The sequence below is a fragment of the Spodoptera frugiperda genome, chromosome 18 (genome assembly GCF_023101765.2).
Source record: "Spodoptera frugiperda isolate SF20-4 chromosome 18, AGI-APGP_CSIRO_Sfru_2.0, whole genome shotgun sequence".
Classification (NCBI taxonomy): Eukaryota; Metazoa; Arthropoda; class Insecta; order Lepidoptera; family Noctuidae; genus Spodoptera; species Spodoptera frugiperda.
Window position 1 is genome coordinate 3,192,072 of NC_064229.1, and position 72,089 is coordinate 3,264,160.

The following is a 72,089-nucleotide window of genomic DNA, read 5'->3' on the forward strand; positions in this document are numbered from 1 at the left end:
TTATTTTGAAGTATTATTAGAATGTTGAATTCAAAGATAAATAAAAACGATAAAATAAGTAAAATTAGAACAATGTCTAGTTTAAGTGTGAGAGAACCATGCTTCGGCACGAATAGGCCGGCTCGACTGGATTGATACCACAGCCTCACAGCAACCGACGTGAAACAACGCTTGCGTTGTGTTTCGTTGCGTGTGTGAGGTTACTGGAGGCCCAATTACTACTTTCCTAATCCCCGATTCCCCAACAACCCTTAAATTCCTAACCCCAAAACCCTGCAACGCACTTGTAACGTCTCTGGTGTTTCGGATGTCCATGAGTGGCAGCGATTGCTTAGCATCAGCTGATCCGTCTGCTCGTTTACCGGCTTATACAATAAAAAAGTTTTTAGTAATAATTATACCATCTTCTACAATATTTTAAGCTACCTGACTGTACTAGGTGGCTAGCAGTGGCTGAATAAGAAGAGAAGAAAGCCAGGCTCAGTGAAGAATTATTGGAGAAGCTTACGTCCAGTAGTGGGTAAGAACGGGCTGAGGATGGGTGACTAAATTGATGGTGAAAAATAGTAGTACATAAAGATTTCTACCTACCTTTTCGAGCAGTGTTAACCACCAATATAATCTAAGTTTCACCCTTCAATGAATAAAAGAAGACACACGACTATCATTCACAACTTCGTGTAGGTCAAATAAGCTGATGTCGTAGACTTCTAGTAAATATTTTGCCTCCAATACGTTTGAAGATATTGAAATACTCTTGGGATAAAACTTCGATAATGATCGCCGTAGCCACCGAATATATATTTATAATAATAGATCTGCGCATAGCAATTGATTATTCATGAGGACCTTATTTCGAGGTGATCCGATGGAATTGAGGCAGTGATAGAGATATTCATATCTTTCAAAACGTTCGAGTTACGTATCGATTATGTTTTGTTGGGAGTAAATAGAAGTTGACAGAGCAAAGATGAATATAAATAAAAGAAATATAATGCTAATACAGGAATTTGGCAACCCTATTTTTTTGAGGAGGGATAATCATCCAATGAGTTCTCCCACCTTGGGCGAGGTGGGAGGGAGTGTCAGTTTCTTACTGACTAAAAACCATCCCGTTCCTACTCCTGCTTTTCGAGCTGGAGCCCCGGTAAACCCGCTAGGTAGTCCGCAATTCCGAATAATTTGGCAACCCTGGCATTGTAATATTTTGTTTGACGTGTCATGGTATCTGTAAGTTGAAAAAAAATATCAAGGTTTCTTATTTTTCGATAATATAATGTTCAATAAAATATAGGTCTGTGCATGTGTAACGTCACGCCTTTTATCCCTAAGGGGTAGGCAGAGGTGCACATTACGGCTAATGCTGTTATATAATGTATACCCACTTCTCACTATTTGTGTTATAAGTCCTATGTAATAGGAGGTGAACCTATTGCCGTATACTGTGCACAATTCCAGACTCTGTATTACTAATGAGAAATTTTCGCAAAACCGAAAAAGCCACTGGGCTTTATACACCTATATTACTGAATATATACTGAATATAGGTCTGTTTTTATGGAAATATTTTTCTGAGAATAAAAGGAATGTAGATGCATGTGTAAATTAATTCGTATTGTAACATTTAATATTATATTTTAAACAAAAAGTTCGTATTTTCGTCGTACAAAAATTAAAACTCATTCAGCAGACGGCCGCAACTACGCGAATGATTACAAATATGAACTAAATAATTCTATTAACTGCATTCATACGAGACACAGAGAATGAATAAATGGAATGCTACCACAACAATGCTTGACCAATTTTGTCAGCCGCCGATTCAGTAGTGTCAATTGTAATTAATGTAACAAAGTGTGATTTTATTTTGCTATTTTAGTTTTGATTAATAAAAATACTGACTTATGAACTTACAATTTTAGAGTTAAAAAAGTTAATACCTGAGTAAGTATTTAAGTGCTTAAACTGATTTATTCTTTAAATCTGTTTATTGACAGAATAGAGTTAACTTACTGTCAAATTAAATTGTTACATAACCATTACTAGATGATTACATACTAGTTGAATAGCTTTCTAACATTATTAATAATACAAAAATTTTAAAGAATGTCTTTGATTGCTTAATATTTTAAGCATGAATAAACAGTGTCAGTTTATAACAACGATGTAAAACTACGCGAGTGATTCGAGTTAAGTGATAATTTAATAGTTACATAAGGTGTCGCTTTTGGAATTATCGAAACTCTGGTTGTGATGGTCATTATAAGAGTGCACAATTTGAAAACTAAGAATCTTACAAAATAGCACGTTTACTTTACCAAATTAAAATAAGACATTGCGTTAGCTCGTTCAGTTTTTTCCAAATCTAAAAGGGTAAATAATACCATTACTTCACTCCATTTGTTATATCATCAACGTAATCGTCTGCTCTGAAGTCTGACCGCAGCGCCATTGAGCTAAATTTATGCATGACTTGCTTCATAAATTTAGATGTGTTAACTGGCAATTTGTGTTTACTGCTTGTAATGGTTGGAAATCAAAGCATAGAAGCGCAATTAATTTGTTAGTCGGTTGATTGGTTGTTTCAGTAGAAATTGATAGTTCTATGAATAATGATTGTCTATAAATAACAACAAGAGTGTGCTTTTAAGGCAGCTTAGATGTAGGCTGTTTTTAGAGCACTTTGAATTTTTACAATAACGCCTTGCAATAGGAATATGGACGGGGTATAAAAATAAAAATCTATTTAGTCCGTCCATTGGTAATGAAAAAAATATAAGACACGCATTTTTTTGTTTTGTCTTATAAGATAACAATGCTTAGATCGACGAATTAAAGTTTAGGAGTGAAAAATAAAAAAATACATGTCTAATATTTTAAAATAATCTACAAAAAGACCATTATAATAAAAAGTTGATATCTACCCTATTGTTTATATAGATAAACCACTGTCTATATCTTAAGGGAATAGCAGGTGATTGAGAATTCTATTATTATCATGGTCTGTATAACAAATATTTACTTGAAACATAACAACCCGGGTCTTTTCAAGGTCAGAGTAAATAGGTACTTTCTAAGTCTGTGTTCCATCCTCGGTCACATCTTCGCTTCGCCGTCCTGGCAGTAAGCGGGTTGGTGGTCAAACGCAGACTTATCAAAGTTAAAAAAAAAACATGAATCAACCTAATCACATTTATCTATATCATCTTGGAACTTATTTCGCATTTTATTTTCTAAGACCCAATGATGATTGATCACCTTATTTAAAATTGTTCCATTGACATTTATAATTTCCCCGACATTAACAATGAATATTGCCATATTTTGAACGAATGGCACATCAAAGGGAGCTCACGAAATAATATTCTATTCTCTGCCAAGCGTAATATATTCATTTTAATTTAAATCGTTATATTAGAGAGTACCATTAGCGTTGACGTATTTTTTTTCTAGAGTTCTGCACTGAAGTAGGAAAAACGGCGACGGTGATAATGAAAAATTATGCTATGTCTTGCAGTTGGAAAAAATATGCGGAAAATTCTCGTGAGCTTACAACCTATGATAGTACGATACGGACTTTTATACTGAATGTTTTGTATTCAAATAATGACATAGAAACGTAACTCTACGTCTTTTATTTAGGAAGAGAAAAAAAGATGTAGATATAATATTTAATAAATTATATAATAACTATCGTGAGTCATACCAAATTAATTATTAATTGAATTATGATTTACGCATGTATATTAAATCCAGTAGAGCTTTTCTCCATTAACATACGTGAGTAAACCGTATTTTTTAATTAATTTATTTATTTAATTATACCTAATATGCATAATATTAATAGTACTCTATATAAAAATCACACTTTGATAAATAGTATCGCCCATATGGTAAAGGTCATGGCAAGGCAAACCATCTTAGATAGGAGACTCAAAGTTCTATAGTGAAATAACACAGGCTTTTAGACTATACAAAGCTACATAGACATCTATGTATCCCTGTCTAGTAAGCCTATGTATGCCTGACCTTTTAGAGATTAAGACACATGAATATAAGTGAAAAAAGGGCTACACAGTCTTATCCCAAAGGTCAACTCACGCTTAACCAGTGTTCCAAGGAAGATATTGAAGGGACTGTGAAGCTAATAAAAATGATGAGAACGCTTCCTTCTGAGTTTGTTATTAGGTATACTTATGAATAATGCAAAACGGAAAAAATAATTTAGGAACAACGGCCTTAATATAAGAATACACATTAAAAGTTATGTTTGCTTGAAACTTGCGTAGGACGAACGTTTATATAGAGACATAGAGCGTATTTATATTGTGTAATAACTTTTAAATGTTATTGAGTTGAGTAAAATATTAAGGTGTGTATAATTTTTTAATCAAAGTGAATAGTAATTGACGCAGATATAAAATTACTTTCGAACGCCTTTTTCAACGAACTCTGTATGTAATGAAACATTGTTATTAGCAAGGCATAACGTACTACAAAAAATTAAAGACACACAAAAATAATAACGTTTTTTCGTATTATTTATTATTATTTTCGTACGTATTTTCTTCTGTGTCATAGGTGCGTCACAAACATACAAGTTCACATGCATATAACACCCAGACTTGAAACAACAATTTGTGGATCACACAAAGAGTTACTTCGTGGGGTGGGGGAATCGAACCCGCTACACGTTACGCGGCAGCCGGTTGATAAGCCACCGCACCAACCGTGCAGTAAATAAATAATTACAATACGTATTGGTGGGTGAACATTTCTTTTAAGAAAACAGGTATTAAAGCTTTACATTTTGAAGAAGTTGGACCAAAAATCTCATATCGCCTACCACCGTTGTACAGGTCAGATGACAATTACTCAGGGGATAATACTGAAATTCAGCTGAAAAAAGTAGGACTATTATGAGGGACTAAAAAGGATATGTAGACTCGAAAAAAAAAACTAAGTAAAAATGGAACATAATTTTTGCTTTCTTGACCTGGTAGTTTTCTTAACGTGTGACTGAGAAGATAGCTGGCATTTGACGAGCAGACGTATAACCTGATAATAAGCAATCGCCGCCGCCTATGGACACTTGAAACACCAGAGGCGTTACGAGTGCGTTGCCGGCCTTTTGGGGATTAGGAATAAAAGGAATTTAATTCTCATACTCACTTACAGAAGGAACAGAGAAAACAAACGTGTTGTTTATGAATACTTTTTTTTAATCATGATAGATCATTTCTTTCTGTCGCTCTAAGAGTATCAAGTGCTCTTTGAAGTAAATTTTGGAGAAGGGATAACACAAAACGTCAGCATCGTTACAAGATATCTAAAATGTTTTAGAAAAATAAATCCTTCTTTTCTTTCCTTGTCGCCTTAAGGTGGCTCCGAATTAAATCCTCGCAAAAAATTAAGAACGAAATTGTAAAATTAGGAAAGAAATATTTAATGAGCTTTATTTCATAATTGGCTCGCTTGTCTAGTAACTTTAATAGTGACTGAAGAACAGAAATCTTGTCTTATTCTGAACTAACATCATTATCATCATCATATCAGCTATAAGACGTCCACTGCTAAACATAGGCTTCCCCAAATAACCGATAACTAACATAAATAACCAACTTTTCCAATACCTTCAAATAAAAAGTCACATCATTTAAAGCCATTCCAAAATGAAATGAATTTGAACCCAATTCAGACCCCCGTTTAATCAAGCCACGAAACGTTTACGTAAAACATTTTAATCTACATTCTAACCACAGCTAAGAAGTGAGCAAACCATGTCGTGTACTACGTTGCAGTTAACTGAGCCACAAATTGCCAGGCAAACGGTCGAGCGATGTAAGGGTAACAAGAAGCTTACAATTACCTTCTACATAAACAGAAGCTTTTATGTGTGTAAAAGAAAAATCTTTTGAGAAAATTAAGAAAGGAACTTTCTTGTCTGTGTAGTTTGTACTAAGGTAGAAAATAGGTTAGGTCACTGCTTAAGTTAAAAGTAGTAGGGTAATAGTATCTTTTATAATGGTAACAGAAAGTGGCATATTATAATCTTAAACATTATTCTCTTTAAACTCAGAAAAAAGCTTGAAGAAAAGCAAAGAGAAAATCTCAAAGCACGTGACACCCAGACCTGAAACAAAAAGAGTGGCTCTGTGCGGGAATCGAACCCACTACACGCAGCAGCCGTGCAGTCAATTGAAAACAACCCATGAAAACTGGGTGTACTATTCCACCCATCACACGTACACTACATAAACAATATAGGTTCACGTATAACATTTATTTCCAACATTTTCTACCCACAATTTTTACCAAATCCCTTATTTCAAACCGCAACAGTATGGAAACAGACAGTTCCCCTAATCTCGATACTTCACGTAGAGCTGTAAAGTTTGGCAGGCAATTTGTGTGTCAGTTAACAGCTACCTCGTCGAACCCGGCCTACTTGCTACAGTTCAATGATACCCTAAGATTCATCGACAAATGAGATTGAAGTTCTCGAAGTTGGATGAGAAATGTAAAAAGAGGAGGAAATCAGGGGATAGAATAGGGCTGCGATAGGAAAATAAGGTGATTTTGCTTGAGTTTCTGATTAAAAAGGTGTCCTGTTGATTTTGTCGTCGCCATAGTGAATGCTTAGCATGAAATTGTAACAAAAGTTAAATGATTGAGTTTGTAATAATAATATAATATTTTTTTTAGTTTCATTGAAAAATTAAATACATTGTGTAGTTTTGTGCAGTTTTTAATATCTAGGGTCAGAATTTGAGTACATTTTATTTACTTTTGAGATATTATTTTCTTGTTTAAATAAAACGAACGTAAACAAAATCCGATACACTATAGACATCTTGATTTACTATTGTCAAAAACCAGTCAAATTCAATTTCCAAACTTCTATGTAGTCAATAACTTCAATTCACGAACATATTACTTGAAGATGTCTTTCAATTTAACAACCGATTTAGATTAAAAAGCAATACAAATAAGCTAAGATTTATGTCGAGAAAATTCTAATATAAAACAAGCTTTCAAATAGAAGACATGTGGTATACAGGGATGAATATATTTGGCTTAAATTCAACAGAGGGAACGGGTCAGTTTTGGAACATTTTAGTAGCTAACCTGTCTCAACAAATGCATTGTATGTCCGTCCATTCAATGTTTAGAATTGGGTGAACATTTTATCCTATGTAAATATAATTTTCCTTTACGTGTGTTGTGATTTAAAATCTTGTTCTAAAACACATTGTTTTTGTACTAAAACCTGATATTATAATATAATTTATATTTAAGTTTAAATTGAGAAATTACCTCGGCGTTACAAGTTGACGAAAATGGAAACAATTTTCCTAATACACACACGTAATTTAACTCTGAATAATTCTCCACACACAGTCGTACAAAATTACCATCACAACGAGCCATAGATGATCCACAACACAAGCATTTAATCAAGCCAACTCCTCGAGTTTTCTCGAACAAATTTAACAAATGATATGCAGATGTAAATGAAAATATTTGCAAGCAAAATATATGGAACCGCACGCAGATATATGAATATCTGCGATCGTCCTAATTCAATCTCCCTTGGTATATTTTTGTATACAAACCTTATCCGACATTTAGCTTGAAAATAAAAAGCTGGAATATACGGCGGGACGGATTGCATATAACCCGACAGTCTTTTGGGATTTCCTTTTGCTAGGTTTTAAGATGACTGCTAATGGCACCGTAGTGTAATGCCATAATAAAATATATGAGCTATCTTCTGTTAAGTAATGATACATTCACTAGTATACTCATATTTGCATCACGTGAGCAGTGACAGTAAAAAGCGAATTTAAGACTGTCATCTCTCTCAAATCCACACCAGTGACATTTCCTACTGCACTTAAAACTACATCAGTGCTGGCTTGAGATGCCACACTAAAACCGTTAATACCCCTTTAAAATGCACTCTTGGCATACGGTGGAACACGTGTAAGAGATATCGATCGTGTACTAACAGCAGTCGAATTACTATTATCACTTAACTCTCAACGGAGTGCCACAAGGAACCATCATAGGGCCATTATTTCAGCTCCGTGAATGATAAAATAATGTTACGCTTCGGTGTGAGCGCTCGTCTACGTTATTCGCATGTAAATTGAGGAGTCATATTGAAATTCTAAGGATTCCAAGGATGTAGGTACTTGCTTTTTGTACGGCTTTGCGGTCCCACTTGATCAAGGCTCCTCTAGTGTATTTACTAATTTTGTGGAAAAGAATGTATGGAACAGCATGGAGTGCTTGTTAAAATGGAAATAGTTCAGGCGTTTGCACTACTTAATGGTTGATTTGTTCGTCTTTTGTTGTTAGAAACTTGGTTCTAAGGAATAGTTATTTCTATTGTGTTCGCTTTTGTTATTTGATATTTTTCTTTATAATTTTAAAAGTAAGATCGCTGGAATTGGTCTAAACACAATAACTAAGCATGTTTGTAATGATATTACCTATAAAAATCCAGGAACCGACTTCCATGTGTTTCATGTTTCTCCTTTCGTTGTTTGATTAAAAAATATTATGGCCTGACCCAGAAAATCAACATTAACATTTCAGTATGATAACAATATTGCATACCTTTGTTCGTTTCCTTCATTTGCACATTCTGTTTACGTCAATATTTGAATAATGCTCGGAAAAGGCCTTTTGTTTATACGTACTTAAGGCCTTATTTGAATAAGCAACAAAAAATGCTTTTCATTAGCTTTTTAAAGGCTTCACCATTAAATATTCCATGGAAAATAAAAGGCTAACTGAAATTTAAAAAAGGTTTTTTTTGTTTAGGGTTCATCAAAGGGGAGTATCGCAATACTATAAAATAAAATGCAATACTTACATCTACTTTGCTTCAGTACTGAACAGAGTTGAATTTATAATACCTTCATTATCCCATAAAAAAATTACAGGCTCTCATAAAAATCTCATAATTTTTTAATTAAAAATTCGCCCTAATTACCGTCTTTAAATTTTATGGGTTAGCTTCTATTTTACATTAAGTAAGGTGTATGAAATTACCAATATCGTAAAGATCCATAAGCTTTACGAGTATTTTTGATTAATAGACGTTTAGGGAACAGTGAGTAAAGTTCCCTAATAAAAGGAGTATGCTCCGATCAGGCGAGGGGATCACGCCTGGCGGGTTTTCTGCCCAACTGTTGTTTTTTGGGATTTTCTATCTACATTTATTCGCGATGTAGGATTTATGACGTCATCCGTTGATTTGTTTGTCGATCGTCTATATGCGACTTCTGTCATCTGTCATTTGTCATCATGTCGCACAAATGTTACCAAGACTGTTGCAGATTCGATTTCTAAGCAAAAGACTGGATTTGATGACCAGTTTCGAAATTTTCAGTAGTAACATAATAAATTTATTTGGGTTTGTTATCATGTAGTGTAATTATATGTATAGTACAATTGATATATTATTAGTGTACTGTTTAAAATATAAATTTTATATGACTTTTTTCAAATGAAATAACTTTTATACAAAAGCAAGCAATTTTCTACACTCAATCCTTTATCTTCTTCAAGAGAAAACTGCGAACAGCGTTCACTTTTTTAAACATAATACGTTATTCTCCTTCGAAGCACTTACTAGCTCTGGGCAAGTTCCCCACGATAAAGATGGAATAACATGTAAAATTCATGTTTCTAGTTAACGAAACAAGACCGATTCCGTCTCTAGATGTTCGCAAGTTGAAACCAAGAAACATTATTCAAACTCCCACCGAATCGTCTAAGGAATAGTCTACGGAGGAGATCAGTTGTTTTTTTTCTTTTAGTTTCACTTCAACAAAGTTTTAGGAAATCTCTGCCATTTTTATTTTTGTCGCGAAATAATATTATATTTCGGGTCGTCTTCACTGCGTGATAGGAATTGTTTATGAGATAAATGTCAAATTAAAGATCGATTTTTGGTATGACGTAAGTCGTGAAGGCTTACACGTGGACATTGTTTTAAAAATAGTTTAGTTATTAGTTTAAAATAGATGTGACAGAATAACTTTTTAGGTTCATTAGATAGTAATTTGATTGCGTCATTGATCACTTACACGTCTACCAAGAAAAAGGTTTCGAATTATTTTTTCAATAGCAATAAAAATGTGGGAGAGCCATACTTCAAAACAAATGGGCCGGCTCGACCGGAGTGATACCACGGCCTTACTGAAAACCGACGTGAAACAACACTTGCATTGCGTTTCGCGAATGAGGTTACCGGAGGCCCTATTCCCCCCTTCCCAATCTTCCCAATCCCCGATTTCCCAATAACCCTTAAATTCCTAACCCCAAAAGGTTGGCAACGTACTTGTACCGCCTCTGGTGTTTCAAGTAGCCCTGGCCGGCAGCGATTACTTACTATCTATTACTTACGTCTGATCGATTACCGGAGTGTTCCATAAAAAAAGCTACAAGAATTCTCTATCTCATAGTAAAAATCTATCTCTTTTTCTAGCATTGCCAAGCAAAAATAGAACTTAGCAACAAATTAAATACTCCAGTAATCTCAATCCAAAATAGTCATTCGAAATTCCAGATTTAGTCTCAAATTTCTTTCTCAAATTACTTGACTCGACTTCCAAAGAAATATTTCGTCGCAAATTTGAACCAGTTGATGCGAAAATCCATTGTTTGCAGGTATCGCTAAGGTATTTCTTTTATTGTTTGCCTGAAAATTCAGACAATAGTTCTTATTGTTCTTTATAGGGTATAATTGTATAGGAAACCCAATTAAAGCTCAGGAGTAAATGACAAAAGGTGGGATTGGGTGATAATTTACTATTACTGTTACTTTAACGAACGATTTTTGGTAATTAGGAGCTCTTGAATTGAATTTATTTTTACTAGAACACAATTTGGTAGAAGAGAGATCTATGTGTGATGGTTTGTAGAATTTAAGTACTATGCCTAGAATAGGGATAATGACGGGGTATGAAACTTAAAAATCAGTCAGTTAGGTAATGGGAAAATATTAGACATGATTTTTTTTAGTTTGTTGTATAAGATAACAATACTTAGATAAAATGAAACGAAATTCAGGAGCGGGAATCAATTACGTCACTTCTACATATACAACGTACCTAAGTGACGTCATGCGATATTTCAAATCAATGTACCGAAGAAAGTAAATATTTCCGTGAGAAAAAAAAATACTTGAATTAGTTTTTTTTTTGCAATTAAAAAAAAATCTGAAAAATCAATTTTGACAATTAAAAAAAAATACTTCAGTAGATAATTATTTCCAAAACACGTGCCATGTTCAAGGAATAAAGAATTTGGCTCTTTGTTAGCTAAAACAAAAACATTGTAAACAATAAACTATTGTTAGTTCATGTTAAAGAAAATTAATTAAGAAAATTGGGAAAATTCTTAGAAGAGTTTGGTATTTGGGTAAAAAAAAGAATGTCTTCGCTAAAAATAAAATTCAATTCTATTTTCTATTTATTTAGGTACTTATTGCTTCGTTGGGTTTTCTCAGATTTCTTAGAATTACCTTTTCATCCTGCCTTCTCATTGGCTCATGTCAATTACACAGTTGAGGGTCATGATTATATTCTATTCCAATAATTCCATAAAAGCAAATTAATTACACTAATATTACTTTGGATGTTTGTCCGTCAATCACACTGTAATACAGAACGGATTTTAATGACAAAATATTTTTGACAAATGATTTTAGTATAAAGACAAGGTATGGGCTGATTTGGGTGATAGGATACTTTTTATCCCGCGGGAACGTGAGCGAATCCGCTGGCAGAAGCCAGTAATTAATATTTTTATTAGACAACTTTCTTATTGTCTTATCTGTTTTGACGTTCAAAAGTGCCTTTCCGCCCTTTTTGACTTTGACTTTGACTGTATACATTTTTTTCAACCATAGAAAATACATTGTCAGATTACTTTAGCCGTACTCAAGTAAAGCGTCTAGCATTACATACATTTAGCAATTCATTTTTAAACAAACCTATAAATATAACCGTTTATCTGTTTTATGAAAATTAGACGCAGAATTCATGAAATAATAAAATTTTATCTCCATTCATGTGTTCACTAACGAATGTTATTCGTTTGCAAATAAATGCTATTTTGTAGCCTCGATTGGTGCTCAAATTATATTAGAGCAACTCACTGAATTTGATACTGGCATTACTCTATTGCTGGTGTAATTTATAAAATATAGCGATCATGTCAGACCACTAGTATATGTTACATTAATATGAGTATTATTAAACATGTAAATATTATAAAATTAGTTATTATAAAAAGACGAAAAAGAAAATTCCTGGTTTGTTCGTCGAGTGGTCGCAAGATGACTGTTGGCCAAGAGGATTTGATTTGCGGGTCAAAGAAATGGTATTTAAAAAAAAAAGAATAAGTTGTTTCTTCTACTAATATATAGGATCAACCTAGTCCTATTCCATGGACTTAAGACATCTTCTGCCTTTTTCATGATATGTAATGATGTAAACATATAATTAACAAAAATCATGGTTTACTCACGTATTGATGGGAAAAACGACGCGTCCATCTGTGACTCGAAACTAGAGCTTTTCTCCATTAATGTACGAGATTAAGTCATGATTTTTAGTTAATTTAGCATGTCTCCTACAGAAAGTCTTTGAACAAAAGTACGAAGTATTAAAACAATTTACATACCAGGAATTTTCTCCGGAAGGTCGAACAAACAAGGTATTATCAAATTTTCCAACTAGTTTTGATTACTTTCAAAGAAACGGGCAACCACTGAATGTTTTCAGCTATTGATTTTGCCTGAGGCACTAGTCGAAGTATTCCGTAGTTTATCTAGTGAATTTATCCTTTCCTGGTTGTAGGAAAACTAATCGATCGAGTTGAATTTGTTACTAGAGAGTTCAGCATTACCTTAATCAAGTATTTCAATCTTCAGTTGTTTTAATAATTTTAACTTGATTATATCATCTTCGTAAATGTCGTGGTGGCCTAGACGTTCAATATGGGGGTGCGGATTCAAAACCTACCAATGTGAGTTATATGTTCTTTTTAAAATCTTGTCAAATTGGGAAGATTGGGAAGGGGTAGTTGGGCCTCTGGTAACCTTACTAACACAACAAAACACAACGCAAGCGTTGTTTCACGTAGGTTTTGTGTGAGGTCGTAGTATTCTGGTCGAGCCGGCCCATGCCTGCATGGCTGTCCTACACTTAACATGTAGGGTTATCATTACTTCTCAAAACTATCGCTTTAGTACCTATTTGTTCTAGAAATATTACTCAATAACATAATCTCAAGCTGCCAAGAAATTAACACGCAAATGAAATGCGTATAGTAATGGAGGTTGACAAAAATGTTCCCATCTCACGCCTTATAGTCACCAACTACACATCAAACTATACAAATCCAGCATAAGTTGACCTTAGAATTTGAGAAAAGATCATAGAAAGCAAGACCATGATAATTATGCTGGTTTATAACTCTATGTATATGTTGCAGTCAAAACTCTTAACCAGTCAAAAGTACTATTGACTAGCAAAGTCAGTTAAAAGTACTTTTGACTAAATAGATTGGTTAAAAACTGATTTTGGCTGAAAATTATTGGTCATTAGTACTTTTGACTGCAATTTTACGGTTAAAAGTTATTTTGACTGACGCTCTTCGTCAAAAATAGTTTTAACCGACTCCATTGGGCAAAAGTACTTTTGGCTGTTATTTTGCTAGTCAAGTACTATCTTTTGACTAGTTAAGAGTTTTGACTGCAACATATCCACTGTACAGTCTGCATAATAAAGTACATCCCTTTTGGATAACGAGTGAGAAGTTAATAGAATTGCGGACGGAATGTGAGTGAGGAACGCCTATTGTAGGCGATAGGCGGTACCGTCAACAAAATAACTTGTTTAATACAACTTCTCGTCAACATATTTGCTCAGTCGATATTCATTTTATTTTGGAGTTTGTTAAAAGTTCTGTGTGTTACTGTTTGTTTATTTGGTGTATTATTGTAACTAATACCAGTATATAAGATAAATAGATAGATGAATCCCTTATTGTACTTACACCTATAAAGGATTTATCTATCTATTTGCACTGAGTGATCTGTTTATGTGGTGATAGAAACAGATCACTCATCATTTAATTTTATTATAACTTTCGTCAGACATACTAAATTGATTATTATGTTATCGGGTTACTCACGTAACTGTTTGACGATGAACTCGACTAGTTTCAAGCCATGCTAGACGCTCATATTCATGAGCAGCTTTCCACAACACAAGACGCGGCGATTGTCGCGCTGCTACTGAATTAATTGAAAAATACCGAGTATGAGCCTCTAGAATGGCTTGAAACTATTCGAAGTTAAGCTAATGTACAATGGGCGGTCTTATCTCTAAGATGTTTGTAGTGGTATTCTTAAGGTACAATACAATAAGAAGAATATTCTATTTTTACTAGTTATTTCTCGGGATCGACAAAGGTATACAATAATTAGGTACAATGTAACACCCCACTCTTGATATCTTATGTTGAGTCCCACACACGCAATAAGAGACTCAACTGTTACTATTATACCCGGTAATCCTGGTAAGGTGCTTTCTTCTTGGTAAAATAGGTAGCCAAGGCTTGACATATCATGTAACAATGAATACATAGACTTATAATATATATATATTCTTTTTCTTCTCGTCTAATAATATTATCTTCTTATTTATTTCGTTGCGGGCTACAAAACAGTCATTGATGTCTCTGGAACGCGCCGGACTTCAGTGTTCCAGTGCTTTCTTTACTGTAGATCCTGGTTTATAAGAGTTGCAGCGGTTTTTGGAGGTAGTGTCAGGCTTGTCCTAATAAAAAGACATATATTATATCGGGCTTAATTTCAGTCTTTGTGATATTTCTAAAAATGTTAAGTAAATCCACATATTTCGTCCAAAGAGGCTGTGATAGAAAAGATAATGTTGTGTTTTGAAACAAAATTATTTTCATTAAATACAAAGAGTTTATTGCATCACGTCACGTCAAGCTTTCTATCCCCGAAGGAGCAGGCAGAGATGAACATTATGGTACTGTACAATGTACACCTACTTTTAACAATTTATGCTGTAAGTCCCATGAAATAGGGGGTGAGCCTATTGCCATATACCGGATACATTTCCAGACCCTTAGCTATTACTAAACTTCTAATAACCGAAAACAGCAATACTTTGCCCGAACCGGGAATCCCACCACTCGGCCAACGATGCAGATGTATTTAATTTATAGTATTTTCATAAAACTCACAAAATATTCTATAGCGAAAAAATAGTACAAATAAAGTATAAATTTTGATTAACACAAACAGCTTGAAAAGTTCACAGTCCACACACATGAGAGCAGCTAATTAATAACAATTAATAGCTATTGTTAGTAGCAGTCGGTTGTTGGCTCTCTGCCCGAATTTTAACCAATACCGAATGCGTAGTATACAGTTGAATTCATAACTACCGAATGTCAACAATGACACTAAAATGTACTGTGTTTTACTGCTTAGGTTACTAATTAATTTGTGATTAGCATAAATATCTGTGTTATGTGTTTTTGTTCTATACTGTTTCTCTTATAGGGGTGTAGTTGAGGTCTTATTCTATTATTGTGTACCTTCGTTAATTTGTTGCACCTCGTGATTGCTCATAGCCTGTAACATCCTTTTTTGAGTGTGTAAAATCATCCAATGACTTCTCCCGCCTTGGGTGAGCCGAGTAAGAAAGAGTCAGACACCTACTTCGAACCGTGGTCCCGGTCAATCCGCCAAGTCGTCAACAGCTCGGGAACATGTAGCACCAAGTAGCAATATAATGAGTGATTCTGATCCGTCCTCATTTCATCAAATCAGTCGACCACTTGACCAACGATGCAGAGAGATAAAATATAACAATTGCAACGTTTAATTGTGAACAATTTGTTCCATAACTAACCGTTTAACCAGCTAACTGATGTGTGAAGAGCGATGTGGACATTTTAAGTGACGATAGATATGGCTGAATGTGAAGAGTTGAAGATCAAGCTGAGTGTCAGTGCTGTTGGAGAATAATTATATTCAGTAGAAAATGTTTTGATCAATAAACGTTCAGCAATAACTGTTGGATACCATTTCGGTGTAAAGCTATTTTTTTTTAAAGGTTATCCCACACTTGGGTTTTCTCGTGTATCGTGGGTGCGTTTACAAACATACAAGTTCATATACACATGACACCCAAACCCAAAATAACATTTTGTGTCTCACACAAAGAGTTCGTCAAGCTCCATGTGGGTTTTGAACCCGTTACACATTACGCGGCAGCCGGTTGCCTAGCCACCGCTCCAACCGTGCAGTCTCACATATACACACACACACACACACACACACACACGACTTTAGTCGTATATCGAATCTACTCGAACATACTCGAAGGCCTAATAATGGTTAGAATAATGTCCCCCACATACTAACATGCGATTGAAGTTGTACAATTTAACCGAATTATGTAACAGGTACACAATATATTGGCGTAAAGATGTATTCAAGTTATCTATGTATATTTTAAAGTTACGTTATGGTAACCATGGTTTAAAAGATTTTAAAGAGATAGTAGTTGATTGTTACTAGACTAACGACCTAAAATCGTTGTTTAATTTATTTTGTAATTTTGGGAGAAAATAAATATATTGACAAAGCACGTGCTTGTTGTATCTCAATACGCACACCTTACCTGAATTGTAAAAGTCTTAGAAAGTAAGTACTTATAACAAAATGACAAATAAACCTCTATTTAATATAAAGACAAGTTACGATAGGTAATTTTCTATAATTTAAAAAATAATTGCTAAATATGTTGCTAAGCTCAAATCTCGAAAACAGTTGAAGCGATTTCTCTAAAACTATTATTTATTGGGTTTGTCATTGTTAGCAGAAAGTTTATTTAAAATATAGGAGAAAAAACAAATTTTCGCAAAATATTACCTATAATTTAATAAACAATGTCACAATACAATAAACATACAAATACAAAGTATCTGTGTATGTTATTTCAATACGGCCATTTAACAGATTTTCACTTAAATTCCCACCATAAATCCTTTTTGCTAATCGTCGTTCACTCATCCTTCCACATGACAGGGCTGAAGCATACCTACCTCAACCCTTGTCAGTACCTTCCTACCACAATGTTGGAAAAATTTCCTTCCAATAATATTATTTTTAAAGCTCAAATACTCGGAAATCTAAATCGATATGATCCTTATTTAATTTACGATCAAAGTAAAGATGTATAATTTTAGTTACAAACATATTATTAGTTTTGAATGTTGCTAAAGAAAATGTTGAACATTTTATTACGTTCCCTTTGATCTGCTTTATTTTAAAAACCACTTTATGGGTACTTCTTGGAACACATTTGCTATATGTATTTATTTTATTTTATTACTTACCTAGAATCACGTTAACACTTACCGTACAGCGTAGCTACCAAAGCTTGCATATTGTGAAGAAATACTACTTTAAAGGAACCATGCACGTGTGCTTATCAAATTACTTAATACAAAATAACTTTTTAACGGGGTAAATCATCCAAAAACTTCTCGGTTCGAGAGAGAGACAGAGAGAGTGTCGGACTCTTACTGATTAAAAACCATCCTCGTTCCTACTGCTGCTTAGATTTGGAGCTACCGGGGCTCCAATTCTACTACCCACTAGGCCAATCGCAGCTGTGGATACAATAAACAATCTTTGTATTTATAAAGACCAGATTTTTGTATTTATAAAGACCAGAAAATCCAAACCAACCTATATCATGTACTACAACAAAACCTAGGTTAATTATCTATTAAATAGTTTCACAATGTAGAAAACTGTGGTCGCCCTATCTCCGGTGGAGGGTAGTCGAAACAAGTGGCGTGGTACATTCATTACACCCTACAAACAAAGTTCGCACCGCGAGTAGGGAACTTTGGATGTTCTCCGTGCTTTAATTAATTGGCTCCCGTTTATTTTTGTGTGTTATATCTAAAGTAGTAAGTAGTAGTAAGTGGTTAAATTACATTGGAAATTAGGTAAATAGGTCATAAAGGTAGATTTAGTCAAGGCCAGTAATTGACTCCGAAATTAATAATGTTGTGGCGACACCTGACAAGTGACAGATGACAGAAGTCGCACAAAGAATAATTATCGACGAGCAAATCAACGGATGACGTCATAAAAACCCTGCATCGCACATATGAACTTTACATGCGAAATAACACAGATAGAAAATCCCAACGAACAACAGTTGGGCAGAAAGCCCACCAAGCATGATCACCTCGCCTGGTCGGAGGATCCTCCTTTTCTTAGGGAACTTTACTCTCTGTTCCTTAAAATGTCAATGTAAATTTATTTGAAGTCAATACAGCGCAGTTGCATAAAGTTAGCACTGACTTGAATATTCCCACACATTATTTTGGGGTCAAACGTTGACTTGTATCGATTTCGGAGTTAGTTACTGACCCTATGTTAATCTTAACATAACATTTTCTATACTATCACATCATCTTATCATCTCATATCATAATTAATGTATATCCTAAACCTATGGAAAAGATCTTATTTTATACAAGTTTCAACCTGGTTAGGTTGAAACTTGTATAAAATAAGAAGGCAGGTGTATAAACCACCTGCCTTACATAAGAGGGCTTGCCTTCTCCGACCTTGACCGGGGCATTATCTCCATATCCCCACCTTCAACAGTTCACCAAGCGTTAGAGATAGCAGTCTAAACGCTTATGGTATTTGAGAGATTAGAATGTTTTTCAGTCTCTGCCAAATCTGTCGTACCTATGCATGTCATCTACTACGAGACTCACGTGAAGAATTAAATAGGCGTGCAGAGTTGCAGACAAATGTATTATATTATATTTTTTTATGGTATAAGCCGGTAAACGAGCGGACGCACCGCCGCCCATGGAAGCCCGAAACACCAGAGGCGGTAGAAATGCGTTGGCGGCCTTTTTGGGAATAAGAATTTATTAAGTTGTTGGAGAATCGGAGTTTAGGTAGGGGGTATTTGGGCCTCTGGTAACATAACTCACACAACGCAAGTTGCTTCACGCCGCGTCGGTTTCTGTGAGGCTGTGGTATTACTCCGGTCGCGTCGGACCATTCGTAGCGAAGCATGACTCTCCCACACTTTACATTTTACAAACACCTCATCGTTTTATTTAAGGTTACCTACATGCCATACGAAGTTTAACATATATAATAAATATCCATTAAAACAGTCATACCATTGCCTCTAAAGAAACCTGCTTACACATTTACTTCACCAAAGTAAATCACACTTAACATTTTGATGTTAGTCTGCCTCTCATAGTGACAAGCCCTGTAACGTTGTAGTCACCGTATTTCTTTACATAATTTCAGTAAGAACGTGGGCGTGGAACTATTTTCTCAACAATATTAATAATCTAAACAGTAAAGGCTGCTTAATGAGCATGTTCTTTGATATAATTTACCTAAAATCTTGCCTCGTGTACTGTCAGTGAGACTGATATGAGTATTAGGGTACTTTTCCACCTGAGATCTGCTATGTTGCTATCCAACGAATATGTAGCTAAGCTGTAAAACTATGTGACCGCTTTTACCGATACTAAGCTATGTAGCTATGCCAGGAAGATGCGCAGCTCGATTATGTAGTGTAAAGTTAGTAGGGAGGCATTCCATAGTAGACATCTATAGCACGCATCTTTCCTTATAAAAAACATAGCTTAGCTATGTCGGGTTTTACCAGTGCTAAGCTATGTTACCAAGGAATATGATGGAAACCAAACACATCCATAGCAAAGTAGCATAGCATATCTCTGGCATTCGTATTTTTTAATGCATACTCATCGGTTAGTTCTTGTACTATACATACTCAAAGTCAAGAGCAGATATTCCAAAATATTAATATCTTTTTAGTTTAGTCGCATCGTACTGGCTAGGTTCGCTCCTCACGTAGGACAAAAGGAGAATTCACTAGTGCCTTATGACTTTATTACCTTTTCGCTAATTTTCTCCGAACTTTTGGCACGTGTTCGGCTTGCTAAGCGTCAAATGTAAATGTCATGCACTAAGCTGCATGAGCATCTTTTTAATATACTAGATGCATTAGCTGGGTTATAACGATAGAATAAATTTTTGTTCTCATTTAAAATTCATTGCAATATCAAAATTAATAGCTGTTTTCTAAAAATCAATACTATTTCGAAGTGTCATTTCAAACTGTAATTTCGGTATACTTTAATTCGAATTTCTTTTTCTGTATCTGAGATGGTGTAAAAATATGTTTGAATTTTATTTTAAATTCAAAGAACTCCAAAAATACTCCGCCTAATCTGGAAGTACTGAGGATACTTCCAGACCAAATGGAGCTTGATAAGTTGACTTACTTAAAAGACAACTCCTACATACTCGGTAATATCTAATATGCTTACGCTATGGTAAGCGCTAATCATCTGGTGGCGTGTAATCTTTGCTGCTATTGATTTAGAAGGATAAAACGCACGAATCATAATAAATACAAAAAAGTAACTGCACTGCTATATTGTTTATCGTATAATCATGTAATCGTCATGTAATACTTTATAAGTACTACCAATCCAATATTTCCCACACAACTCCGAAATATGAAGACCAAAAATATTAAACTTAATTCAACTGATTTCAAAAATCGGATGACGTTATAAACAAGTCGGTAGGCACGTAAGTCGCACTGCAGGACAATATCAGATTGCACGGCGCAGTATATTGCTACCGATGCATATGCTATAAATTCACGATTCGCCGCCTACCCTGCAGTGTGCCCAGTATTTTGAGAATGTTGTTTACTCGAAATGTAGTTTTATATGGATTTCTGTTGTAGGTAGGGCAGAAAATATCAGCGTACAGACTTGAATCATTCAAGTAGAAGTGGAGAGATGTCTATAGTTTCGTCAGGTTAGGAAATGTGACTGCTGAAGAATTTATTATGAGAACTAACTATACATACCCGATTTCTATAAAAGAGTGGTTAAATTTAGGACAATATTATAACAATAACATTATATTATAAAATTAGATAATTACATTATTTATAACATAAGATTTAGATTAGATTTCAGCCACGATCGTCTCACTGCAGGGCAAAGGCACCTAATCCTTTTGCCATCCAAGATTTATATCGGTACAATTGCAATGAATAATTAGATTTTAACTTTGGAAGCAGCTTGATTTCACTTAAGTAAAAGCAGTGGGATATAAGTAGTCAATTACAGAGATAGTACATGTAAGATTGTTTATAACGATAGTCCACGGCAACCACTCAACTAATAAAACAGTAAGTCTTATCTATAGAAAAATAACAAACATATTTTTTATCTATCTATCTGTTACGGGCCTGATTTTGTAATATCTATGTATGTTTTAGTAAACATTTTCGTTTATTACCCTTTTAAGAGGATTAGGAATATTCCATCAACACAGATTAGATATTGCAGGTATCTTGCACAATAATTTGAAATAAATTAGGTTATGTTTTTTTCTAATCTTATGTTATACAATTAAAACCAAAATAAGATAAAAAAAAACATAAAATAAAATGGCGACCGAATTGAGAAACTTGTCATTTTTGGAAAGTCGGTTACTTAAAAAGAAGATTTAAGAAAAAATATTATGTAAATCTCACACAACGATAATTATTTTAAAATTAAAATTTCAATGATTATAAAAACAATTAATTATAATATCAAAGTATACAGACTAACCGCCGGACTCAGCGTCATTTAAAGCTTACTTAACCCAGTCCTAAGCAATTGTTTTCGGAAAAAAATCTTTACTATGGAATACATATTTTTAAACAAATAGCATCAGTATCATGTTTTTTATACTTCTAAGGTAAATTAAACGTAATTCAGACCTATTTAAAAAAAATACTAACACACTACATATTTCATATCCCAGAAAGTTAAAATCGATCAAAAATTCTGTTCGATAAAGGTCTTTTCGAGTAAGGGCAATAGTGTTTGCAACACCAATTTACACTCAAACAGAGCCAAAATACGCACAAACAGATGTTTGGTGTAAATAACGGAAAAATATATCGTGAACTGATATGAGCTACGTCATGATTTAATCGTTAGAAACACGATTAGAAAAGTGCCAAGTCCATCAGCGATATTTTTACAAATATTTCACTGACTGACTTCATGTTGTATGGAAATATGTTTGTGCACGATTATCTATTGTATATTGAAGTAAATTTTACAACATAGTACAAAACTGTAATTTTGTATCATTTTGTAGATTCAGTCATTATTATTATCTGTACTGATAGCACTGATAGACTATAGTCATTTCTAACAATATTTTTTTATATAATTATATAAAATCGGTCGACATTTACTAATTATTTAATTAATTGTTAAAATAAAAAATAAATACGACATGAATAAATGTACATAACCAAAAAACTACATAACCAAACTTGGCGCTTCACACCAATGCTCCTTTGCAACGTAATAGATAAACGTTATAAATAAAACACTCAGTAGTTTAGTGCGCGTCCAATCGACCAGTACAGAGATTGGTGTTAAAGCAATAAAATGAACAAATGGATTTTAATAATACTAAGCTTAGCTTTTCTAAGCAATGTTTGTGCATATAAAATACTCGTGGCGTTTGCTTACCCGGGAAAAAGTCACTCAATATTAGGGGAAGGATATGTTAGGCATTTGCTGGAAGCCGGTCATGAGGTTTGTTATTATTACTTTTATTTATTAATAAAGCTATCATTTCTCTATATTATTATTATTAAAAACTATCGATTTTAATAATCGTTTACAATTTATCCTAAACAGACTAATAAGCAACTTAACTCTAACCTAGTTTTATAATGTAAAATGTTATGACTAAGAATCATTTCTATACTTATAATGCACTTTTAAATAATTAATGCTATCATCATAATCACTGATGAACATAACCCTATTCACTGCTGGTTGCATATGGTTCTCAATCGACTGATCTGGAAGTCACTAGATGAACAGTTTTAATTGACAAATATTGTTTTATTTCAATATTTGAATTGTATTAAGTTTGAGTGTAGTAGATGAAATGTTTTGTAGAATAATAATGTTTCTTTGATTAATAAGATCATGAGACGATGAATCGATAGTAGACGAAAGAGAAATAATTACAAAAATTCCGAGTCATTGCTCTCATCTCAAGTTTTTGAAGGTCACGCTAATGTCAGTATAGTTTGACAGGAACTTTCGTATATCTCTTTATACCGTATTAAAAACAAATTGTTGCTATTCGTTAGTCTTGTTAAAACTCGAGAACTGCTGGACCAAATTGGATGATTTTGGTCTTGAATTATTATTGGAAGTCCAGGGAAGATAAAAAGGTGGAACGGAGTTTGCCGGGTCAGCTAGTGATATTGTAAAATTGAAGTACTTTGTGAAAAATAAAATAAACTACTATATAATTTATAAACTAATATAATTAAAATTATCAAATGTCTTTAAAATGGAGATTAAATATTTAATCTTTTAACTTATTTTTCTATTATCTTTTAATTTTTAGACTCTTAGCCATATTTCTAATATATAATCTTAATTCTTTACACAAGTTGCACTTACTATCCAAACAACTTTGTTTAAAGTAAAAATAATTAATATTTTCTATTTTTATTATTCAACATTTTTCTATACAAAATTTGATTACGTCAGCAATAAAAATAATCTTATCATAAAATAATACATTTAAAATACAATCCACAAATTGTTTTGATTGTAAATGCGACCGGTACCTCATCACACTAATAATACTTACATAATATGTCAATAGATTCATAACCTTGAATTTTATTATACAAAACCGTATAGTCGCCGGAGCAGTTTACAAACTTTATTCGAATTTCAACTTTATTATCTTATTATAAAGTCAAAAATTCAATGAAATGATTGTCAGATTAAAGTATCTTGACCTGTGTTGGTCTGTACATCATGTTCGTTTGAGATATTTAAATAAAAATTGGCATAACAACAGAGATGATATTGTTAGGTTATTTTTCATGCTTCAACGACTAAATCGCTGCATCGATTTTAGTGGAATTTGTTTCAAATGTAGATGTTTTAAACGACTTTTTTAGAGTAATGACACGGGTATACGTTACTATTCTGTAGTAGTTACTATTTACTATTTTAATGTATGTAATAAATAATCTGGGGGCACGGTAGTGCCCCCGCCAAGTCGAGCAAAAAAAAAGCGGCACGGCCGTACCATCCTTTTCTCGAAGCAATTCGGGCTTTTTTCGACCCCCTATAATTCGGTTGTGGATAAAGCAAGAAACCTGAATCTTCAGTAACTAATCCGGCATTGTATAAACACGGAATATTTAAAATTTCAGTCAATTTGAACCAGTAGTTTAAGAATGACAACTTGTTAAAGTTTCTAAATTTTGTCACTCACTGACTCACCGATCATCAAAAGTCCAAGGCACTTCTAGCAGACTTAGAAGCTTCATATTTGGAATACATATAGAGTTTAGTGTCTTAATCATGGGAAAACTTAAATATTTTGTAATTTCGGTCCAGTTTTCCAAATACACCAACTGCATCAATAACTTTGTAATCCCATATAAATATATGGGATTACAAAGTTATTTATGCAGTTGGTGGTTGGTGGTGGTTATAAATTTAATAGGTGTAGATAGGTACCTACCATATGAGGCAAGGGAGGGGGTATAGGGTGGGTAAGGGTGTGTTTAGCCCATGAAACTGAACAACATTATATAAAAATAAGAAAATATCATACGACCTTTAACAAAATTCGTTAGAAGTAGATGGTATCAAAAAGAAAGGCTCTACAAAAATAAGTGAGATCCCATCAAAAATATTTAACGTTTTAAACAAATAGATCGACTTGGACATCGCATGAAAACAAAATGAATATTACAATATTATATTAGATTCTTTAGTCTCTCGCGCCTCACGCGATTGAAACTCTCGTTCCTGTTGGTCGCTGGCCCGTCGTGCTGTGTAGTGTGATACATACTAATAATCAAATCAAGCGATGTCCAAGTCGATCTATTTGTTTAAAACGTTAAATATTTTTAATATTGGCATGATAATAACTTATGTAATAACTTAAGACAGAAGGTCCTTCAAGTAGACACTAAATAGATTAACCGACTTGGTATTACATGGATCTCACAACTTTTGACGGTAGAAAGACTGAGCTGCGAGACTTGGGTTTTTTACAGGATGTTTTTGATGGGATATAATAATCAAGCGTTTTAGCACTCAATGTATTTGCATAAATGTTCCTATGTACCAAACATCAAAATGGCAACTATTTTGGAGTAAATTATTTTGGCAATAATCAAAAGTAAGTCTTTAAAATTGTTAAAATAACTACACTTTGTTTAACTGTTATCACTGCATAATCAAATAACAAATAAAAAACAGTAGGAATGCTTACATCTGTTCAACAAACATGTAATTTCTAAATTAAAACAACAAAACACATGATAAGATAAAGCCAACCGTATCCCGTTCTCATAGCAACCACAATCGCATGTTAAAAAACACAAACACAGTACAAATATTGGTCTTCATGAATATCTAACGACACACAGGTTTCAACCAAATCGCCCGCTATTTAGGTCCAAAGTCAGACTCACCTGTTTTAAATTTAGTTCACAGTCTAAACGTAAGTCGAGCTCATGTGATATTCAAGTTTGGTCAAGCACTGCCACTAACAAGTTAGCTGACGTTCATTCAAATTCAAACCACTTCTCAACTTCAGACATAAAAGACGTGTTAGTATGATCGTTATAGACCATTTGCGGTATTTGTCAACTCGGTTTTAAAGTGGAACACGATTTTATATTTACGAGCGTTTAATATCTTTTCATGTTATGGTGGCTCGGAGGTTTAAGACGCCCGCTTTTCTTGCGGTTCGAAACCTATAAATGACGAGTACTGATGTGACTTTTTACCCGACTGCGCCAGAAGGAGGGTTATGTTTTTCGAGTGTATGTATGTATGTATGTATGTATGTATAATTGTTTGGCACGCTCTGCAGCCTAAACGGCTTGATAGATTTTGACTTGAGAGGTGTCGTTAGATTCGTAATTACTGTGAGAGTGACACTGGATATATCAAAATAATAAAAAAAACAAAATGGCGGATTTTTGGCGCCAAATTCGAATATTTCTCACTCTCTAGCCTAAACTACTTGATGGATTTTGACTTGAGAGGTGTCGTTAGATTCGTATTTACTGTGAGAATGACACTGGATATATCAAAATAATAAAAAAAAACAAAATGGCGGATTTTTGGCGCCAAATTCGAATATTTCTCACTCTCTAACCTGAACGACTCGATGGATTTCCGCTTGATAGGGGTCGTTTGATTCGTATTTACTGTGAGAGTGACACTAGATATATCAAATTAAAAAAATAATAAAACTAAAAATAAATAAATAAAAAAGGTAATTTAAAAAACTAAAAAACCCGACTGCGTTTCTTTATAATATTAAAATGAAAAAAACCCTAAAACAAGAAAGTCAACGTAAAATTTAAGCAGTCGGGACCCATTCTAGAAAGCCAGCCTTATGTGCCCTCACAAAGTCTTTATATTTAGAATGGGTCCCGACTGCTTAAATTTTACGTTGACTTTCTTGTTTTAGGGTTTTTTTCATTTTAATATTATAAAGAAACGCAGTCGGGTTTTTTAGTTTTTTAAATTACCTTTTTTTCCAAGTTATATGTACTTTCTATGATTATTTAGATACCACTGACAAACGGTGAAGGAAACTTCGGCCAGGCTTATGATTTCTAATTATAAGTTTGAAATCGTCAACCCGCATTGAGCAAGCGTGGTGATTAATGCTTCAATCTTCTCTGTGTGAGAAGAGGCCTTTGGTCAGCAGTGGGCACTTATAGGCTAATGATGAATATCTTTTCAACTCAAGATTATATCTCCTTTCCATTGCAAGTCTGTTTTAATATTCATGCTTCTTAAAAGCAAAGAGAAATATTGTCCTTGGAATTCGATTTACTTTATCGGTATTTTGATTTCTTAATTAGCTTCAAAAGATCAAAAAACGTCTGAATCAACGGGTTAAGCAGTAAAACTCGAGATTAAAACGGTTCAATTAGGCTGATAAAGGAAGCTTTTAAAGTCAAATTTATGATTAATGCACCAATATTAACTTTTAAAAGAGATAATATAAGTATCATAAATCTGACGAAACTCCGAAAACGTAGGTATTTGTAAATAGGAAAATGTTTTAACCTATTTTATTATACTGTCCAAGATTTTATCTCAGGGAAATAAGATGGAATAATTGCTATTTATACTGCTACAAAATGTATGAAGCTGTTTGTTTTTATGACTGATTTATTTATTAATTTATGAATTTAATCGTTTTTGTGATCCATTAAGTATTTAATTTATCAACTTTTTACTCTTTTTCTAATGATTTATAAACTTTTGAACGTCAAAGCTAATACAATAATATTAAAAATGACTGTCTAGCGGTCAGTCCTCTAGTGAAGCTATTTACTAATATCAAATTGTACACTTAAACACTTTCTTTCCTCGCACACAAAATAAAATAACATTAACGCCTTATAAATGAGTCTGGCCCAAAAGTTAAAACTTCCTTATTAAATATTTTATCCGGCACCACTTCGGTAGCATCCAAAATTCATTCCGCTTTTCCAACCTCAAATTCGAGGTTAGAGCCATGCGAAAGGCCCAAAACCACTTATAATGCCACTGCCCAAAGGCACAGCTTGGGCCCTTACCATCAATTTGTTGTACAAGGTACAGGGAAGTCCTAAAAAAGTAAAGACCCTAACTTTTCCATTCTGAGGTATAATTTCACTTGTGAATAATTTCCTACGCGTTCCACTGAATAACTTGACGAGGTCTCTTGTTATGAAAATGTATAAGTTTGTTCTGAGTATGATATGGTTCGGGTCATAGTAAGTTTTTGGGGTAAGGGTAGATATGAATTTCGTAGTTTGGTCGTATTAGTGAATCTCTTATACTATCTGTTGAAGTAGTACTTGTAGTATCTATCTAATGTAAGTTGAATTTTATTATGTGGGACGTTTGTACCAATGGATTTTAAGTGTGTGAGAGCCATGCTTCGGCACGAATAGTGATAGTGGCCTCACAGAAAACTAACATGAAACAATGCTTATGTTGTGTTTCGTTGTACGAATGAGGTTACCGGAGGCCCAATTACCCCCTTCCCAATCCACGATTCTCCAACAACCCATTAATTACTAAATCCCAAAAAGGCCGGCAATGCACTGGTAACATCTCTACTGTTTCGGGTATTAATAGGCATTTGTTTCCATCAGGTAAACCGTCAGCCTATCTACCGGTTTATACCATAAGAAAATTAAATTAATGCAGAATATTCCTCGTTTTTTCTTCATAAAAATGAACTTGCACTGACCACAACAAATACTTAAAACACAAATACATAAATGGCAACTTATTGAAAGTCTTCTCATGTTGTAATATACAATCTCTTTCAGGTAACATATATAACTGCACATCCATATAAGAAGCCTCATCCGAATCTCCGTCAAATCCTGATAACATCTGTCATAGACAAATTTGAATTTGGTAAGTAATACCCAGGAACTGATAAATTAAATTCTGTTTAAAAAGATGTATACGTTTAAAAAATGTTTAGTCAACATTACAATGTGTGAAAATGTTGTTGAAACAAATCTGTCATGTCATGATATATCATGATAAACAAGTAAAACATAAAACAAATATTTTTAAGTTAAACGATTTTAATGTGTATGATCATCAAGAATAAGAATGTGTACCAAAAATCTGATTGATCTGTTAGCTAACAATCACGGTTTAGTCACGTAAATTAATGGAGATAAGCTCTATTAGTTACGCATCTGCACACACTGCATAATGAAGAGTCCCTCTGTGCCTCGAAACTAGTAGAGCTTTTCTCTATTAATTTACGTGAGTAAGCCGTGAATTTTGGTTATTTTAGTATGTCTCACGATAGTTATAATGAAAGATTGGTCTGTCGTCAACAAAGAAGAGAAATTTTAATTTATAAATTTTACCCAATCAAACAGTATATTGTACCTTTATAAATAGTTACACTACTTCGTTATCATTACAATTTCCGCAAATGATATGAGAAATGAAATATTATATAATCAAGACAATTGTGTAATGTGACACGCACATAGCACTTAGAGATAAATTCATATGTATTTACATAGTCATGCTGTTATTGTCAATACAAATGTACTTACCTATGTATGTCGATAATATTATCTTATCGTGTCTAGCAAATTATTGTCTGTCATCTAATGAGTATCTTTATTGTATGTGCGTGAATGTCATTCATAATATCACAGACTTGTAAATCAAATAAACAAGCGCAATTGATATAGGTTACTATTCCCGTGGCAACTAATCTATTACTTTTGTAGGATATTAGGTTTTCCGAATCATTTGTATTATCACGCGGTCTTTAAGTGTATTTTTTGAGAGGAGAAAATCATCTAATGATTTCTCTGGCATGTCAGCCTTATTGATTAAAAAGCACCCCGTTTCTACTCTTGTTTTTCGAGGCGGAGCCCTGGTAAACCCGTTAGGTAAATCCCAGCTCCGGATTAGGTATCAGCCCTGTCTAGCGGGTTGCCGGGGCTTTGGCACGAAACAGAAGTAAAAACCAAGCGGTTGTTGACTGTAAAAGCCTAACACTCCCTCTTGCCGCACCAAAAGATTTTCGACCCTCGAAAATCTATCACCTAGTTTGCATTACACTTATACAAGTTGTATAACAAGTATTATAATTAAAATGCATTTACACCTTTGTTACACTATTACAGCTAAAAGTAATAAACATTATATTTTGTTTTCAGCACAATCATTAGATGTCACGAAGATGCTAGCAAAAGAGGTAGATTTCAAAGATATGTTTGGGATATATGAAGTTATGGTGACCATTGCAAATAGATCCCTTACTCATGAGAATGTACAGAAGTTCATGATGGATCCTAATGAGAAATTCGATTTAGTTATCGCTGAATGGTTATACCATCACTTGTATGCTGGGTAAGATTTCTGAGATTGATTTATTTTCTATATTTTACATTTAATGGGTCGACGTTTGGCCGCTATCTCACCTGATGGTAAGTGATGATGCGGCCTACGGTGGAGCACGTCTGCCCATAAGCAACCTATTCACTCGGGACTTGAAGACTTCGATTTTTAATTGTAATGGATAGTAAAGGATGTGTCTTAAACAGATTTACTATTAATTAGCAATCAAAGACTGCAATGACCACTCCGACGAAGAAATCACCGATGCAGATTGCTTCCAACCGACTCATCTAGAAATCATTGTGGAAAAGCAAAGCCGATAAAAAGTTACAGATAATCAAGCTCCAATTTTACCTATTTTTGAGTGTTTTTTCCGAAATATTTCATAACAGAGTTAAGCAACAGGATCGTTGGTTACTGCCAAATGCCTACCACCTTCGCCTACTTTCCCTGAGAATAATATACAATACCCTTAATATGACTTTGCTTGCTCGCTCTGATTGGCCGGCGCGAATGAACCAAATAATCAGAACGCCGAATACGCTCTCGTTTCGTTTCCATCAACGTAAAGCAAACTCGTACTAAGGGTACAGATGGGTCATCTAATAAGTGTCTTTATTACATTCTAGATTTGCAACCATCTTCAACTGTCCTTACATCTGGTCATCGTCATTGGAACCTCATCCAGTTGTCCTAGATTTGATTGATGAGGTTGGCAACCCGGCTTACTTCCCCGATCACATGTCGCCGATCTCTCCACCATTTAGTTTTACGGAGCGAGTTAGTGAACTGTGGAACCTTATCTATCTATACAGGGTCTTGTGGTAAGTACAGATTTTTTTGTTGAAGTAATCGAAACAATGTAACCAAGAATTGTATTGTGAATCTGATTGAAAAAGAGTAACCTATAGAGTTTCTTGCTCGTTCTTCTCCATAAGAATCTACATTTTGGAACGAGCAAATAACTTCACTAGAGGACTGATCGACAGACAGACGTTATTAATACTATTATATTTGCTTTGACTTTCAAAAGTGCCTTCCTGGTCTATTTGAAACAAATGATTTTGATTTTGACTTTGACTTCAATGAATTTGGTACACAAATATTTTACTTCACGTATACAGACAATGGTAGCATGGATTAAATTAAAGTTAACATGATACATGTATCATTTATTTATTTTATTCATAAAAAAGTATCCAAAACGTCCGTGGTGTAGCTGAAACTGCTTTTCCTCGTAGTCAAATGAATTTCAATATTTTTATTATTGAAATTCGTAGTACCGTACCTATCATGCAGCTTATGAACATGATCTACATGATAACGCGGTTTCCTCGTATGGGTGTATATATAATATAATACCAAAGTTTCACTGAACATAAGTTAGTATATCAACAAAATAAATCTATTCTAATTGTTTCCAGGTTTGTAAGAGATACAGAAGAACAGGCATTCAGAGATTCCTTTGGCGCAGCGGCTGCAAAAAGAGGAATTGCTTTACCAAACTTGTATGATTTAAAATACAACAGTTCTATGATGTTGGCTAACTCTCATTTTTCGTTGGGTGATCCTCAAAGGTTGCCAACAAATTATGTTGGTATTGGAGGATATCATATCCAAGATGAGATTCCACCATTGCCGAAGGTATAGTACCAAATATTTATTAATGACTAATACTACTCCATTTAAACTTTTTATAGCGTAGAAATATTATTATCATGAACAAAAATGTATACCTCATAAATTGACCGACAGAATTTTATTTATGAAATTGTACTTAGTACTTTTTAAAATTCTAGGTTAGGTAGGTAGTTTCAATGTCCAGTTATCAGATGTTTACTTAAAAAAAATATTTCATTAATATCTTATTTGTACTTACACAATCTATAATATAAAAATAAGTCGGGTTTTCCTAATAAAAATCTTTGACTTTGTTTTGTTAAAACTTTTTTTTTTATTATTCTAGGACTTACAAAAGATTATGGACAGTGCAACTGATGGAGTTATCTACTTCAGCCTGGGTTCTATGGTGAGAAGTGAAACTATTCCTGTGGAACTAAAAACGGAATTATTGAATGTCTTCTCAAAATTGAAACAAACAATCATCTGGAAGTTTGATGGTGAACTCGAAAATGTGCCGAAAAATGTCCACATATTAAAGTGGGTACCACAGCCAAGTATTTTAGGTGAGTTTTTGATTAAAGGTATACAGGTTACAGAGGGAGTACCTACTAATAGAATAATATGAAGTCCTGATCATCGCAATGAATACATTGCTTTGAAAATGTTATAAAAATGAATTGGTGTTTGTTTATGGTGATTGTTAGTCTCGTTAAAACTCGAAAATAACTGGAGCGATTTGGCTCAAAACTCACCAAAGTGAATAAACATGGTAAATATCCCGTCATAAGTTCTAATAATAACGATTTGGCTCATTTTGATCTTAAATTATTAGTGGTAGTCCACTAAAGATTTAAAAGGAGAGAAAAAGTAGGTGGCGGTACAAAGTTTGAACGGGACTCGAGCGATTTGGCTCGTTTTGATCTTAAATAAAATTATTAGTGGAAGTCCAGCGAAGGTTTAAAATTAGAAAAAAATTGAGGCGGTACGCAGTTTGCTGGGTCAGCCAGTTATAAATATTTTACAATATTTGTTGCAAGATGAAGAATGTAGAAAATAATTATCTCAAATTAATTAATCTTTTTTACAAATAACTGGTACATAAAGAAAGTTAAAAATAATAAATCCATAACAAATATTTTTTTTGCCAACGAAATTAAAAATCATGATATACATATCTGCATTCATCGTCAATGGAAAGCAAAAAATATTTTAATAAAATAAATTCAATCTAGTCCGTAGGCACCATACTCGTATAATAAAAACATGCATTATTTTCTCAAATGAAAATATTCGATATTATATTTATCATTTCGTAAAAATTGGATTCCTTTTTTACTCCAACAATTTTAAAGTACGTATAATCTTTTACAATAGCGTTACTGACATTCGCATCTGTCGATAACACCATTCGTAAGACCGCAACCAAGCCGTCAGTGTTGGCTGTTTCGGAAGGATTAATATCGGACATGACATGTCGATCTGTTGTTACAATTTAATATCTCTCTTTATAAATGGAGTAATAAAAATTTGATCATTTTTTGTTAGGTTTGAAGGTAAATGTGTGAATGTGGGTTATACGAGTATTATTGCGGGTAGCCTAATATTATCATTAGCTCATGTTTTCAAATTTTCTTTCTTGAATCTGGTGAGACGTTCCGAATCATCATCAAAATCATGACTTAAATCATAAACAATGGTCATGGTCACTAACACTTACATTAGAACTTAAGACGAAATATTTACCATGTTTATTTATGACTATGAGTTTCCGATATCTCGGCACTGTTGCAAGCGCCATGACAAATAAACATGGCAAAATATGGTAAATATCCCGTCTTAAGTTCTAATGTTAAATTTATTATATCCCTTCCAATTTTATAATTTGCCGAACTGTAACTTAAAGATATACCTTTCTTTACAGCACATCCAAACGCGAAAATCTTTGTCACCCACGGAGGTCTTCTTTCAACAACAGAAACTATACACTATGGAGTTCCTATCATTGGAATACCGTTGTTTTCTGACCAGTTCCTAAACATCAAGAGAGCAGTCCGTAAAGGTTTCGCTTTGGAAGTCCCATTAGCATATGATACACCAGCAAAATTGGAAATAGCTATCAAAGAGATTTTGTCCAACCCTAAGTGAGTATAAAGAAACTACGACTTCTAGAATTTCCAAAATCGTTTTTTTCTTTTTTCTTCTCCTCCAATAACATCTTCTGATTTGTTTCGTTGCGGGATCCAAAACAGTCATTTATTTCTCTGGGATGCGCCGGACTTCAGTGTTCCGGTGTTTTCATGTTTGTATCTACTGTAGATCCTAGCTTACAGGAGTTGCAGCGGTATGGGAGACGGTGGCGAGCTTGTTCCAAAAAAAAAAAATCCAAAATCTGTTTTTGCTAACCTGTTTCTGTTTGTTCAAATTTCCAGATACCGTGAAAAGGTTAAAGAACTATCCTTTATCTACCACCACCGGGAGACTAAACCTGGTAAAACCCTCGTCCACTGGGTCGAACATGTAATCCAAACCAATGGTGCCCCTCATCTCCAGTCACCAGCTCTGCATGTTCCACTATATCAAAAACTCTACTTAGATCTTCTAGCTTTAATTATACTTGGACTAATGATAGTGAAACGAGTTCTCAAGGCACTGTGTTGTTCAAAAAGTCAGAATAAGAAGAAAGGTGAAGATAAAAAGAAGAAAAGGAGTTGATGGGAAACAGCAGCTTCTGATAAAGTAGATTATCATTCAGATGAAATTGTAGAAAGAGTAGTCAACTTGTGCTTTTTCGAAATTTTGGAAGATATCGTACATTTTAGAATAAGAGATTTATATTTTTTTACACAAATGAAATAAAAATTGTAGTAAACACAATAGTAAGTTCTTTAATTTAAAAACCACGCTGCATATTTTAAGTAACAAAAAACACTTAAAATAATAGTATTTTCTGTCTTAGTCGACGAAATTATAATTTCAGCAAATAGATCCTTATCAAACCACAACCAATGCGTAGTTTATTAAACTTTTAGATCCCGTACACACTCGTGCGGGCTTCGACAAACTTTCCAATGTAACCTTAAAATAACGTGGGGTTGCGGTCCGCAGATATATAAAATCCATTCGTCCCCAATTTACGACACGCATCAACCGCCTGAGAGGAGGACTGGCTTTATTTAAATCTCTTGTTTGTTTAGGCCTCCCAATGTTTTAATAGTATCGAACATACTCTTTTGCGCTCCGTTTAACAAAATTATTATGAATATTTCACATTTCCATTTCATAATATTTGATGAAGCAACGAGTTACCCGAAATTGGTTTTTCAATGTTTTGGTGGATTTTAATGGTTCCATGAATTTATTATTATAATTGCGGTATAATCAGGATGACTATAATGTCGTCATAGGGAGATAATTAAAATGAGTACCACATAGACTTATTTATTGTCAATACCTACATACTTCAGCCCGCTAGACTATAATATGGCCCGGTTGCATAAAGTCTAAAATTTATTATTTTGTGGTATAAGCCGGTAAACAAGCAAACGGATCACCCGATGGTAAGCAATCGCCGCCGCACATGGACACCCGAAACAGCAGAGGCGTTACAAATGCGTTGTTGGCCTTTTGGGGGTTAGGAGTTTAAGGGTTATTGTTGCCTAATATTTTACCATTTTTACACCGAAAAAAAGTTAAAAATACCATCTAAAAATTAAAGTACAACTTTCAACAAAGCGATATTCATTTACCATTAAATAAACTATAAAAAGTGGAATTAAAGTTCATCCAATTAGGAGTTCTACAATATACCACAAGAGCAAGCTGGAGGCAACTAGAACAACTTTGTAAAACTAGCACGAAGTTAGCCCTCAGCACTTAGATGGTTCAAAGAGTATACAATCGAAACCTCTTGAGTTTCAAAGAAGGTAAAAGTAATATGTTATCTAGTAAAGGCTGAGGTGTGCTGATTGAAGATACTGAAGCTTTTTGTGTGATAGGAGCAGATGCGCAGATCCTAGATTTTATTTTTGTGGGGGAAAATCATCCAATGACCTTGGGCGAGGCGACTCTTACTGACTGACTAAAAACCACCCCGTTCCTACTGCTGCTTTTGAACCGGAGCCCCGGTAAACCCGCTAGGTAGTCCGCAGCTCCGGATCAGGCACCAGGCCTACTGGGCCATAATAAGTGACCATCACCATCACCATCAGCACACATCACACTAGAAGACTTGCAAGTGCCGCTGTCGATGTTAAAAGAAGCAAGGTTTGTCTGCTAAGCAATTAATTTTATTATCAAAAGATGGGACAGAATTCCAAAATCGAGATTGTAGGACATAAATAAAAAGTCAGTTAAATAATCAACGATCTATATAATGTTATCGCATTTCGTTACAAAGGCTTCCAGTCCGGTTTGTTTCTTGGTTGTCTAGAATAGTGAATGTATTATTATGTAATTGCAAAACAAAAACTATGTTTCCTCCTTTCACCTATCGCTAGCAATTAGTTCTTAGCCATTTGATTCAACCTCAAGTTTTAGGTTGTGAAGAATTTTCATCATACCTAATTGTTGTTTGATTGACTGTATGGTTGGTGCGGTGTCTGGGCTGCTGCGCAATTTGCAGCGGGTTCGATTTTCGCACGGAGCAACTCTTTGTGTGATCCACAAATTGTTGTTTCGGGTCTTTTGATTCATGTATAATATGTGAACTTGTATGTTTGTAAACGCACCCACGACACAGGAGAAAATCCTAATGTGGGACAACGTTTTTTAAAAGAGAAAAAGTATTGTAACGTCTATAAAATCTGCGAGGATAAACCAATCACATCAAATAGCTACAATTTATTAAACAAGTTCATTGCAAAGCTAACGATTTAGTTTACCAGTCGTAAATAGTTTTGTAATAATTTCTGAGAATATACAAAACACAAAATGGCCAACTGTACCGGCTGTGTGTCGTTTACAAGCTGCGACTGTCAACTGAGCAAAATAGGTTAGTTGGACTCACGACCGTATTGCACTAATACTATTTCTACTTAAAAACTACTTTCCGAATTACTAGAACATGAAATTATTACCTAAATACTAAGAATAAGTCGTGATTCTTATTTTATGTATTTTATTTAGTAATTCTCAGTACCAAGTAACTTATACACTTGCAGTGTATTAACTTTTCACTGGTTTGGGTCTTATGTATTTATCTTTTTATCTTCATGTATTATGAGTCCCGTATTATAAGGGTGATATCCACACACCAAAAACAATTCCAGACTATTACTCAGATATTTTCGGAAAACCTTATTGTTTCTTTTCAATAAAACGATGCTCCAAATCAGGATTTTCTCCTGAGACGTGGGTGCGTTTACAAACATACAAGTTCACATATACATGACATCCAAACCAAAAACAACATTTGTGAATCACACAAAGAGTTACTCCGTGCGGGAAACAAACCCACTACACGTTGCGCGGTGGCCGGTTGTCCAACCACCGAACCAACCGTGCAGTTAAACTTTTAAATTTAAAAACAGTTAAAACTTTTCCCGACAATGATAAAACCTGGTACACACTTTCAGCCACACTAAAAAACACTCAACCAACGGTCTCGTTGGGCGGGTCTTCTTGTGTTAGCCCTGACCTAAAACCTAAAAATAAGTATATTTCATACAAACAACACTGTTATTCAAATAACAACCAGCTTGATCCTACGTTGTGTACAAAACAGTAATTTCCATTGTTTAACATGTAAACCGTCCAACCGTATAATCCCATGTCATCACTTACGGCCTTAACTGTGCGGTCTATTACACGACCTACTACAAGGTAAACTTTATGCAAAATTTGATCTGCAAACTCAGCACCTTAGTCGCTAGCTCCGAGCTATACTTGAGATGCACCTAACTTTAACATTGTTCAGAACTTGACGCAGTTACTCAAAATTAATCGGTAATTGAAAACGGTTCACATAAGTTGATTTTAACTAAACTTGCTCGTGTTTGTAAGTCTTGATTTTTTCACGGAAGTTTACTTTAGTATTGATTAACATTTATATTTATCTGTTAATATGTTTTTTGTGTGGGAGAGCCATGTTTCGGCACGAATTGGCATCACCTGACCTGAGTGACATTATAGCCTCACAGTAAACCAACGTCAAACATTGCTTACTTCGTTTGAATGAGGTTACCTGAAGCCCAATAAAATTAGACTCCTTCCTAATCTCATCATCATCATCAATCACCGATTCTCCAACAATCCTTAAATTCCTAACCCTCAAAATGCCGACAACGCACTTGTAACACCTTTGTTATTTTGGGTGTCCATGGGCGGCGTCGATTGCTTACCATCAGGTGACCCGTTTGCTCGTTTACCGGCTTATACCATAAAAAATGTTTTTTGCCGAAATAAGTATTTTCCTTTCACGAAGCATGAAACTCCATCACCAATTATGCTAACAATCCTCATGTAGGTACGTACTATTTATCATACAAAACGTCTCTTTATCCCGCAGTTCATTTCTACAATACCTACAATGACACGTGTTCCACACAGAAATGATCATTTTACTATGCATGGGAAGGGAGTTTCACAACAATATGTTTAGATAATGCTCATTCGGCGAAATAATACGTTTCACAAACATAATGTAGTTTATTATTTATGTATTTTTTGTTTTAGTTGTTTTACTAGAAATGTAAGGAAAATCTGTAACTATAAGCTCAATAGAAATGGCATGTGTAACCTTATTACAGTTATACAGAATACGTTTTAATATTCAGGGTGTAAACGGAACAGTTCCGAAAAACGCTACAAAAAAATATGTTTTTTAAATTTTTATCGTTTTTGTTTTCGTGTTTTTCATTTAACATCAGCCGTAAACAGTTGATTGCAACTGTTATTGTATAAAATAAACATTGAGTTCCTTTTCCTTTTTTTTTAAACTCGTTTTTTTACTGTCACCTAGGTATTTGCAGCGTTTAGGAGTATTCCGTTTCCACCCTGTATGTACATTATGCTTGCTTTCAGAACAACATCGGTAGGTAAATACGTACTCATCACCATCATGTCAGTCATAAGACATCAGCTAATTCAAACGAACGATGAAAGTGCTAATTGCTTCTAACCAAAATTAAAGTCACATTTTTCAAACACAAGTTCGTTCACCAAAGAAATACATAGAAATGATGAAAAGTGTAACTTATTTATTCGTGTCTTGCTCACAGGTTTCAGTTTTATTCAACAATATTTTCTTTCATGCCAGAAACATCAAACGAATCAACTGTCCTAACAGCCTACGCCTAAAATTTAGGTCTGTAGACAATTCCCTAACAAACGACCTCGTTGCCGTTGACACAGTAAAGGGTTTTGCTACCAAAAAACCTTTCAATATTCAATCAAAACAAAGAATTGTAGATCTTTTTTTGCGCGCAGTTTTTGCGAGGTCTATCGTAAAAATCTTTTCTATAATTTGAAAACTGTTTCGTTCTACCGTGAAATTTTATTTTATCGAGATTTTTATTTTGAGGTTTTTTCCACTGTTTTAAGTTACTTTTTTGAACATAAGAAATACAATGAGGCGTTCTGATTGTGGTAAGAAATCAAAGTAAATTATTGTATAATTTTTTTTTATGGAATCGGTGCCAAACGAGCAGACGGATCGCCCGATGGTAAGCGCCGCCCATGGACACCCACAACACCAAAGGAGTCATAGTCTTATTATTATCCATACTCCCTTCCTTTCATTGCTATTGTGAATTTACTTATATTTCTGATATAGATATTATTTAATGTAAAGGTGTGTTTGTTTGTCTCTTTTTACCCGACTGCGCCAGAAGGAGGGTTATGTTTTTCACTCAATGAGTAGATTTTATGGTGGAAATCTTCAGTCAGGAGACGGTTAGAAGGCTACAGAATTATATAATCATATGTTACTTTCTGCTATAACCATATGCAAACAGTTAGTCATTTTTATTTGACCATCTACATTATGCTAGTCTGTCCATGACTATCGATCATCATATTCAATTGGGAATACCTCAACATATTCTTAGAAGCACAAAACAGTCTTGAATTGGTAAAAAATATTATGGCAAAAACCATTTGACCTTGAGAAGCAGTTTGTTGCCCCCGACAATAACTTAGCCTCGGGCCGTTTTCGAGTACTTTCTGAAGGAACAGAATATTTTTACACGTGACCGCTCTACCTATAATACAATTTAGTTTGACTGACTGACTTGACTAACTCAATCAAATTTTGCTTACCTTCCAAGGGCTTTTCTGTTTTTAATGAACTTTCCAAATGAACGACGTTCGATAATTAACACGTCGCCCAATTTACCTGAACTTAATTAACTAGTGCCCAACTAGCACTTAAGAGTTAAAATAAGCTATATAGAACCTGTATAGAGACTATAGCCGAAGTTAATAGTGTTAATGCAGTCCTGTAGTAATGAGTTACAGCATTCTCTAACACACTTGTAACCTCAAAAGAGGCCCACGATTTTACAGGCAAGAGTAATATAAAGTGTATAGAATGGTGTTATACTAGCAGCAGTGTGCCTGTAATTAAGAGTCCAATATAGTTAATAACATACATAAGAGTGTTATTATGGTTATTTAAAACAGTTAGTTGACACCTTGGGTTATAAAAAGGATTTATAATGCTTTCAGATAAAGCTGTCACTGTTTTATTGATACTTTGTTAACTCCAGTGTATAGTTTTTAGTGTAGGACACAAAGAAGAACGTTAAATTTTAATAGGTTAAATACTTATATCCACGTAAAGTTTAGATATCGAAATATTATGGTGTCCATTTTATTAAGTATACCTAAATATAAATTTTATTTAAAATTACGTCTGCGTCTTTTGTGTATTGTGAATTATTCCTGCCCTTGTGATTTTACGGTAAGTGTATACCATATTTCTCATCTCATTTTTCACGCGCCTGGGATTTATCAACTATTTTAAAGAAATGTGACAAAGAATAATAAAAATTGCTTTAAATTTTTTAACCGAACATGATAAAGTATGTGAGATTCGTAAGTATTGAAATGTATTATGAGAGTATCATTCATTTTACCACCTTTAAAATATATATTATTTAGTATTTGGATGATAAATTTTGTATATACCTATTTGTTTGTAATGTTATGTTTACAAAAAAATGGCGAGCCCGCTTTAATGTTAAAATACTCTATTAACTCATTTATAGCACTCGTTGCGACACAATATCTGTAGTCAAGATTATTGTGCAGGCTTTGGTACATATACCAGTGTAACAATACTCTTAGTCAATGAGATTTATTAGAATTAAGACATTATTAGTAGCTATAACGTACAAATCACATTAGGGTTCTTTGACAAATTATTGAAAACCATTTAAATATAAAATGAATAAGCAGCAGCTTTACTATGCAGATTGTTATTTATTTAGTAGTTTAATATTTAACTAAGAAATTATGATCGAAAATGCTATGTTGCAAAACATTACTAAACAATCACTCCAACCTTTGACAAGGTCAATTACTCACTATCAATTTTTTTCTTCTAGTGTCTTCTCTTTTACATCCATTGAAAACAGATTGAGTTTGTTTGTTGCTGATGCAATTAAGAATCTATGTATCGTATTACCGATTTACGAGTATTATTATTCATTTGATGAATTTTTTATTTCAGAATGCCATTTAAACTAATTTAAACGATTGAAGGGAATAAAAAGAAATTATTTACTGTTCCATCGGGATGGGAGATCGATAATATTCTAAGATACCCTGACAAGGCTCCATCGAAGTACATTAAAGATGAAAATTCAAAACCTACGCCTGAGTGGGAGATTATGAAATGTACAGTAAAACGGATAAATATTTTAAGCTACGAGGCGGGTGATAAACAAATTTCTGAAATGATGAAATACAGCGATACGGATGAAACTGATGATGATAATCGAATATTTGCTAAAAGTTGTTCAACGGAACCCTGTTGTGTACAGCTCACTCTTTCTTGAGCAAACCATGTAAAATTATTCATTATATCTTGATTATGTGACAAACCATGTGTATTTTTTATGAAATCTTCAGTATTTCTACCAACAGAACCCTGTCGAATATAGCTTATAGTGTTCATAACGCCCTACAACAGTTTTTTATAAAACTGGTATGACACCATAACCCTTAAGCAAGGCTAAAAAGAGTTATTAGATACTTTAAATATTTCGTGTTACTACATTCTCCAATAACTCTACCATAGAACCAATTGCTGCACTTATAGTCGATATAGAACCTATACACGTACAAGACACTTCTTTGTGATAAATAAATAACAATAGAAGTTAATAGGTGTCAGTGAACACCGTTGTAAAACTTGAAGTGCTACCGACAGAGTAAAGCTTTAATATTTTAAGAATATTAGTTTCCAATAACACTATTTGGAGTTTTAAAGTTGTTCTGCATCGTTTACTGAAGTTATAGTATCACTGTTGGTGTTTAATTTATTTCTTATCTCTTCTATTAGATTAAAATCTACTACTGAAAGCCTTCTAAGCCTGTAATACCTCTTGAAGTTACTTAATTACCTGTAACCAACGCTTAAATGTTAGTTGGGTGGTATCGAATATTTCATTCAAGTTCACTGCCTTTGTCTGTCTGGTGGTCGCAAACGTGACCGTTTAATTTGTGTTCTGGGTTCCACTGTACAGTCAAGTAAATAAAAATAATAGAAAATGTGTAGATAGATGTCTTAGGAAAATGATCTTATACTATGTTGTTTCCTCTTTAGTTCTTAAAAGATTATTCACATCACATCAAATCAACAGACTATAAGCACCCACTGCTGACCAAAGGCCTCTTCTAGCACGGAGAAGTTTTGAGCATGTTCAATGCGGGTTTGCTATTCCAAACTTATAATTAGAAATTATAAACCCAGATTTCCTCACGATATGTTCCGATGTTGTGTATAGATTAATTTTAGAAAATACATATAACTCGGTAAAAGTCACTTTGGTTATTTTCGTTGATAGATTTTGAATCCACTCATGCATCCTTATGCATGATGCATCCTCATACATAGAGGTAGGGGTCCTAAACCTTCGGGCCACCACGACATTTTTACAGATATTACCTAATTGATGCGATATTGTGAAAACTGATTATGCGTTTCCTAATTTGAAGCATGTTTTTATGGAATTCTTTTAACCATAGCCTTCGCAGTCTGGGATCGTCAAAACAAAACTTCTGTTCTGGCCTTAGAAAAATATCTTTTATCACATTATTATTCACCTTATCTTCATAATATTTTTTTGGATGAAGTAAATTATGTTATACCTAATGCGCTCTAACAAGGTGCGGCTGACAGATGCCAGTATGACGTTGACGTCTCTCTTTCTTTTAGATGTGACATTAGAAAAATCTTTTTTTATCGCTATCGATACTCGCAGCATACATTTAATTCTCTTGAATTTTTTATTAAAGTGTGTGTTATTTAGTTGTGCAGTCTAACTACGTGTATACAAAGGGTCAAAATAAATATTTTATGACCGAGCCCTGAGGTGTTTCAGAGTTACAGTTTTACAAAACTGTGAAGAAACCAAGGATATATTAGTTTGTATATGTTAGATTAAGTACCACCACGCATTATCAATGGCGCCGGAAATGTCTAGAAAAATGCCTACTACATATTTCTGCTCAGATAATGTCACTGTGGTGGGCAGAGGAGCCGCGTCTAGTGGATTTACCCACATAATTAAAGGTTTTTTACGAATTATAATTGAACGACCACGATTTTCGTTTTTTATTTAAAAAAACATCGACTACCTATCCATCGTAGCCGTACATCCCATCACTAAAAACGACTATGGCCTTTACGTTATACGCATAACACTTTACTTTATTTTTCAATTTCATTAGATTTTAATTGAATACTAGAACATTCCGGTTGGTTTTAATTTAATTAACTACGCATCCGAATGATTTAACATAATACGAATGTGATACAGCTAAAATATTAAAGCATAATTTTTAAATCGCAGCAACTGTCAAGAGTGATACGAATCGTTACTGAATCTGTCAGCCGCACCTTGTTAGAGCGTATTAGGTATAAGAAATGGAAGACCGGCCTCAATTACTGCTTACTTGGGTGACTTGTTGATTGTCCATTGAATATTTTTTTCCTTATTTCTTGGTTACCTGGGTGCTTAGATAAGTGCTATAATGAAATTATTAATGGTGGATAAAGATGTTTAGAGTCAGCTTTACAGATTTCATACCTATTGGTGATATAATCTTTTGAGGAATATTACTCAAAGCATGTTAGTAAATTAGCGACACTAGAGGACTGGCGGATAAGCAATTTTTAATATAAAATTTGCTTTGACGTTCAAAAGTGCGGGTTCCCGTTCTATTTGCAATAAATAATTGAAGGTTTGATTTTGACTTTCCTAGATGCAGACTGGTGATGAATTTACAATTTGTTTTTATATGACTCTTGGGGTGCCAGTAACTGCCTATTATATTACTAATCTTCCATTTAGGTGAATTTTTGCATGATATCAATCTAACATTTAGAAACGTAAATGTAGAATCAGACTTTCAATACACCTGACCTCAAAAATATCTGGAACAATTTATTCAAGCCGAGCTACTTGCTCCATCAGCCAAGATATGTAAATGTCCTTTTTCAAACAATGTGCTGTGACAGTAAGCTACCGCATTGCAGCATACGCTATTGGGAATACGTGGCGGTAAATCAACTCAACACAACATCCGCATACGTTAATCCAAGTGAAATATCAGCGAAACAGGTGTATTGGTTGTGACGGGACGAAAGTAACGTTGATATGGTCTGATGTGACGTCATAGCAAATTAGGTCGTGTGCGCATGGACGGTCTCATATGCTGCTGTAATGAAGTCCATTGTAAATACGTGAGATGAACAGAAATTTGTATGACATAATGTTGTAGTCGTATACTGAAAATGTGATTTTGAGGTTGAGAAAACAGTACGCATGGTTGGTATTGAAAATTACTTTCATTTATTATACTGGTAACATCTTTAAAGTAGACCGAATCTGTTGTTGCGCGAATTGTATTTCATTCAATGTGTTGTTAATAATGAATGAAACATGGACATTAATTGGGGCGAAAGAATCGGTGTCGAAAGTGAGATGATACGTTCACGATTTTTCACCACATATCGATTTATCGATAACCACAAATAAATGACTTCTGAACCTGGATTAAGCACGGTCTCCTCTACGGCAGATTTTGGCAGTTATATCAGGAACTGCATGCTGAAATATTATATATTTTGAACTATGCAAAAACAATCGTTGACTGCATCGTTGACGAAGTGGCTAGACAACTGACTGCCCTGCATCGGGTAGCGGGTTTGATTTCTGCACAGAGCAACTCTTCGTGTGATCCACAAATTATTGTGGTTTCGGATTTGGGTGCCATGTGTATGTGATGTTCTTTAAAACATAAAATAAATTAATAATATTATCAAATACCAACATTACTGTCTATAAGCCTTCTGTCCCATGTAGCTTGCGTGGGTCGACACATTTTGTGATTACTTACTAATTAATTAATTGTGTTTCACATCCACAATGGCGCCTACCGACCACCAAGTTAAATGAATGATGTATTGAAATTTCAAATAATGAAAATGTCATAAGGTTTCAATAGATCGCTTTTTGTTTTTCTTTCTTTGCCGCAAGTCTTTTTCCTACGACGTTATAGCATTGAGCCTTAATTACATTCGACTGAATTGTATTTTATGCGTCTAGTGAATTATTGCTTTCTGCTCTCTACATAATTAATTGTCGAAGGTTGCTGTACGATTGCTTAGATACTTTCTCAAGATTCAGGCTATTTGATTAAATCGAAGTATGTAGTTTATCACTTTTATTCTTCTATTTTATATCGTCTTATAACCTATTATGTATATTCGCTTCCATTCACGGGAGTACAGGGTCCCGGACCTTTGGAAGGCGTACGAGGAGCCAAAGCCAACTCGCAGAGGCCCGTTGAACAATTTTAATCTATGTGAAATGGGATATCAGCTAACAATTACCCCTGTGTGCACTATGGAAGTACACCAAAGGACCTATTATTACTATTAATAATATAATAACTACTTTAATTGGAATTATAATGTTGTTATTTAGTCATTTTTATACACACGACATTATACAATAATAAATTTTAAGCTTAATACCAATAGATATGATAACGATTGATGATTTATAATTTATGCTCATAGAATTAAATTTCATATAATTAATCTCACCGTATATAAAAAAAAAACTATCAAAGCAATCTAATATAAAAAATAATCTTAATACCATTAAGGAAGTAAAGCCATGGCGCTACAATCTCACTCTGGCTTCACTAAAAAGCTAACAACACCTAAATAATGTTCCAACAAAGCCCCCTGACCTACTGAAGACGGACCGCTGTTTGGCGCACCAAACAAATATTTGTGAGGTCTATAAAGCCGTTGTATTGCCAGCGAGGGCGAACTTGTACTCTTACCTTTAAGAAGAGAAAACCGTGGTTGTACGTTTAAAGAAATGTGTAATTGAAATGTTCTTGGTAGGTAGTGTAAACTGATTGAGAACTTTTTGGAATTTGCATCAATAACGATACCATTTTTCTTGGGTTTTTTTAAAGTTTCACGCTATTATTTTCTCTTGTATGTGTTGGTGTGCTTACAAACATATAATTTCTCATATACTGCTTTATTTTTTTCAGATAGGTAGCGGAGCAATTGTTCATGATTTTTTTTTTTTTTTTCATCTACAGAGATTCCCTATCAACTCTTAAACCCACAAAATACCGGCAACTCACTTGTAACTCTTCTGGTGTTCCGGCGGCCACTGCTTACCATCAGGTAATCCGTATGCTCGGTTACAGGCTTATGACATAAAAGATGTTATTAAAAATTAAATCATAATCCAATGGTTCCACGAGTCTATTAGGCGTAAAATTCTTCAAATTGTTCACTGACGTGTTAGAGGGAAACGACACGTCACGTGCCGTGCGAGTCCGATTGGCGTTTCACGCTACGAATACCCGATTGCGGATTTGTTAAGCTCTTAATTGAAAATGTTTCAGTTTTCTGACGAATTCTTAAAATTCACGGGACTCCGGATTGCATTGATTGGAAGTGGATACATATTTCGTATCTTTCCAGAATGTTCGGTATCAATGGTGATACAGTCGACTCTCGGTGATTCGAACCTCTCTATAATTTCACTAGGAGCCTAGAAAATCTATTAATATTTTAATCCCTATAGTTTGGAGCAAGTTTAAAGACTAGTTCTAATTATAAAGATAATAATATATTAAATTCTCTTCCACTTTCCGAGAAAATGTCATGTTTTCTCTTTAGTAACTCTGTCTGTCTGTTTATTGTACAGTTATTAAAGCCAGAGGTCGCCACGTAAACCTTTAGATTAGGTACTAAGAAATATAATACCAAACACTTTCAAAAAAATGCTTTATGCAAAACAAATTAAGTTTCATAATTAAATACCCCTGCTATAGTGTGTTTAGTGAAATAACATTCAAACAGTACGGACAAACAGACCGACGAATATATAAAAAAGCAAATTAATGTAAACAACGATTCGTGTTTCAAGTTGGACCACAGAGTAGAATGGGCGTTAGGCATTCTGTTACTCAATTGTTCTTTTTGACTGTTGTTTTGTAGAAATTACAACAAGCGATTTATTTTTCAAATATGCGGTATTGTTTTTCTGTCAGATAAATGGTTATACAAAGAAAATTTCCTAATCCTTTTTTTTTGAGGGGGAATTATCCGATGACTTCTCCCGCCTTGGGTGAGGCGGGAGAAGTGAGAGAGTGACAGAGTGTCAGACTCTTACTGACTAAAAACCACTCCGTTCCTTTTCCTGCTTTAAGCCGGAGCCCCAGTAACCTTTTACGTTGTCCGCAGATCCGGATCGGAATTCCTAATCCTAGGATCGAATATAAAATCTTGTGTTAATCTGTCACAATTATATTCATCTACTTAATATCTCATCTAAAATGTGCGTCACCACAAGCAACATGATTTTTTTTTTTCACAAGACAAAGATGCCCAGATGACAAATAGAATAATTCAGTATTGTGTTTTGACATCGTCATCATCATCAGCCGAGAGACGTCCACTGCTGAACAAAGGCCTTGTGTTTCGACATACTGACATAAAATTACTCTATGCCATTACTATTTTCCTTATCCTAAACAAACGCACGCAGAGTGAGCAGAAAGTACAAACGAGATAAATCAACATGTCTGTCTATATACGAGCGTAAAAATGGGAGAGCCAATCAAAAATGTTTATTCGCTTTGATGAACTTTTTGTGCCATGTATAATTTTGCTCGTTTAGTTAAAGCCACGTAGTTTGAGCCGAAGGCTTTTTGTGGAAACTCTGTGTGTTGTGGGATTTTCTTTGCTTCGAAATCGAGCAAATACTGTTTGAAATTTTCGGTTAGGTATTTTTTTTATGAGCATTTAGATTTTCTTTCGTCTTGTGTAAATATGATTTATGCGATATGGTTTGGTTGGGTTTTGCTGTCGCTGCTGCATCGGGTTTTTAGTTGATTGAGTTGTACCATTTTGTTAATTGATGATTCTATGATTGGTTATGTTTATTTAGTTAATTTTTATGTTGGTCTTAATGGTTGACTAAAATTTTACTTTGGCTACTACACGCATGAACTAAGCAAAACTACTTTTTCTTTAAAAAAAAAAAAACGTTGCCCTCATTAGGTTTTTTTCATGTGTCGTAAGTGCATTTACAAACATACAACTTCACACAAACATTACACCCAGACCCAGAACAACAATTTGTAGATCATACAAAGAGCTGTTCCGTGGGGGGATCGAACCCGCGACACGTTGCAAAGGCAGCCAGTTGCCTAGCCACCGCGCCAACCGTGCAGTCATATCAAAACAGTAACAGTAACTAGACAGGTATTTTTGGTTTTACTTTTACAATATTTTAGAAGTGAAGACTAACCATTTCATAAAACGCTTATAATAATAATTTTCCCCATAGACTTGAATGAAACTCACAAGAAAATCTTCACTGACTCACTCAGAACACTAGGTGTCAGTAAGTTAGACATGACTAAAGGGATCCGAGTATACTGGTACGGGCTAACAATCTACCATTAAAGTGCACGTTTTGTAGTTTTCACTATTTCTACTGGATCTGTTATATGCTTCGTCCGCAATAAGAATGTTGTTTTCTAGAATTGACACGTGTATTGCTGAGAGCGTTGTTAAGTTGTTCAAAGTCGATAGTAAATCTTTGAAGTTTTGTTAATAATGGCTAGAGCTAAACTTTTATATGATTGTCAATTAATATTCAGGCATTCTAATAATTATTGCCTAACATGAGCTTACTATGAAGCAATATTAAAATATACAAATGGAAATGTACAAATATTATATTGTTACCAAATAAAATTATACTTGTTCCCAAACAAGCCCGTGAACAACGAAAACATTTTAGGTAAATTCGAAAAGTAGCAGCCAATACAATTCCAAAACTGGGACAATTCAACTTTGGGTAGAAACTAAGCGTTTAGGAAACATGCCAAAAGTTTCGCATTTTAGGAACGGAACGAAACGAAATCAAGCGTTGCACAATATGAAAAATGCCGACACCGAAGACACCAATGGGGGAATTGAATCGGATATCAGTGGAAAATTTCATATTTATGCAAACTATACCGCGTGCACCTCCCGGTCACGATGCCTGCGATATTGAAAACTTTATGCCTTGAATTGCATATGATGTTAGCTTTACACAGCGAATATATTTGCCCTCTTATTTGTATCGAGTACTCATATGAGATCAAATGGAAACAGACTGAGATTATTTTCTCATCCGTGTTCTATCGATACAAGTTACATATCACTTCCACATCTTTCTACGAGTAGGTTTATTTGTTCATATTAAGTAAATACTATGACGGTTTTAATGATAGTTTATATTATTCAGTGGTATACGTATAAACGCATACATCTACTATTACCTGTGTATGTCTATACTAATTATAAACGCCTACTGTTATTACCATGTTATGTCGTCACCAGGTCAAAAAAGATTGAATAAAGAGAGAACGCTGATAATGGTCTCTGTTACTCTACTTTTACGAAACTTGTTTGAAGAGTATTTGAGATTGACAAATGTATTCTAATTTGTCATCACCACACAGAGAAGAGCCATCACACCTTTAAGTAATTCCTGTCAAATATATCTATTTAATTCTAAGTAGACCTTAAAGAAGGTTTGCGCATTAATCACCACGCTTGCTTAATGCGGATTGGCGATTACAAACATATACTTAGATTAAATTATAAGCTCAGATTTCTTACCGATCTTTTCCTTTGCCGTTTACCAGTGGTGTCTAAATAATCTTAGAAAGCTATATGTAGCTTGGAAAAAGTCACATTGGTACTTGCCGTTGGTAGGTTTCAAACCCTCGTGCATGAGAAGCAGGCGTCTTAAACCACCGGTGCACCATGACATTTCTAAGCCAAGCTTATGTATTTCAAGGATAACAGGTCTTGCGTAGTATTCAATTCCCTCATTAATAGCAGTGTATGCTAACAACGTTTGTGCATTTCTCAGTGCATAGCTAACGCGCGTGCTGTGCAGAACGTGCACGAATCTATTGCAGAATGTTATCTACGCATAGACTGGCTTTCAGGAATATAGGCGTACTAGGTATTTGGGTCATAAGAATCCAGCTTAAATTGTGACAATATACATTTATTTGAGTGTTTTGTATCTCACGTGTTATGTGAAAGTGTTTGCGAATACAAGAAAACTTAATTTAATTTAATTTCGAATTTTAGAAAATCCTTGAATAGACAAACTTTTATAAAAATAAACCAACTTCTATCATTTGTTAACCAAAATAATTCTTATACCAGACTCAAAAATACCTCATTAGAGTCAATAATATAATGACATATATTTTTTTAGAGAGGAAAGTCATCCAATGACTTTTCCCGCCTTGGGCGAGGCTCTCACTGACTAAAAATCACCCCGTTCCTACCCCTGCTTTGCGAGCCGGAGCCCCAGTAAACCCTCTAGCTAGTCCGCAGACATCAGCCCTGCTGGGCCCCATCTGTGGTGGTCTGATGGCTTTTAATCTAATATCGTCTACGATTAACTTTAAATAACGTGTTGCAGTCAATACATGTTTCGTCACATAAAAAAGTCCGTCTGATGAGAGCAAACTGAAACATATTACAGGCCGTATATAGTAGCCGATGTAATTTTAACGAAAACAAAAAAGTTTTTACAGTCCCGGCTTCTGTAATGGCCGCAGAGTTTACATAATCCTTGTAAATATTTACAGCCAGTTTGTTTGTCTTGGGTTTTGGCCAAACGATCAACATAATTAGGAATGAAAAAGCGTTTGGAATTTATTTCATTATAATAAAAGAAATTTTTGTTGGTTAGTGTAGGGATTTGCAAATATGAAGGTCTAATGTTAGTGTAGGTACCTAAATGTTCCTGGAAAATTGTTAGGAGGAAAGAATATTAGGTACAGAAGTTATCTGACTAAGTCCTTATTTACTTCCAGTTTCTTATTAAGAGACGTCACTCAAACGACTTTTACAGACCAAAAAATATCTTGAATCGTAATAAAAAAAAAAAATCTTTGTATAATCCGATAAACGAGCAGACGGATCACTGATGGTAAGCAATCGTCCCGCCCATGGACACCCGAAACACAGACCCATGCCAAAAGCCCATGGAAACCCGAAGCAGTTGTTGGGGAATTGGCGATTGGGAAGATTGGGAAGGAGGTAATTGAGCATCCAGTAACCTCACTCACACAACACAAGCGTTGTTTCAAATGAGACCGACGAGCCGATCGGTGCAAAGTATAGTTCTCCTACATTTAACTTTATCTATGGCATAATTAGTACAAAACGGTTACAATTAACTAAAACCGCTATCTATCCCTTTCAGCAATAAGACAATTTGTTCTCGATTAGAAAGAGAAAACACGATGTACATATTAAAATTCAAGTCGAAGGCCAAAAAGCTACTCGCGCAATTTCCTCTTTCTTTTTCTTTTCACGGCGTAATTCGTAATTGGATAAAGTGTAGGTCCCATTTTGGAAGGGCTCAGAAAGGTTAATACTTGAAAATACAAATTGAGTATATTGAGGAAAGTTCATGGTGGAAATACTATTACAATATGTGACTAGGTAGATCTTTTAGTGGATGTAGCTTCACCTGCGGTTGTATTTTTAACTGACTTCAAAAACAAGCAGTGTACGTATGTATGATTGACTTATGGAATTAACATTATGGAATGCAAATAAATATATGAATATGATTGACTTTATGTTTGTGCGCGATTATCTCGCGTTTGTCTAAATCGATTTTTATGCGATTTTCAGTATAGTATTTTTCTGATTTAAAAGAAGATATTAGTATATTACCTGACCGATTTAATAGACTTAAAAAAATGGAGGACCCCCTCTTAAATTTTGAAGATGTATCCCTTTAAAAAAAAAGGTTTTATTAATTAAGGTAAGTAGGTGATTCAGTTTGGTGAATAATGGGTAGTGAATGAGATTTTATATATATTGTGTTTTATGTGTTTTGTTTGGCATTTTAACTTTAAAACGCAGCAATTGTATGGCTAGAAAATTTGAGTGGAGTATCGCATTTGTAACAATCATTCTTCTTAATTGTGCAAATTGCAATACATAGCAAAATATATTTATAGAATAGTGACTGCAAATAATTTAAACTATATGAAACTATAATACGACTTATGTAGATATATAAACAGACAAAATAAATAAATGCCATTAATATTAAAGGTCAAGTATGGAAGATATTGATGCCCTTATATTGGGGAGATATTATTATTTTTGGGAAAGGAGGTATTTTCGTTTGGCTTATTGGGGTATTTCGTTTGCAGTCCACTAGAAGATACCATGTACAAATATTAGAAATATATTTATTATATCTTATGGTGGCTTATTCCCTGATAAAATGAAAAAAATATAAGTTCTCTTATAATTATATTAAAGAAAATATTTAAGGTTGTGGTGGCCAAAGGTTTAAGACGTCCGCTTCTGATGAATTAAGGTGCGGATTCGAAACTTAACGACGGCAAGTACCAATGTGACTTTTTCCGAGTTAAAACTATTTTTTAAGATTACTTAGACACTACTGACAAACGATGAAGAAAAACACCGTGAGAGAAGAGGCCTTTGGTCAGCAGTGGCCACTGATAGGCTGTTGATGTGTAAGGATTTAAGTTCTATGAGATAGAAAACGTATTACAATAAAATAAATGATTAATTGACGGTTTCTATAGTGGACGTATGACTAAACTGACAAATTCTATTTAGAACTCAAAGAGCTAAATCGTTAGGAAAACACCGTTAGTATTCTAAGAAAATAGTCATAGACCAAGTTAGATTAGATTTAGATATCAGCCATGATCGTCCCATTGCAGGACAAAGGCCTCTTAATATAATAACTCTAGATCAATTTAATATAATATTTATTTTATCTTATGTACGCTAAATACATAAATGATTTTGGGCAAAATATTTCTTCTTCCTGTTATACTTAAGTTTACATTGTTGTCTTAACAAACTAACTTTGGAGCCACTGAAAATTATTACCAAAGAATCCTGTCAAAATCAAATAATATTGTAATATATAACTTAAGGTAATGTAAATAAGAACGATTTTGCGATTCAACTTCGACTTTCGAGTTAAAAAAGTTACAATAAATTATGTCTATTGTATATATTTTTTTCTTTTTCTATTGTATAACTTTTAAACAAGGTTTTTTCTCTTTAATGTCCTTTGAATACTTTTAAAGATGTTAGAAGTAATATAACAATATAACAATAGATTTAAGTTTTGAAAGAAAAAATATTTTTGACCTATCTTGTACCAATCAGTAGGCAGACTGTACGAATTTATTTTATACAATATTAAGTTCTCTTATAGTTACATAGATATAAAACCTAAAACAGTTGGGGTAGCTTTTTTTTTAAGAGGGGAAAATCATCCAATGACTTCTCCCGCCCTGGGCGAGGCAAGAGAGAGTGCCAGACTCTTACTGACTAAAAGCCACCACGTTCCTACTTCTGCTTTAAGCCGAAACCCCGGTGAACCCGCCAGGTAGGGCAATTATATTAGGACCCGTTGCCCCTTACGGGTGCTAAGAATGGCCACTGGGGTAGCTTTAGTGAGGTAAAAATCCCACACTCCCTAGTCTTTTATCCCCACAATACATTGAAGGTAGCTCCGGATCAGGCATCAGCCCCGCTGCGCCCTATCTGTGATTGTCTGGCTCTTTAACTGGTAACGCCACTTGTGTCTCGGTTGTACTCCAACTGCTTGTTTACCGGCCCATTCCATAAAGAACTCCACTATAGAAGCACGCTAAATATTTTTGTGAGCAAACTATATTGAATCCCCATTAACTGATTGCAATTTTATTTGCAAGCAGAGTGCATTCATGTAGACTTCAATGAGTGCATACAATAAACTTCGGGATAGCTACATCGACTTCCGTCATGTTCAGTTTTAAAATTCATAAAATTAATCTTCGAATCGGAAACCTGATTGGCATGGTGACTGAGCAATTGACTGACTGACTGACCCTGGAATTAATGGGCTTTGGCTCAAAAAACATTGTAAAACCTCAAAAAACATTGTTTAATAGTTTAGTACTTTTTTTGGCTTTAGTTTTTTTTACATTAATAGATTTTTTGATCGTCTAAATGATAGATTTGTAAGATTTTGTCAATATTACCTATGTGTGTAATGTTATGTGTGCATGTTAGATTCACATCTAGTAGATGTCAATCAGATAGTTTATGATGTATTTTATTTTTCTTTTCTATGTGTGTGTAATTATGCATCAGTTTTGTAAATTACAATAAAAAAAAATCTATAATTAGTTTTAATACGATAAAATTCATTCATGGGTAGTCATAGAGTGGTATCTTAATCCTATTGAGAAGTGTTCTCAACATGCTCTCATTAATGGTCCTTTACCTTATTTCTCAGAAACCATTTTTTAACAAGATAACATCTAATAAAGAACATGGTTTATTTTTAAAAAAAGAGTAAGATAAAACAAAATAATATCGGAAAATCTCATTCCATTAAAAATATTTAACTGGAGTGCGTAAGTACTACTCGAAGATAAAAATCGGTTGCTTTTCCTTCTCAAGAATATTTAAGATACTTAAAAAAAGGGTTCCCTTAAAATACTTCAGTGAAAAATGTTTAATTAAACATTGCTTAGACTGTTAATTTGAAAAATAATAGGCACTTAATATAATAATGATTCCGAAAAGATTTTCGGAAAATGTTCAAAATATTTGGTAGCTTTAACAGACTTCAAAAAGAAGTTTCGGTAATCTTGCGTGTTTGAACCGATTTTGATTCGGTTTGCATAGTATTTTTTAATTTTTTTACAGCATAGTATTTTTAGACGGTTTTAGGGATATTTATTACCCGACCTAAAAAATTAAGGCGGTATAGAAAATTGAAGGCGGTTCCTTTTATTAAACTTTCAACTTTTCAACTTACAAATTATTAACAAAAAGAACATTTGGAACATTTGTAACTTACAAATTTGGAACATTTGGAACAAAAAGTACAATATAACATTGCATAACCTGTGATATATTCTGCAGTAATAATCTATACAACGTATATCATGTACCAAATTAAAACCTAAAATAAAATCAACCTTTTCACGTTACCTAAACTAAAAGACATACCATTACATTACTTTATTAAATTTGAAAAAGTAAACCCAATACGCATTCGTACCGGGTCGCAAAATAAGATTACGTGTAATGAAGGAAAAAGAAAATAAACAACGAAATACTGACCGTCGCTACTAACTTGATTTGTCCATTAGTAAAGGACACGAGATTTTGAGACCTTAGTTCTAACATCACACTTATGGTAGATAGAAAATGATAACTTAAGTTACCAGTTTTTTGTTTAATACTAAAAAACCGGTCTATTGACAAAAAATCGGTTATGAGTACAGTCCACGTCAAAAATCGACTATTACATTTAGATTTTGAAATTCGCTGTACACCGTATTAAACCTAAATCACTCAACAGAACAAGCGCCAGAAATAAATGAATGTGGTCATCCATTTTTGATGCACTTTTTTGTGGAATAGGAGGCAAATGAGCAGTACAGTCTGCTCATTTGCCAGAATGATAATGATTTATAAAAGATGAAAACACGAATAACATCAGTGACTAGATTCCTCGCTATTGTTGTAAAAAAGTGATTTGTGTTAGGAGATGAGTCGATAGCTACAATATTTGCCCAATTTCAGACTCCGTGTTATTATTGAGAATTTTTATAAATCGACAAACACTCAATAAAATTGTTACGTACCATGAAATTAAGCCCGGTAGTCGCACTTCCGACAATTTGTCCAAAAAGGAAGCTGCTATGGAAAATTATCGACACCCAATTATTAAATTGACGTTGACGCTTTCAACAACAATGTCAACATAATAATTAAAACTACAGTAATTAATAAATTAACAATTAATTTTCTCTTTTGTGTAACATTTTCAATATGAGCTACCAGATAGAGTACACTCGAAAATCAAGATCAGAAGTGATCGTGAAAAATTCAGTTTAAAAAAAACATTGGCCCCACGAAATTGTCCTTTGTGAAATTAAGTCTTTTGTTTATTTTGTCCGTCGGTATAATGAACTATGAAAAATTAATCCCTTGTCAACACTCTGCCCCGTTATTAAAGCAAAAAATATTCATGAAATTATTTATGGGTTGAGCTGAATTGTTTGATGAAGATTTTTTTAGTAGTCTTGTCTGGTGTTTGTAGATGTTTTTTTTTCTTTATTACTTAATACAGATGTTATACAATTTAATAGATTTTTAAGACGGGGTATAAAAAATAAAAATGTATTTATTTCGTCTAAAAGATAATGATAAAGTATTCACAAATAGTTTTTTTTTTATTTTGTCGTATAAGAAAACAATACTTAGATAAAACGATTCAAAGTATAGAAGTGGGAGTTAGCTACGTCATTTCCACGTGTAAAACGTACCTAGGAGTGACACGATATTTCAAATCAATATATCGCCGAAAGTATTTGTTTCCGTAATAAAATAAAAAATACTTGTCTAATATTTTACAAAAATCTACAAGACGGACATTAAAATAAAAATGAGTCTCAAGAATTCATACAAGTTGAATCTAAGTCTAGAAAAACGAAAAGCAAAAATAAAAATGTAGTATATTAAGTAACAATGTTTTGACTGAGACATTTCAAAATCTTTCTGGTTCAAACTGGGAGTCAAACCACAATTCTCTCTCGGCGTTCTCTTGGGAATCTTAGGACTGACATTTCAGACTAAATCCAAATTCAGTGTACGTAATTCAGACCACAGGTATACTCGATGTCACTGTCTGCTTGTCTTACAAAATACAAGAAACAAAATTACATAACTTAAACACGTTAAAGGTCAAAACACACATACGCGAGCACGGCTTCAACCCAGCAATCAAGTTGCCATTTAAATTTGAACTTTAAATTGTAAGTCGTATTATATAATTTATAACGTCAATACAAAAATTTGAAGGCGGGTGGCCAGCGCGCGATCCACTTGAATTGTAATTGACGTGTCCGCGCGTTGTGAATGCCTCGACACAGATGGGCCGGCTCCCCGGGAGTGATACTACGGCCTCATAGGACGTGAATCAAAGCTTGTGTCGTGTTAGTGAGGTTACCGAAAGGATTTTTGACTGCGCGGTTGGCGCGATGGCTGGGTAACCGGCTGCCGCGCAACGTGTAGCGGGTTCGATTCCCGCACGGACCAACTCTTTGTGTGATCCACAAATTGTTGTTTCGGGTCTGGGTGTCATGTGTATGTATTGTGAACAGGAGAAAATCCTAGTGTGGGGCAACGATTTTTAAAAAACAAAGAACCGGAAGCCCAATTACTACCTTCCTAGTCTTCCGAATCCCCGATTCCCTAAACACCCTTAAATTTCTAACCACCAAAAGAGCGGCAACGCACTTGTAACGCCTCTGGTGTTTTGGGTTTCCATGGGCGGCGGCGATAACTTATCTACCATCTGGTGGTCAGTCGGCTCGTTTACCGGCTTATACCATAAAAAAATGTAATAGGGGGTGATCCTTTTGCCAGATATGTATTGTGATATTAAATCTCATCAATACCTAAAATCCCTAATATTCGGCAGTTACACTGACCACGATTCAACTTAAAGATCCTATGATTAATAGTACCAATATTTTTCAAATAATCCATTTTAAGTAACATTCAATAACAGACTGTTTGTCAAAAGATATGAAAGGATTTTTACTAAGAAAAATCTAAATCACTTTTGATATTTTAAGAAATATAGGTGAGTGCTTTTATTATGAAAGATTTTACTTCGCATAATACTTACGTACCGACATTATTACTGCTTTCGACGAATGAAAGAAAAACATAGGCTATATCGATTGAATTATTATTCTCTCTATAAAGGTTATTTGCTTCAGGCGAGAGGTAGAAACTGAATGATTTGAACTCTGAACTTTGAAGCCTACGAACAACAAACGCTTTTATTATTTCAGTTGGTTTCATAAAATTATTTAGGTGCTGTGTAATTATTTACATAAATTATATTCTATTTGACTTATTATGATTACTGCACGGTTGGGCAACCGGCTGTCGCGAGACGTTTAGCGGGTTTGATTCTCTCATAGAGCAATTTTTTGTGTGATTCCCAAATTTTGTTTCCGGGTCTGTGTCATTTGTGTATGTGAACTTGTGTGTTTCTAAACCATCCACGACACAGAAGAAAATGTAGGTGTGGGGAAACAATAAAAAGTATTTAATCAGCCACGTGTTACGTTATACGTACGTTTTATAACTGAAACCAATTGATGATTTGTTTAAAAGATAACTTATTTGAAAATTTATATTAAATATATCATCCGTAGAGTACCATACGTGAAAATACCATAAACCAGTAAATACCATACATGGAAATGCCGGCCTCATCTAGCTATTTGAAATATTGACGTGTAAAAGTGTTATTTTATAATCTATTTACAGAAATAAATATCATTTATCATTTATAATAAAATCTCACACAATCTAACCTTCGAAAAATTCCACAACAATATATTATAACGATAGCTTGATCCAGCGGCTTCGCCCGCGTTACCGTGGGATAGAAAATAGCCTATGTGTTATTCCAAACCATAATCTATCCCTATTCCAAATTTCTTCCCGCTACCTTCAGGAGTTTTTGTGTAAAAGAGTAATAAACATCCAAACTCACAAACTTTCGCATTTATAATATTAGTAGAATTTTACACAATTCAAATTCCAATTAAGTATTATCGAGGTAAAAGCTTTAAACATTTTGTTACACAAAAAGAACATTCCAGACAGCGTTCATTATTTTCTTTGTTTAACTAATAATATTAAAAAGTACTTTGAAACCTTTAGATGCCCTAGGGATAAATTTAGTACTTGTTTCTTGAAAAATTGGGTCAAGCTTCAATCTAATAATTCTTATAAAGCTATTTCATTATTCAGTGGAATTTTATAATGTTTTGTAGTCTTTTAAACTAGTCTAAAAACATTAATGTACATAAAAGGAATGCTTATAACTATTACTTAAAATATTTTTTTTACACGTGGGCGTAAATTTAATTATACTGTTAGATTTTCTTTATTTTCTGCCTCTTTTGTCGAGTGGTCGCGCAAGTGCGGCTGCCGCGCAAGCAGTCTCGGGTTCGATTCCATAGTCGGGCAAAATATTGCTGGGTTTTTTTTTCGGCTTTTCGAAAATTTCTCAGTATTACCAGCGCGTCGCGTTCTGCGTGCACCATCAGACGATAACAGATGAGGCCCAGTAGAGCTGATGCCTGATCTGGAGCTGCGGACTACCTAGCGGGTTTACCGGGGCTTCGATTCGAAAAACAGGAGTAGGAACGGGGAGGTTTTTAGTCAGCACGAGTTTGACACTCCATTTCGCCTCGCCCTAGGTGAGAGAAGTCAGTGAATTATTTTGCCACCTTAAAAAAAAAAATGCTAATTTGATAGAAATAAAATCGTTTATTCTATAAATATGACCTCTGTATACACCTTTGGGATATATAGGAGTTATGTTAATTTACTTATTCAAAACCGTCATAACGGTTTGCATTGCCAGTGCAAATTGGTAATCTCGTTTACAATGACTGGCCGTGGAATGCTGTTGTACTGAAATTACCTGAAATTGCGGACTTACCTAGTACATAAATCCTGAATTTAGGTTTACATTGAAGCCATATTTAAACAAGAACGACAAAACGGAATGATTTTGTGATTGAAATACGTTCAGGTTTAATCAAAGGATTTATTGTTGGTTATTCTTGTCATAGACCTTCTATAAATACATATGTACACAGCAATAATTTCTTTGATGAAATTAAACCGGAATACTTTAAACATTCAATCACAGAACTTGAGAGGAATTAGATAAATCATATATTTTTTTTCAGAATCTTTTACTTAATTTTTTATTGTGGGAAGAGTATCTGAACGCACACTTAAATCTTACTACATAATTATATAATATTATAAATGTGAAAGTGAGTTTGTTTGTATGTATGTTTGTTACTCAATCACTTCAAAATGGCTGAAGGGATCGGGATGAAATTTGGTGCTGGGGCAATTTATAGTCTCGAATAACACACAGAACACCTTTCAAACAGGATTGCAGGTAAAGCGGCGGGCAGAAGCTAGTCATTCATAAAATGAAAATGAACGTAAAAATCTCAGCTAAAATAAAACAAAGAAAAACAAACAACCGAAGCAAAGTTACAAATTCCACGAAGGGTCCAACATAAATGAATATTCCAAAGTATTGAGAAAATATCCATTTTAAAAATTCAATCGGTAGGTACTTGGCAAAATTTTCCAGTTTGTTACAGCGGTTTATTGTTATTTTCCCTCCTGTTACTCCCAAACTGGAGTTAAAAGGCGAAATATTTGAATCACTTCACAGTTTTGAACCCTTACAAAATGAATACTTTTTGTTCGACCATCTTTAAATTCAAAAACAGAACCAACTCTTGTATAATGCAGATTTTAAATGCTGCGTTTCCCTTCCAAACTTTTGAAAACGATTGGAAACAAAAAGGATTGTTACGTTTATCTAGAGAATATTTTGAATTTACAACAAACACCATTATCATTTGAAGCAAAACATAAAGAGGAAAATGAAAAACAGATAAGCAAGAATAGAAAAGCAAGACGTAAAAGATCACCATCACAATAATAATTAGTCAAATCGACTGCACGGTTGGTGAAGAAGCTGAGCAATGATCGACTGCTGCACAACGTGTAACGGGTTCTATTGAAGCACTGACCAACTCTGTGTGTGATTCTTAAATTGTTGTTTCAGAGTCTGAGTGTCATGCGAGAACTTGTATGTTTGAAAACGTACCCACGATACAGGACAAAATCCTAGGGCAAGGTTTAAAAAAAATCTTTGTCACTAAAGGAGGTCAATGCCCCATTCCTAATTTAGTGAGACCTTACATCATAGTCCTCTCATCAAGAGATCAGAATAAGTTTGAAAGCACTCAGAATGAGAAAGCAACAAATTATGAACTGAATAAATAACTATCCACAGTTGGGCCAATCAATAATTAAGGGTAAGTATACACAGCATGACAATAAGTTTGGATAATAATCTTGTAAAAAAAACTATGGCCATTACAGTTATTTAGTTATCATTTTTTATGGTATAAGCCTATAACATGATGGTAAGCAAAAGCCGCTTCACATGGACACCCGAAACACTTTGGAGGCCTTTTGGAGGTTATGAATTTAAGGGTTGTCGGGGAATCGGGGATTGGTAAGATTGAGAAGGGGGATAATTGAGCCTCCGATAACCTGACTCACTCAAGGAAACACAACGCAAGCGTTGTTTCACGTCGGTTTTTGGTGAGGCCGTGGTATCATTCTGGTCGAGACGGCGCATTCGTGCTGAAGCATGGCTCTCCCACACTTAAAATTGTAGTATTTAGGTAGTGAGACAAATAAAATGATATATCTACATACAAAACACATGACAATTGTTTAAAGATTTGTCTTTATTAAATTAATGATTTCCATACACACAGACTCAGACCCTACTAAAACAGAGCCATATTCTTTCACAAACCTTATACTAGCTCTTCGAAAATGTAAGAGAAAAGATCCTAGGTTATTTTTGACTTAGCAGTACGTGTGTATCCATCTTAACTGTCTCCGTTTGATTGGTATTCCCTGTGAGTAGTGTCGAGACTCTAGTCAGCGTAAAAGCAATTAGTAAAGAAAATAGTTTTTTTTTTCTTACTGTCGATATGTGGTGAACACGTTGTGTGAATACCAATCGATTGACTTTTATACAAATTAAGTTTTTCAAGGAATTAGGAGTGCAGTGCAGATGTAATAGGGTAGATGACCAATTTTTATTTTAATGTTCGTTTTGTAGATTACTTTATAAATATTAGACACGTATTTTTTATTTTTTATGGAAACAAATACTTTTACAGATATGTTGATTTGAAATATTGCATGATGTTACTTCTACGTTCATTTTATACATAGAAATGACGTATTTGCTTCCATTCCTACACTTTAATTCGTTTTATCTAAGTATTGTTATCTTACATGACAAAATAAAAAATACGTGTCTAATATTTTTTCGTTACCTAACTGACGGACTAATTAGATTTTTAATTTTGGCCTTCATCATCCCTGTTAAAAGTATTATTTGTTGTGTAAAATTATACACCAACCTTTTGTTCAACTAGTTAACAGTTACAGTTACATATTATATTGCTTTGTATCAGGGGTCATTAAGTTCCATTGTATTGGAAGGCAGCCTATTGGCAAGTTCTAGTCACAGTTCGCTACAAGTCTCGTCTATTGTTGAACATTTCCATTTTCCCAATAACCTAGTCAAAATCCTAGTCAAACGACCGAACAAACCATAACCGGAGGCCGATTTGGAACCTCATACTCCATGGTACTATGTATTTGTGACCACTAAGTCAATGAGACATCTGAATTCTGTATATAACTGTATAAATAATATTATATTCAATCGCCATTTATTGGGGTATGCAGAGACAATTAAAACGCTGTAAGACACGATTTTAGAATACCCATTTCGCTTCATCGTTTGCAACGGCACTCCGTTTGTCCCTGAAAGGGTAGGCAGACGTGCGCATCACGGTATGTAATGCCGCTATACAATGTACACCCACTATTCACCATTTGTGTTGTGAGTCTCTGTAATAGGGGGTTAGCATAGTGCTACGGAGCATAATTTCAAACTCCGTTCTAATATTTAAAAAAAAAAACTTTCGATACGCCGAAAAACGCCCAACAATATTTTGGCCGACCCGGGAATTTAACTAGAGATCTCTTGTCCGATAGTCGCACTTGCGAGCACACGACCAAAGAGGTAGTCCAGCTTCACCGTTTATGTATATTCTTCAATTTATTTCTATGTATTTGTTGTAAGATTCTGAAATTCAACATTATCCTCTTCAATTATATAATCGCATTAAATATCCTTCTATTTCACAGCACTCGTAGCAAAAACTCTATTCACGTCACGATCCCATCTTGACAACTTCGCCTTTCTTCTTCTTATTTATGAAAACTTTACGAAACTGTTCAGTTTTAGCCGACGGCCTAACAACTTTTTAGACTGATTCACTGTGCCTAGAATAATATCTGTCAGCTGTTAAAATTTTGAGTTTCTCAAAGTTGTTCTGGAGCTTCAATTTTGGTCTAAAAACCTTGACTGTAATTTCTAAAGGTATATACAGTCTAAAGTAATGTCACATTTTCACATGACTGTTATTGAAAACTCATTAGAATAGACAGTTTTGTAGTGGTTATACTGATCTACTATTTATTATTGACTAAACTGAACAACGAAGACCGTCTGTAATGGTATAGTAACTATCATCAGTAATCGTTATCGACCCTATGGATGGCTTTGTTCTCGAATTTTCGTTGGATAACCTGGATTCCATTCAAATAAAAGATATATTTTTTTAAAGACATGCCCCACACAAAATGATTTTCTCCCGTGTCGTGGTTACGTTTACAAACATGCAAGTTCACACACACATGACACACAAACCCAAAACAACAATTTGTTGATCACACAAATAGTTGTTCTGTGAGGGAATCGAACCCGCTACACGTTGTGTGGCTGCCGGTTGCCAAGCCACCGCACCAACCATGCAGTCTTTGTTAATATCCCTAGTCTTAAGACACTGTATAATACAAAACATAAAACAATAAAATTCATCGACACACACACCTATTAAACTCAAAACATCACTTCACAACATAAATTCATTCCACAAAATTTCTACTTCTGTCTCTCATTTCGCAACCATTAAGTTCTTTCAAGTTTGAAGAAGCATTCCAACTTATTAATTTACTAACAAGCGAACAACTTTATAACAGCGAAACCAACAGCAATTTACAAAACTAAGACCACATCAGTGGAGAAAATGACACGACTAAGAACGCGAGCGCAGTCCTATTAATTTGCATCTCATTTGCAGCCTCTGTCGCCTACGTCAAGCCGTAGCAAAATATTAGGAAAATTAATGTACAGTGGCTAGCACTTCAACTTACACCAAATCGTCAATTTGTATATCTGATTTTCAACTTTATATCAAAACAATAAAGTTGAAATTTTAATGAAGGAATTGGACAGAAAGGTATACTTTGACTTGCTAGTGTTGGTAGCCTACATTACGCGGTTTGTAGCCGACCAGTTTACGGCTATGCTTGCCAAGTGACGCTGCCAAGTACCCAAAGTGTAAGGGCATGTACTGAATATAATTCCTCTTTTACGACCTCACTGGTTAAATGGTCGCAGCCATGACTGCCATTCTAGAAGTTTCGGGCAAAGTGTGATTCGTAGTTAAAGATTTTTTTAATTTCTTCTTCTGGATGCCTTGAATTGAGACTATTGTAAGGTAAGACTGCAAGGCCCGATGGCTGGGAAACTGGCTGCCGTGCAACGTCTAGCGGGTTCAATTCTCGCACGGAGCAACTCTTTGTATGATCCACAAATTATTACGGGTCTGGGTGTCATGTGCATGTGAAATTGTATGTTGGTAAACGCACCCACGATACAGGAGAAAATCCTAACGAGGGGCAACGTTTTGTTAATAAAAAAAACCGGCCAAGTGCGAGTCGGACTCGCTCATGAAGGGTTCCGTAACAGCAAGTAGATGATATAATATAAAAGTTGTAAAATAACTTGGTTTTACATAGTGTTTGTATGAACGACAAAGTTATATTTGCGGTTTTTGAAAATGTTTTATTTCTTAAAAACTAATAATGATATCTCGTTCAAACCAATTTTCGTTGTTAGTTTCCATTGAAATCTACAGCATATATTTTTTTCAATTTTTTCACTCTCTTATTTTAAAAGTTAGAGGGGGGGGGACACATTTTTCCACTTTGGAAGCGTCTAACTTTCAAACGGTTGATTTTGACGAAAAGTGGTTTTAGAAATCTTAATGTCTTTTTTAAAGACCTATCCATAGACACCCATCACGGATATGTAAGCTGAATTTTTTTTTTTTGAATCAGTTCCATGTATGGAGTGCCCCCCTTTAATTTTAAAATTTATTAATTTTTATTCAAAATTCTAATAGCGGTTACCGAAATACACCATTTTACAAAGTTTCAACTATGTAGGCCCAACAGTTTCGGAAATAAATGGCTGTGACATACGGACGGACGGACGGACAGACAGACATGACGAATCTATAAGGGTTCCGTTTTTTGCCATTTGGCTACGGAACCCTAAAAAAATATGTGCAGTTTTAACATCTTTATGGGAATCTAAGGCATATTTCATATACGCAAAAAATCTATAATTGTGTGAGATATCCTTTATTTCCCCCGTGGTACATGGAAGCCGAAAAACAATTTCAAACACTTACATAAGAATTACCTTAGCTATGTGTTTGTATACAAAAATATTAACCTTTCGTTTCCCAAGGGTGCTGTTCAGTGGTGAGTTTGAAAATGTTTTAAGATGCAATGTATTAAGGTGTATTTTACTTTATGTTGGAATAACTTTTAAACCCTTTTCTGAGTCAATAGCTATTGTGGTCGCTGATTGAAGATGGTTCAGTTTTGATTGAACTTATAAAGAAAATCGTTCAATCTTTCAAAGATAATAATATATTATGCTCTTCAAAGAACTTCAGAATCTTGTTTTTAGGGTTCCGTAGCCAAATGGCAAAAAACGGAACCCTTATAGATTCGTCATGTCTGTCTGTCCGTCCGTCCGTCCGTCCGTATGTTACAGCCATTTATTTCCGAAACTGTTGGGCCTACATAGTTGAAACTTTGTAGGTTGATGTATTCCGGTAACCGCTATTCGAATTTTGAATAAAAAATAATAAATTTGAAAATTAAAGGGGGGCATTCCATACATGGAACTGATTCAAAAAAAAAATTTTTTCAGCTAACATATCCATGATGGGTGTCTATGGATAGGTCTTTAAAAAAGACATTAAGGTTTCTAAAACCATTTTTCGTCAAAATCAACCGTTTGAAAGTTAGACGCTTCCAAAGAGGAAAAATTAGTGTCCCCCCCTCTAACTTTTAAAATAAGAGAGTGAGAAAACTAAAAAAAATATATGCTGTAGATTTCAATAGAAACTAACAACGAAAATTAGTTTGAACCAGATATCATTATTAGTTTTTAAGAAATAAAACATTTTCATCAACCGCAAATATAACTTTGTCGTTCATACAAACACTATGTAAAACCAAGTTATTTTATAACTTTTATATTATGTCATCTACTTGCTGTTACGGAACCCTTCATGGGCGAGTCTAACTCGCACTTGGCCGGTTTTAATTTATGGTTTAATTGATGACTGCAGTTGGTGCGGTTGCTGGGCAACTGACTGCCGTACAAGGTGCAGCGGGTTCGATTCTCTCACGGAGTATCTCTTCGTGTTAGCGGGTTTGATTCCCGCAAGAAGCAGTTTTTTGTGTGATCTACACACATTGTTGTTTCGGGTCTGGGTGTCATGTATGTGCATGTGAAATTGTAGGTTTGTAAACGCACCCACGACACATGAGTAAATCCAACAACGAGGCCACACTTTATAAAAAATATATACATGAAGATTAATTCAATATAAAAAAATAACTCAACTGTGGACTTGTATCATAGATTACTGCAGTGAGATAATTATCTAAAGAAATCTTCTTTGATGGTATAAAATCTTCAATGAATAAAAATATCGATATATAACCTTACAAAACACATCTTACTTCTTAAAGCTCACAAACATATGACAGCTTTGCCTTTTACCAGTACTTTGAAAGAAATTCTAATACCTCACTTATAAATGTTCATACTTCAGACGCAATCATAAAAATTCCGTCTTCGCTGAAGAATGGTCGCCTTTTAAAACACTCGTGAAAGGAAATAAAATAGCTCGTTTCATTTCAGAAACTACTTTGCAAATGTCCTTTTTTTCCTTATTATACCCCTGCAACCAGTGTATATTTCACAGCTAGGGCATCTCAAAATAAGTTTCTCAATTCGTAAAAAAACTTTTGACACAAAAACGAGAAACTTTTTGAATATATTCAACTTTGCGATTTGCAAAAATACCTACTCAAATCATGATTGTCAAAAACTTTAAAAAGAAACACGTTGATGTATTATAAAAGTTACTGTTGTCAAAATAAAACGGAATGCAAGAATATTTTTCTACGTCAGACGAAATATTCCATTACGGAGATCTTTGAATCGTTAAATTCTGAGGTAACGGCTTTTCTTCGAAACATTTTTTTTTATAAATTGTTCAATTTACCGGCACTCGTGTCGTTTTTCGGTGATTTCCTTTGGTACATACTTAAAATGTATTTACATTCATACTACAAATGAGAGACAAAAAGACGAAATAATAAAAAAAAAATACATATAAAAATTACACCCATTTACAGGGTGATGATATGTACTATTTAGTTAACCTTCATGGGACAAAAGTTACTTTATCTAATTAATGTGATCCAATTTTAATAAAAGTAAACGTTTATGAGTAAATTATTACCACCAATTCAATTTTATTATCTTTAGCACTAAATGCAGAAAAGTTGCCTGCCTCGTCGCACTTGCAACCGCCGGGCAAGGGGACTCGGGCTCAATTCACGGGTTGGGCAAAGCCCAAAATTATAACAGTAGACTCACCACCTATTACATGGGACTTATAACACAAATATTGAAAAGTGGGTGTACATTGAACAATGAACAGTGGCATTACGTGCTGTAATGTGCACCTCTACCTACCCCTTCGGGGATAAAAGGCGTGACGTGACCACTAGGTTATTTGAAAAGAAAATGTTCAGATGAAAATAGTCCATGTTATTGGTATATTTTGCCCATTCCCAGACTATGACCAGACATTATCCGTCCAGTTTTACAGCGGTATACAGATAAATTGAAAGTGCGTACAATAAAAACGTACTTTGTGGCCAAAGGAGCATCGTTTCGTAAAACCGTGTCGTTTGATTTTATTGCAGTGACATAGAACAATATCTTTGTTTTAGGACACCCCTTTTTATATCGTTCGTCTTGTCAGAATGTTCGTGTTACTCTCTTTTTGATCGTCCTTTGAGATAGTTGAATTACAACGTTGCTGTAGAATGGTATCAAGCTACGCGTATCTCTGTATCAATGGGACCTATCTTTCTGGGCGTTGGGCTATCTTGTTGGTATGTGAAAGTACGTACATAGCATTGATTTGATGAGTGACAAAAATACTTTGGCATTCTTTACGTTTACCGAGTATGGAAATGTACGAATGGACCGGCTCCACCACGGCCTCACAAAAAACCGACGTGAAACAACGCGTGCTTTGTGTTTCGTTGTGTAAGTGAAGTTACCGAAGGCCTAGTTACCCCCATTTCCAATCTTCCCAGTCCCCGCTTCCCCAACAATCCGCAAATTCCTAGCCCCAAAAGGCCGGCAACGCACTTAATTGTAACGCTTCTGGTATTTCGGGCGATAAATATGTCTGCTTGCTTACCGGCTTATGTCACAAAAAAGTATGTCTTTTAAACGTGGTGAAATCAAATTTCATGCTTAATAATTATAATATATTCTTTTTAAGGTCACAAGTTTATTTGAACAGCTTAGCACTATGCTATTGTTAGTCAATGCTTCTAAAAAGAATTTAAAAAACTAATTCGGTTGAGGCCGCACTTCATCACTAACAAAAACAGAATTAAAATCCAATGCAATCGCTGAATAAACAAATCCAACAGAGCAAACAGAAAAACACCAATTTTATACGGAAACCGCTGAATTCGATGCCAACGTTCCAGCGTTGATGTCAATAGAGTATTTATGGTCCAAAGCCATCGGCGATATAGGTACTGAAAATATATTTTTTTTAATTATGGACTTTGTTTAAATTTTCATTTTGCGATATGTCTTTTTTATATTTGATACGGTTGTATTGAAAATATTTTGGAGTTTTGTGAGGCAAACCGTTTTTAATATAAAAAAATGCGTGATGATATTTGTACTCCAATTCCTTAACAGTCTGGAGCTGTGGACTAATTAGGAGGTTTACTGGAGCTCCGGATCGAAAAGCAAGAGTAGGAACGGGGTGGTTTTTAGTCAATGAGAGTCTGACACTCCCTTTTGCCTCGCCCAAGGCGGGAGAAGCCATTGGATGATTTTCCCCCCTTGAAAAAAAGTCCTTATCAGTACATAGTAAAAATAGTCGGGATTGTATTACGAGTAGTACGTCGTTTCGTGGAAAAGCCAGGTAAGCCACGCCGTGAAAAGAATAAATACACTGACAAAATACTGGAAGATCATCTACAAGATAGTCTCTTTGATGTTTTACTTTATAAATAATAAGGTCTCCTAAAAGAAACAAAAGGTTTAACACAGGAGATCGTATCAACTGAATACCTTACTGTCAAATTTTTTTCGTCATTGTATAATTTTTTTTTACGGAACACGCCGGAAAATCAGTAAACGTATCACCTGATGGTAAGCAATCGCCGCCGCCCATGGACACTTGAAACACCAGAGGCGTTACAAGTGCGTTGCCGGCATTTTGGGGGTTAGGAATTTAGGGGTTGTTGGGGAATCGGAGATTGGGAAGGGAGGAATTGGGCTTCCGGTAACCTCACTCACACAACAAAACACAACGCAAGCGTTGTTTCACGTCGGTTTACGGTGAGGCCGTGGTATCACTCCGGTCGAGCCGGCCCATTCGTGCCGAAGAATGGCTCTCCCACACTTACATAGCAGTATAGGACGTAGTAGTTACTCCATTTTACCAAATAAAAGAGTTACTAAAAGGCAAGCTCACTTATAAAACTCATTGAATCGTCTCTGAACACAAAGATCAAAACGATAAACACCATATATTTTCCACCCATAGCAAGTGCTTCAAAAATTTGACATCGTTGGCTGCATAACATACCAATGAGTTCGCCCGCATTGTTATTCAGATGACGAAAGTTCGAAGACCGTTAAAATGCTTCGAACAAAGTTAAAAGCTATTAATGGTTCGTCCTTGGAAATAAAGTTTTAATCTACTCAGATTCATTTTCTTAGTCCCTTTGAAGGTTATTTCAATAAACTTGTCCGTGGTGGCATTTTCTTTATTGGTATGGTAATGTTCGTCCGATTGAGAGGCAAATAATAGACCTTCTGTCGTACTATTCAATGCATCAAATGATTTTAATTTTAGGATCCTATTTCTTTTCACGATTTACTACATTTTATAGGGTAACGGGACGAACCTCCCTATCTTAAACTTAATTCCGTTTTATCTTAGTATTGTGTAGCCTTAAAATATGACAAAACTGCAAAAGTTCACCTTTTGCCTTGTTACTTTCATCAAATAATCTGTTTTGAGGATAAAACGTTTTATATTTAGCAGACATACTCACATCCCATGCATCGCATACATGAAAAGACTGATGACTGTTGTTGAAGCGAAAGAGGTGTGTAAGAATCGTAGCAATTGGCGTTCCATTGTCTCTGCCTACCCCCATGGGGGACAGGCATGCGGTTATGTGTGAGCTACGGACTACCTAGCGGGTTTACCGGGGCTCCGGCTCGAAAAGCAGGAGAAGGAACGGAGTGTTTTTTAGTCAGTAAGAGTCTGACACTCCCTCTCGCCTCGCCCAAGGTTATGTGTGTATGTACTCACATCCCTCAAACAAAAAAAATAGACCTAAAAAAAGATAAACATGCAACAATTACTAAACGTAATCAAAGAAAGTCAACTAAATGATCGTTGAGAGAAGTTCCGCAGTCGCCCTCAGACGCGTTCACTAATTGTTTCTTCAGTGAAGTCTTAGTTACAGACACCGACGCCTTTGACATCTTTAATGAAGTTATCTGGATAGCAGGGAAACGAATTAAAACGAAACATTTATGTTTCACTTCGTTTTGTTAAATTTAGATTGATATTTATAGGTTTAGGTCTTGTAGATAATTTTAGTAATAAACGGGAACTTTTTTTCATATACAAGTATGTGATACATGGCTGTAGTGTAGTAATTTCTTTTTATATTTAAACGTGGTAAATCATCCCATAATTTCTCCCGCCATGTGCGAACAGTCTGAGAGTCTAAGAGTCTTGAGGCGAGAGGGAGTGTCAGACTCTTACAGACTAAAAACCACTCCGTTCCTACTCCTGCTTTTTAAACCGTAGCTCCGGTTACCTGATGGGCAGTCTGCAGCTCCTATACTATCTGTTAAATATCTTTTTGTATAATCTATATTATTTTTTCTTTACCTGCTTAGTTTGTTCAAAATCCCGTAACTAAAACTCACTGGGTCAGAAATCTGTACTCTATTTTTGGTTTTCGAGATTTTGTTTTTTGTATCATCTAGTAATATAGCATACCATGGTTTAACGGTTTGATCTGTGCCTCGTGCAGGATCTTTATCTTCAATCTTTATTATTAACACGTTAATCTTGTAATAGCTTCAGCAGTTACTAAGTTCAAAGGAAGAGCTAATATTATCTGATTTAAAATTATATCTAGACGGATACCAAAGGAAAGGTTAACAAGAAATAAAACAAACGATTCGAACTTTAATCAATTTATCTTATTTTAGCACTAAATTTATCACTGGATATTCAGGCCTAAAATATGCAAATTAATTTATACGGCTAATATTTTGAAAGTTATA

The 72,089-nt window shown here is 34.5% G+C and overlaps 1 protein-coding gene across 1 annotated transcript; it reads left to right on the forward strand.

Moving 5' to 3' along the window:
* The first annotated feature begins 22,562 nt into the window (after positions 1-22,562).
* LOC118277768 (UDP-glucosyltransferase 2) lies at positions 22,563-34,638 on the forward strand. Its single transcript, XM_035596674.2, has 8 exons — positions 22,563-22,779; positions 28,590-28,680; positions 29,961-30,153; positions 30,771-30,965; positions 31,566-31,785; positions 32,108-32,327; positions 33,686-33,905; positions 34,194-34,638. Exons 1-8 carry the CDS (start codon positions 22,630-22,632, stop codon positions 34,474-34,476), a joined length of 1,572 nt encoding a protein of 523 aa, XP_035452567.1. The 5' UTR covers positions 22,563-22,629; the 3' UTR covers positions 34,477-34,638.
* The last annotated feature ends 37,451 nt before the right edge of the window (positions 34,639-72,089 follow it).

Excerpts from the sequence above, each read along its gene's own strand:
- LOC118277768 (XM_035596674.2), top strand. The coding sequence starts at position 22,630 with ATGAACAAATGGATTTTAATAATACTAAGCTTAGCTTTTCTAAGCAAT. Across the intron at positions 22,780-28,589 it reads TGCTGGAAGCCGGTCATGAG|GTAACATATATAACTGCACA; the intron begins GTTTGTTATTAT and ends AATCTCTTTCAG. Across the intron at positions 32,328-33,685 it reads ACCACAGCCAAGTATTTTAG|CACATCCAAACGCGAAAATC; the intron begins GTGAGTTTTTGA and ends CTTTCTTTACAG.